The sequence below is a fragment of the Centroberyx affinis genome, unplaced genomic scaffold (assembly GCF_046629955.1).
Source record: "Centroberyx affinis isolate AG114_WGS23_722 - 3 ecotype Tasmania unplaced genomic scaffold, CSIRO-AGI_Caff_v1 ptg004441l_1, whole genome shotgun sequence".
NCBI lineage: Eukaryota > Metazoa > Chordata > Actinopteri > Beryciformes > Berycidae > Centroberyx > Centroberyx affinis.
The window spans coordinates 137,980-210,068 of record NW_027282112.1 but is presented as its reverse complement, the minus strand read 5'-3'; the positions used below and the strand labels follow the sequence as shown (position 1 = coordinate 210,068).

General features: G+C 41.7%; 2 protein-coding genes across 3 annotated transcripts in view; both read left to right on the top strand.

The window, feature by feature from the left end:
* Window positions 1-14,100: 14,100 nt before the first annotated feature.
* Window positions 14,101-44,674, top strand: LOC139665087 (protein kinase C alpha type-like). Its single transcript, XM_071544053.1, has 4 exons — window positions 14,101-14,180; window positions 17,837-17,944; window positions 28,082-28,222; window positions 39,767-44,674. Exons 1-4 carry the CDS (start codon window positions 14,166-14,168, stop codon window positions 39,929-39,931), a joined length of 429 nt encoding a protein of 142 aa, XP_071400154.1. The 5' UTR covers window positions 14,101-14,165; the 3' UTR covers window positions 39,932-44,674.
* An 18,547-nt stretch (window positions 44,675-63,221) lies between these two features.
* LOC139665090 (voltage-dependent calcium channel gamma-5 subunit) overlaps window positions 63,222-72,089 on the top strand; it is a 10,860-nt gene continuing 1,992 nt past the window's right edge. Inside the window, exons 1-4 of one of the 2 annotated variants that reach the window (XM_071544055.1) lie at window positions 63,222-63,417; window positions 65,106-65,147; window positions 67,615-67,701; window positions 71,670-71,810. In XM_071544055.1, the coding sequence (XP_071400156.1) occupies window positions 63,222-63,417; window positions 65,106-65,147; window positions 67,615-67,701; window positions 71,670-71,810 (466 nt within the window). The remainder of the gene's footprint in view (window positions 63,418-65,105; window positions 65,148-67,614; window positions 67,702-71,669; window positions 71,811-72,089) is intronic. The other variant, XM_071544056.1, reaches the window with a different exon arrangement.

The window sequence follows — 72,089 nt, the reverse complement described above, 5'->3', positions numbered from 1 at the left end:
AGAAAGTTGTTTGGAGCTTTGCAGCAGCATGAATAACATTGTTGGAGAAACTGTTTTTTTCAGGTGGATTTCCCCTTTAAGCTCTGTAGGATCCTCATGTAAACCCCAAGGCTGCTCATTAACATCGTCGGCGTACGAACCCATCCACGGCGCACAATGCTGAGAAACGCTTTCAACAACAGACCACGATCGCATGGCCCGGTGCACACTTGTGTCTGCTCCACAGCACACACACTCCTCAAAGGGGGATCCGGTTGCGACGGGGATGCAAATATTCACGCAGCACCCTCTGATAGTTTCGGTCGTAAGGGCGGCGTTGTGTGCCGTAACGTTCAGACTTAGTTTTTTATCCGCTCCCATATGGAGGACGAGGGTTATAGGAGCGGAGGTCGCTTATGTGTGTGTGTGTGTGTGTGTGGTGAGGAGAGGGTAGCCTTGAATAGCTAGCAGTCTGATCCAGAACTGTCATGTAGCATTAGGCCTAATGGGAAAGAGATGTTCGCAGCAGCACACATGCACACATGCACACGCACACACGCACACGCCAAAACACACACACACACACACACATAGATTCTTCAAGCCACAAGCACATGTAGACACACACACACAGACGGACGCATATCACACATATTCAAATAGAGATTATAGACTTCATTCAAATTAAGATAAATTGCTCACTCTTAGAGTATAAAGATCAATGAAGACAAAGAACATGTCTCTTTGTTCCACTCTCTCACACACACACACACACACACACAAACTCACGTATGTGCTGCAGTGAATCAGCAGCGCTCAACTGGCCACAGGCCTTTCATACAATAATAAAAAAAAAAAGCAGGATGAGAGCAAGGAACGGCAGGCACAGGTCACGCTTGTCTATCTCTATCACTCTCAACCTGAGAACAGGAGCGAGCGCGTTATCTATGTTATCAGCCGCATGGGAAACGCAGCACACACACACACACACACACACACACTGTACATGCCGGCTGTGAGTGCGGCGGGATGAAGGTCACCGTGCCTGAAACTGTAACTGTCCGCTGGTGTTGTCGCAGACAGGCGGTGGGTGGCAAGGACAGGCGAGTCACAGCAGCGTCACATGAGCACGGCGCTCTGCAGGATGGCCTGAAACTGATCTGAAGCGTCGCTTTTCCGCCGCACTCTAATTGCCCTCTCTCGCCCCGTTCGCTCTCTCTCTCTCTCTCTCTCTCTCTCTGCCTCACTCTCTCGCTGGCTCTCGTTAGTCTTTCTCGCTTTCTTTCTTTCTTTCATAAGTAAGTGTGTATGGCCAAGGCAAAAACAACAAGCACAAACACAATTATAAAGAGATGATATAGATACATATAGATAGATAGCAACTGTGACAATGTGACAAAAACAAAAATAAATGGTTTCATACTAATCATTTTCATACTAAATCAACAGGCTGTGTGACACCTTTTCTCCTAGAATGTTTTGTCATTTTTCATTCGGGGAAAGAATGAACAAGCTCTCTCTCTCTCTCTCTCTCTCTCTCTCCATCTCTCTCTATCTCTTTCTGTTCTCTATTTCAAATTCAAATATTTATTATTTATTGGCCAGGACAAGAGAATTGGTCCCCCTCTCTCTGACTCTGACCACACTCTTCCCCTCTCTCTCTCTCTCTCTCTCTCTCTCCCTCTCGTCTTCTGCCTCTTTCTATCTCTCTTTTCCCTCTGTTTTCATTCCCGTGACACGAGCCGACGCGGGGCTGCACATCTCCGCGCTACATTGACCTGATGTGTCTGCATGCTCAAATTCCTTATTGCACCCGGTCAGTTTTGCGAGCGACACTGTGAGGTCAATCCTCCGTGACGCGGCAAACCAAATACGCCACGTTAGGTCCTCCGAGGACATGCCACTGCCACTGGCCCGGTTCACCCTGTCATGGTAAAACAGTTTTTTTTTAGCAAATCAGTCTATTATTAAGTGATGTTGAAAACTGCTGCTTTAGCAAGTATTTTCTGTTCTGACGTGTTTCTGCCTCAGTTTCTACTTGTATTTCCACTTCATTTATTTGGAAAAGAGGAGAGAGAGAGACAGAGCGAGCATGTGTATTTGTTTTCCCGCTAAGTGAGGATTGTTCAGCTGTCAGCTCACAATAAGCGCAAGGATTCATTTCCCCTCGTTCACGCTGAAGTATCATCCTGACCTGACAAATCTGTTTGGAGACAGCGGCGATGCGAGTCCCTCTGCCGCCGCGAGGTCAGCCCGGAGGTCGGCGCGATCCCCGCGGCGAACCGGCTTTTAACAGGCTCGCCCGGGGGGGGGGGGGGGGTTCGCCCAGAGGTGCCCCCTCGCCGCGGAAGCTCTGACCCACAAGCTAATTAAAAAGAACAAGGCGAGATAAGGGAAAGAGGGCTTTTCCTTCCTCCGTCCTCCCGCCTCCCGCCTCCCGCCTCCCGCCTCCCGCCTCCTGCCTGCCGCCTCCTCTGCAGAGAGCCTAACGCTGGCCCAGGATTAAAGCTTTAAAGCACGTTTCACCTTCTCGAGGCTCGCTTTCACCCAGAGGAATAGAGATATGTGAAGTGTAGAACACAGTTTCTCATGTATACCTTGCTCATTGTTTCACTCTCGGTCGTGGCCTCATTCTCAGTCTATCTGTTTGATGTTGGTATGATCCCTAGGAGATTAGATGCATTCATTGAAGGAGCAAGACATTACCTGCATGTTGAGCAGTTGGCTTGGTTTACATGTCTTTTTAAAGGCCTGGTGTAGCAATGTTGAAACACTGTTTATTGTGATTTATTTCCACTTTATTTCCACTCTGAAATTCATTTATTTGAGCCTACAGTACGACACAAGGTTTCTCAGTATCTATGTGTTTTGTTTCTGCTCTGATATTCATCATAAATGTTCAACATTAGCGGAAACACATCGTAATGACACACATTGGAATGAATGAATCTAAGTTTATTCTCAATCTGAAATGATCACAATATGGATTGCAGCTGAATTATGATCCTGTACTAGTCATTTCCATGTCCCTTTTCACATAAGACATGCTGGACACTACAGGACTTAAAAAATCCCTGTATGAGGACCGTTAACAATCTCCTTATTTACACTCTCTCTTTAAGGATTTCAGGAGCTTTAGCTGTAGCTTTCTGATGAGAAAACAACTCAGTTAAATTGAAATGGGCCATTTTACCTTCAGCTCAGAAGGGTATTCATGAAAAACACAGATGACATTGGGCTGTGTACTTAATAGCTGAAAGAAAAATTACTCATCAGCCTTGCCTCCAAATGACTTTTTTTGTCTGAGCCTTGCAGCTGATATACTATTGTGTAAAAATCACATTACCATTAAATGAACTGAGTTTTTTTTTTTATATTGCCACTATGCACATGCCACTTTATTCCATCTCTTCAACTGTCAGAAGAGTAAGAGATAAAGTTGGTTTTGTGAGATAGGGGTTCTCTGCCCAGGCCCAGACTACTGAAATAATCTGTATGAGAAACAACATTCTTAGTGATATTCTTCATGCTAACCTGACCATAACCAACTCAAATGAAACAAACGAAATGAAACAAATAACTGGACACATCTGTTTATTTGAATGAGTAGGTGGAGTATAAATACATAATGGAGCAAGAAATAGCAAGTTGTAATTCAACGCAAATTACACAAAAACTGTTAAAGAGTAACTAAAACCCAAACCCAAATCTGTGGTGAAGCCTGACATCTACTGTAGTAGTAGGGTACCAAACTGGCCATCTGCTATTGGCTGATCTTTGGTGCCAGGTGATGTCACCACATGTTGTACTCTATAGAAGATGACATCACCTGGCGCCAAAAAGACCAGCTAATAGCACATTGCCAGGCTTCACCACAGATTTGGGTTTGGGGTTTAGTTACTTTTTAAATGATCTTTGTCTTTGCTGTAGTTCTGCTCAAATCTCTCAAGTTAAGTTAGAGAATTGATTTGGGAATATCACTGGGCATACTGTACAGCAGAATCCCGTTGAAGGTGCAGAGGTTGCGATCGCTGTCTGCCCAGACCCAGGACTTGGCTTCCAGGCGGACATCGACCCGGTCTCCCTTCTCAAGAAGCAGCACCACCCCGTTCGACCCGTTATCCGTGATGTCAGCGGCGGTTTTGTGTTCAGCGGAGCCTACCACCACCTCTCCATTCTTGTACAGCAGTAAAAAGCCGGGGTTCTCTCCGTTGGCGTGAGAGTAGAAGGTGAAGTGGTAAACTCCTCTGACCGGGGCTGTGAAGACTCCTGAGGAGGAGGAAGAGGAGGATAATGAGATTTCATTCAGAGGAAGTGGAGTTCTAATCTCATTGGTGGACTTAAATGATGCAGCGAGGGTTTTTCGGGCGTTCGTCATTGAATTTTTCAAGAGGCATCAAAGATTGGCTTTATGAGCGAGACATCACAGCGCTGTTGCATTCACATTTAATAAAACCACATGCCAGTCCCGCTCAGGAGGCAAAGCACTCTGGCAATGACAAACCAAGAACGACAACTCCAAAACCACAACACAGTATGAACAGAACGATCGTGCAAAGGGGACGGAACATGACATTCTTGCTGTGAGAAGAGTTAACCTCTGAAGAAATGGATCTTTAATGTAAATGAATTCAGCCATTACATCAAATAAGGGGAAGCAGTACATTACCTAATTTGGGATCATAGCCGTCCCCGATGTTGGTTATGACCTTCTTGTAGATGAGAGTCGTCTCGGTGTTGAACGGCCCGATGTGCACTTGGTTCTCTTCCAGCGCGGCCGAGAAGGCCACTTTATCTGTCAAAGACGCAACCATGATGAGGAAGATTGAAAGTGTAGTTAAAAGCTGCACTAGTATAAGATTTTTATGTAAAAATACAGCCGTCCCATCAGCCTAAATCACAAACTGGGCCTGCAACAGAGAAGAGCGTCCCATCTCGCCTAATTGAGATGCTGTAGATTCACTCTATTTGCCCAGATGAAATTCTGGTGTCGCTTATGGACACTGGCGGGAAATTATCTCTGTGCATAGAGTGACGGAGTATAAAACTGTCTCCTAAACAGCAGTTTACTGACATCACGTTTCATGATTTCTGGGTATTGAAGTCCTCAAAATTCCAATAGCTACTAACATAGCATAGCCATTTGGTGGACGTTGATCCAAAGCATCTTAGAATTCTTCAGTGCCTGAAGTTTTTAGTATGGGTTGTCCCAACGAAAATCAAACCATTTGATCGGAGCAGTGTCATCTCTATCCACTGGGCCACACAGGACACATTATTTATTTCAGTCATGTTTTGAGACAGCATTATATACTGTAAATGAGACTTTTGCTGATCTGGTCCTGCAGTTCTACTGGGTTCACAGAATACGTACGATCTTGGCTTGTATTTTAAGCCAAACTTAATCCTCCCTCTTTTGCTGTATTTACCTTGAGTCATTGCTGTCTTCACCTCTTCCACCTCTGAAACTGCTTGATCAACCTTATTCTTCAGCTCCTCCTGTACATCTTTATTTAATTCCAGTTTGGCTTCCAACTCTGCGATGAAAATACATCAAAGTTATTCTTTATAACTAAATAATCAGTCTCGTACCTTTAAATTTATGGATACACATAGGGAACATAAATATGGGATTAGATGAGATATACTGTACAAACTGTAAATCCTTAACAGACAGCTCGGTGATTTATCAGATCAATCCAATACAATGGTCAAAGGGATTTACATGTACAGTAATATTTCCCTTGCCTTGATCAGCGGTTTTAAGTGCCTCCATCTCAGTCTCTGTTTTTTCCAGCCTTGTGTTCATCTCTCTGTCCAGTTTCTCAGTGGCATTCAGTCTGACCTCCAACTCTGGGGGATTAGTAGAGGAGAATGAGATAAGATATACATTGTAGATTCATAATAACCTCCTTATTCATATTATAATCACAGCAATAGGCAACAAAATGAAAATTCAAACAAAGGATGGTACCCACTGAGCAATTTTACAAGGATTAGACGTTTAAAACACGTCTAAATGGCCATAGCCGTCTAGGCTAAATTAAGTTTAAATGGGGTTGAAAGTAAAAGTTTATTAGATGTCTATACATAGACAAAATTATCCTAGGCTATAAGAGAGCTACGCATAGACGCAACGTTGAAATTACTTCTTGTGCTCAGATAATTATCTTGTAGGCTAGTCTACAGGACTTCTCTTGTGCATATTTTTGGTATTTACAGATGTTTATTCATTGTAATAATGTATTTACTGCTTGGTCTAAAATAGGTCTATACATAGCTGTAATGATCCTGGGCTATATGAGAGCTAAAGCATAGATGCGACATTGAAATCACGTCTTTTGCCCAGTGGGTATATATGCTATTCTGTTCTTTTCTTTTGACCTTGATCTACTGTCTTCAGTGCCTCCACATCAGTCTCAGTGACTCCAAGGCGCGTGTTCATTTTCTTCACCAGGCTTTCACTGGCTTCTAATCTGGACTTCAGCTCTAGTGGATTAGATGAGACGAAGGACAAACTGCATGAATTTATCCATCAGAATTCACATCAAAGCTAAATGACGATGACGAGATGAGTTTGGACAAAACATACTGTTTTGATCCCCAAATTACCCTCATTCATAAGTGAATGACATTTTGACATCAGTCCAGAACTAAGCTTTACCTTGATCAGCTGTCTTGAGCGCTTTCACCTCTGTTTCTGCGCCTTCAAGCCCGATGTTCAGCTCTTTATTCAGGCTCTCACTGGCTTCCAGTCTGGCCTCCAACTCTATTGGAATAGATTACAAAGCCAACCAGTCAAGTAAATCTAAACGTTGTTGATGATGATTGATGATTGTTAGGATAGATTTATTGATTCCCAGTGGCCTTTATTTTATTGGGCTGCATTTATCCCCCATATCCTACATATTCACCCATAATTCAGTTGTAAGCCAGCAAAACACTGATTTGTGTAATGTGCAGCATTAATGCTGTTCTCTTTATATTCTATTTACCTTGATCTACTGTGTTGAGTGTCTTCACTTGTCTCTGTGTGTCTTCAACTCTGATCTTCAGCTCCTTAGTCAGACTCTCACTGGCTTCCAGTCTGGATTCAAACACTTGGAAGAGATTAGGAAAATAAGAACTACATGAATTCAGATGATTCCAGTTCATCAAGTCTGAATAATGGGAATGGGATGAGATGACATAAGGTGAAGGCTTTATTGATCTCTAATACAGGGTTCCCACTGGTCATGGAATTTCTGGAATATCCTGGAATTTTCTGAGGTGTATTCCAGACAGGGAAAGTCAGGGAACTTGATAAATTCTCTTGGGAAGTCAGGGAATATCAGGGAATTTTACACCGGGTTACAACTTGTTTCACACATGCATTGCATTAGATGGTTTCATGCAATGCATTAGATGGTTTTCAGCCCAACCTGAGCAGAAACCAGACTCTTGGAAAACAGCATTAACAAACCAGGAAGGAATAAAATATGTAGGTCTGAAAGCACTCTGACTAAGTCATGGAAAAGTCATCAGAGCCACAATGGGGAACCCTGCAAATAGTCTTCGTATGAATTCCTTATACAAACACCCCATATAGGGCAACAAAATAAGAATGTGCACAGTGCATTGAGTCTCATCTGTTTACCTTGATCAGCAGTCTTCAGTGCCTCCACCTCTGTCTCTGTGTTTCTAAGCCTGGCGTTCAGCTCCTCCTCCAGACTCTCACTGGCCTCCAGTCTGGCCTCCAGCTCTGACAGTTTGAATTAGGAGAGCAAATACATCCTGAATCCAGCCACTCATAACATGATCACACCGATACAATCATCTGTGACTTGCGTTCACGTACCTTTACTTAACATGTGTAATTGTTCCACCTGGTTTCTTTGCGTCTCTGCCTGGATCTCGCTGGCGTTCAGTCGGGTCTCCAGTTCTGGTCATGACATGGAGGGGGAAAAAAAGCATGAACTATTCAACCAGCCAATCAATACCATCACAACACTGCCTTCGGCGAATAATAGTTCTGGACGTTTCATTTAAAACATATCACAGATAATGTTGTACATAATGATACGGGATGAATGTAATTCATTTACCTTGATCAACAGTCTGGAGTGCTTTCACTTGAGTGTCTGCGTCTCCGAGCTTATTCCCCAGCTCCGCCAGTCTGCCGTTCAGCTCTGTTAGTTGAAATTAGGCAGATAAATACTGCATGAATTTAGCCATTCAGTCAAATCTAAATCGTGAGATGAGATGAGCTGAGCTGAGATGAGAGGAAAATCTACTTTACTGCTCATTAATAATGGAATGGTTTGTGTAGATATTACCTTTGCTCTCCTTCTGTAGTTGCTCCACTCGTCTGCTTTGGCCCTCCAAATCACTGGCGTTCAGTCTGGCTTCCAGTTCTGGTCATTTAGATGAGGGGAAGATGATGAGCAAGAAAAAGTAAACAATTTTGTATGAGGGATAAGGCATATACAACAATGAAAACTTTTATACATTTTTTTAATTTTATTTATTAGTAGCATACAGTTTGAATAGAAATGTTTTAACCAGGACCTGGCCTTGGTTTGATGTTGTAGATTCCGGTACGGTACCTGTGTATTGCTGCACAACCTGCTGCACCAGCTTCCTCTGCTCCTCCTCCTGCATCTCACTGACTCTCAGTCTGGCCTCATGGTCTTCATTTTACATGGTGGGAACATCAAATAATGGAACATCAAACAATCTTTCATCACCAGTTTCAGATTCAAACTTCTCTAAAACAACAAATCTTTTTAGAAATTTCTGAAAAACTATTTTGTTGTTATTTCCATGCAAGAAAAGTTGAATTTATATTGATCTATAGTATTCAAGTGATTACTGTATTACGTTGATTGGCAGTCTTCATCATCTTCGTTCTGTGTTAATGTACCTGTATAGCCTTTCTTCAGCGCGTCCACCTGTTTCCATAGCTCCTCCATCAGGCTGTCAGTGGTCATCAATACAGTTTTTTGATCTATATCATTCACAAAGGACGTAATACAGCATGAGACAATGGAAAAGTAATACAATATTATATATTCTAGGAGCAAGAAAGCTATACTTGGCAGTGCCTTGCCCTGAATTTATTATTGGCACATCCAGACCTGGTTGGAGCTTGAAAGAACTGCAAGTAAGAAAGCAAGGGGCAAGAAAAGGACAATGACTTAGATGTGCACTCTAGATTACTCAGGTCAGATGAGTACATGACACAGGGCACATAGCACAGAATAACATTACATTCAGATGAAACTTGTCATTCAGACCCTTTGGAAACAGGTTCTGCAATCCAAGAAGCCTCATGTCTTTTTAACCATCGGCCATGATTACCCCCTCTGCATGGAAGATCGACCTTTTCAATGCCACAGCAGAGAAGAGAAGAGCAGAGATGATACGTCAAGAAAGAGCCGTCAACGGGAAAGTATGAGTGAACATACGAAGGAACGACCGTCACTACCCTGTGGCCGTACATTTTAATGATGCCAAACATGACGTATCACCTCTTCCCTTCTCTTCTGTGGCATTGAAAAGGTCGATCTTCCACACGACGGATGATGGTTAAAAAAGACATGAGACCTCTAGGATTTACCCTGCTGCAGACCCTGTTTCCAAGGGCTCTGAATGACAAGCGCCATCTGAATGTAACGTTATGAGATATTCTGTGCTATGATTTGAATGTAGGCCTGTGTCATGTATTCATTTGACCTTATTATTCTAGAGTGCATGTCCTTTTCTTGCCCCCTCCTCTCTGATTGGCTCCATGTGGATCCACCCAACCTAGACAGGATAGTCTCTCCCATTTCTTTAAAGATGACCCGGGGAATGTCTTTGTTATCATCTCATCACTTATGCCAATATTACATACCAGCATGTACTGTCGTTCCCATAGAGTTTATGATAACAGTACAAATGACACAAATAATGCAATATGACTTTCAATTGTACAATGGGAAGCAATGCGGTATACAGTGATTAGTACGTAACATCTAAGATTCCATCATCTCTCACTTATATGATACACCCAGTGGGTGGTAGTGGGTAGTGTTCAAAGTAAACAAGGGGGATGACGGGCAAATAAACAGCTGTTATGCCCTAAAGTCTAAGGTAAACGAGGAGGATTAGTGGGAAGGAGGAGGAGGATGCTGCACCTTCGTCCACCCTCCCATCATCTTCTGTACGTACCTCTTGCTTTCTGAAGTTCCACCAGTTGCTCTTTGGTGCGTCTCAGCTCGTTCCTCTGTTCAACCAAAGCAGCGGCCATCTCTCTGAGCAGAGCGTAGGTGTCTGCCTCACCGGACTCATCCTCAGTATAGGTGATAGTGGTATACCACTGTCCCAGGACGTTGGCCTCGGACAGCCAGCAGCTGAGCAGGACTAGCAGGACAACCCTCATCTCTGTCTCTGGGTCTGTAGAGCCGTGACCACGTCTGGGAATCTGCCAGGGGGGTGTTTTAAAGACTGTGTGTCCGTGTGAAAGGTTATGTAAGGGTTGCATGTTGTTTACATGTAGCTGACCATCTGAAGTTCCCAGTTTTCCAGTGAGGGAGTGTGTCCACTAGGTTCAAGGGTAGGGGGATCGTGATAAGATGCCCCAAAAGGAAGAGCTACAGCCACAGTCAAGATTGCTGTAATGATCATTTTAAAAGCCCATGCAAAGGTGCGTGGATGCGTTATATGCATATCAAAAGCATCTACAAAGTATGATAATTCGACTACAATCCAATTTTGAAATATTGTGAGCTCAGAATTCTAAGGTTGTATCTGGGTGAAGTGCAGTGCTGAGATATTGAGCATCAATGATTTGACGTACCATCTGGCTGTGCTTTTTGTTCATTTTAAATATTTAACCCCAAAAGGTTCTTCTTAAAAAAATAACACCACCCAAGCATAAAGTAAACATTCAAAGATTGTGGATATGGGAATAACTTTAATTTAAAATGGTAAGCTCAAATATCAAGTATCATATCTAACGCATTGCTAATTAGTTAGCATTGGTGAGCTATTGCATTGAAAAAGGTACATTTCTCATGCCGTTTCAAGTTTCAGCTCAGCTCATATGACTATCTATGTGACCAACCCCCAATTCATTCATTGAACCATTCAGATTTGAACAACTCCCATACTCATAGTGTAATTAGTATTCAGAGTATTAAGACTCTTTAATTGCCTTGAGATAACTAACATCTTTTCTACTGCTACTGCTGCTAAAAGTGAACTGAAACCTGAGCCTCTTTGTTGTTAAGAGTTCAGTACTCAATAAAATTATGTTAATTTAACATAACTTTAGACATAGTTACATTTACATTATAGAGATAGTACCATAGTAGACATAGTTACAGTACTATAGCAACTGCCAAGCTTTGTGCTGGAAGTAACACTATGACAAAAGCAGATGATCTTCATTTAAATTTCATTTTGCTATTCATTACTTCATTACCTAATTTAAACCTAATTTTAAATCAAGAAAAGTGAATCATTTGCTGTGTGAGCTGGGACTTGAATCCATTTGTATTTAGATGTGACTTATGAAAATACTGTAAACAGTATATTTGACAAAGGAAAATATGCTATATCGATAAGAACTGATGAATGGAAACAGTCTATGACATGATGTGATATAACTGCGGTGTTTTCACATATTTAGTGACATTCAAAGAATCATTTGTGTACGTACATGTAAGCATGTGTGCATATGCTTGCTTTTGTGCATGTGTGTAAACACGTGGACATACTGCATGTCCAGCTGACTCCCATCAACCCTCAGGACAACGTCGTGACAGTGTAATGCAGAGCTGGAGGTGTGTTTATCTGTGTGTGTGTGTGTGTGTGTGTGTGTGTGTGGGTGTGTGTGTGTGTGGTATAAAGCCTCCCATGGCTCCAATGGACAAGGCGGAGGTCAGGCGTTAAGCAGCAAAGGTTACAGAGTGTTGTAGGACAGAGCTGCTCTCACACACCTCAAGTTTGTGTGTGAGCATGTGTGTATGCATGCATGTACGTGTGTGTGTGTGTACGTGTGTGTGTGTGTGTGTGTATGGTACAGAGCTGGAGGAGTGTCCCCGGGCTCCCATGGATGCAGCGGAGGTCAGGTGTTACTCAGCAAAGTCACACATTTAAAGCTGTGTGTGTGTGTGTGTGTGTGTGTGTGTGTCTGTACATGTATATGAGTGTCTTTCTATTTGTCTCTGTTCATGTTCATGTATCACTGTGTATGGATACTGCGTGAGTGTGCATCTGTTCCCATTGTGTTTTTCGGCGTGTTATGTGTGCCTTACATGTGTGTATGTGAGCATGAATTGCACATGGGAGCGTCCATTGCATGAGTGCCTGTATAAGGCAGAACAGACTCTAGAGAATTGTTGGGCAGTGTAAATGTGTGTGTTTTTAGAGTAGTGTGAACCCTGGGGAACGGGGTCAGAGAAGAAGAAGAGGCGCTAACCTTGATCCCTCTGCTGAATCTCTTCTTCTCTGTCTCCATTTCATTGCATTGGGATGTTCTAGATGCACCTTCTATAACATTTTTCTACGTATTGTCACATGTTTGTATCTCGATATATTGAATTTCGATATATCGTCCCATCCCTATCCGTAAGAACACACACACATACACACACACACTCCTCCCACTGTAGCTTAAAGCAGCAGGGCTGACCTCTGTGCCCCACTTAGCACCGTGACATAATTCCTTATCTTTTATTGATAACTCTCCTCTGGCAACCCCTGACTTTCCCGCCCCTCCTGTGATGAGTGTTTGACTAACTCATACCAGCTTACCGCATTAGTAGATCGATAATCGCGCTGCAAAAACAAAAAAAAGGCCTGACCACGGTTTTTGACCCAGCTTACTCAGAAAATGAAACTTAAATGAAACCACCCCAGGCGTGAAGCAGGAGATGATTGGAAATTTCATAGCATCGCTAACCAGCTCAGGCAAGAGGTGCTGTTGTCAATCCTCAGAAACTCACGATTACAGAAGCCCCTAGAGAGAAAGGTGTTATCAGAACGTCAAGCTGGCCCTTCCTAATGTGAGAATTTTTAACTTTTTTAGCTTGTAATTTTTTTTTTGCTCCTGTCTTAAACTTGGTTAAGGTGTTTAGCAACTTTACTTTGTGCGCAAAAGCATTTTAAATGCAGGCCCGTCGCTCCAACTGTTTTTACTGGTCTTATGTCTTGTAAAACGATCTGCGGTGACCCTGTTCTGCCTTCTTATCTACCCTTCCACCCCCCAAAGCAAGCTTCTTACCTTCAATTTCACTGAACCACGACAAAGTTATTATTGCAGTTGGTCTGTGTAGATGGCTCATCAAGCCGTTCGGCCACTGAGTGTGTGAATATTCTTACACCGTCTTTTAATCCAGGGCAACATACTGTATGTATGGCCCAAGTCACATGGCCATTGGATGTATTTGCTCCACTCAAAACTAGGTTAATACAATATTGGTAGCCTTTAAGGAAATGTAGGGAAGGAGACTGTGAAGATGGTGAAGTTTAGGGATATGAAAATGGTAGAACAGAAATATTTCTAAGACTACATCGTCTTCTCATGGGTTTTTTTCAGAAGAACAGCTGATCACATATTACAGTCTTTGTTCTCTGTCTTCTGCCTTTGGGGGAGACCTGTTCATGTTCACAAATGAACTCACTAGGAATAACGTGGGAATTTTGTCTCATGCTGGACTTAAACAAGACGCAGCTACATCGCACAAAAGTAGCGTGTACATTATGAATGTGCAGTACACATTATATATTCAGAATGGTCCCGGGGATCTGGATGTATTTCTAATGTTGGATCTCATTAAAAGAGCGGTAGTGTATACAGGATAAGTGGCTAAACGTGCCGTGCATGAATAATGCACTGAAATATTTATAGAATGCGCGATTAATTGCATATTTAACCTACAGGCCTATGCAGTCACGTGTGTTGCTGTGATCTAGTTCAGTCGGAGGGTAAATGTTAGTGTTTTTCTGAGTGGGTTTACCATGTGGATGTGCTATATGATCATGCCTGATACCAGATCATTTATTACATTCCCAGCCTATGATGCCCTATTCTCAGTTACAGACGTTTAGTTATTCTTATTTAGTCTCACCTGTTCCTCTCCCTCCCTCCACAGATCATTGCATATCAGCCGTATGGGCGCTCTGTAGACTGGTGGGCCTATGGAGTGCTGCTCTACGAAATGCTGGCAGGACAGGTGAGTGGCGTACACACACACACACACACACACACATGGAGACACACACAATGACACTTGCTTACATCATTTTCGGTTACAAATTAGGTCGAGATTGCCCCAGAGACTCTCACAATAAAGTTCCCCTCCCGCTCAGGCTCTGCTGAGACCTAAATGTACTCAGGTGGTGCTCCCAAAGGACCTTCCCACCATCACTTCCATAAACACACAAACACACACACACACATCCATACCATCTGCCCTCCTCTCATAGGGCATATCCTAATTGGTCCTGCCTCTTTTATGCAGTCAGCTCGGTGTTTACTTCTGACCGTGGGTCGGGGCCAGATGTGTGTGTGTGTGTGTGTGTGGGAGGAGGTTAGTTGAATTTGATGTCAAGGTGACTGCCAGGGACGACTCTAAAAAACAAGCAACAGGACCTCTTTTCACCCGCTGTTTCTGTTTTGTTTGAACCTACTGTATTTCAAATTGGATCCCAGTGGGAACATTTTCAGAGAACTTGAAAAATTGGCTGCACAGTCTGAAGAGTAGCAGCTAATTGACACGTCATGTCAAGTGGTATAAGTAGTATTTTGTGACATGCAGTTCTGTGGATATGGCTGCACGCGCCATTTCCAATGCAACTTTAATCATTCACTCATGCCATTACTATAAGCGACAGGTCTGGGTGAACAAAAATGTGATTTCAGAATAGGCCGGGCTTGCACTGTGTTTACATAAACTATCCATAATGTGCTTATGAGCAGTGCAACAAGGTGGAGAGGGTAAAAAGTAAGTAAGGGGAAAGCGCTCACAAATGTAAATGTGTGTGTGGATGCACACTGATGCTATGTTATTAAACCCAGTCTTTATGATCAGATCTCAAAAACTGCGTTGAAATGACAGGTAAAGATATTGCTATACACACACACTGCAAACAAATGTCCATCTTAACAAGTCAGTTAAATCAAGTGAAAAAATATCAGCCAATGGGTTGAGATAATTCCACTTGTTTCCAATCGTTTTGAAATGAATTACAATATGTTGAAGCAGATCTATCCATCCAATATCAAGATAATGTCACTTTACTCAAGAAAATGTTGATTTGCCTCAGAAAGTTACAAAAATATATTTTTTTTCAGTGGTTTAATACAAATAAGATTCTATGACTCAATACTAAATGACTTGCAAACAAAAACATGAAGCTGGATATTTTTTTTTAGCCTGTTCCCAAATTGACTGACAGAGCTTATGTCAGCTGTTAAACATAGATGAAAATGAACAAAACAAACTTTTTACCTATTCAGATGCTCTCTGTCTCTCTCTCTCTCCCTCTCTCTATCGTGTGAAATCAGGTAAAGGGGGCATGACGTAGACAGGCTATCTCTAGCCGAAGGGGCCGGTGGAGTGGAAATGAAGAATAATTCATTTTATGGACTGTCAAAACAGCCACATTATGGTTACTGATGATAACCACAGTGAGGGGAAAAAAAGCTGGGTCATCCACTCCATTTGCCCCGCAAGGTCTTCCTCTGAAACTTGTTTGCACAAATTCTCCGCCGTTTCTCGTTCTTTGTCTTCCTCGCTATTGTTCTCTCTCCTTCTTCTTGCTCTTTTGTTCCCTGTTTCTAACCAAGTGCCTCTTTCTACCTCTTCTTCTTCTGCTGTTTTGCCTGTTTTTTCTCTCTTTCGTCAGTTGATAAAGGAATACACTGTGTTTTTAGGGGATTGGTTAACTTATACGTTAAATAACGAGAACACAGACATAAAATCACCTGTGTACCACTGGTAGATCATTCCATGCTAACACTTTAGCATGCACTATGTTGAGTGATAGTAGGCGACGAGCATTTTCCAGAGTAAGAAGGCTGACCTTTTAGTAATAAAAAGTTTTATTTTATGGCCTGTAGATTTATACATTTTCATAATGAAAAATCATTAAAGCCCCTTTGTGTAGAATATTAACCTCAATATATCATTCTCAAATTAATTAATTATTACTTGATAGCATATTATAATGGCTGTAGAGAAATGAGACCATCGCAGAGGAAATTGGTTTAGTCTGTGTGTTTGGGTTAGACCCAGAGATTCAGATTCATATTTGGCTGAATCAAAACAGGAATAGGACTGCTTCACTCTACTTGTTTGCAGCTTCGAAATATTATATTATAGGTGAACAAATACATAACCAAGTCCAGATGCTGTCCAGTCCCACAGCACCTAGCTAGCTGTGCAGCATCAACTGTTGCTGTAGTTGAAGTTCCTACAGTCCAGGTATAATCAGCATAACAACTTATTGATCCACTGTACTGTACAGCTATGCTCCAGTAGGTTTGCTGTCTGTAAGTGTAATATTAGCCTGTTAGCCAAAATGTTGCGTTACCTGTCCAAACTCCATATCTATAGGGCACAGTTTCTTTGCTAGCTCAATGTAGTTGTAACTAAAATATTTTCTAGCAAAAATATCTTTAATTAGACACCGCAGTTCCAAACAGAAATTGTGATGCAAACCCTGGACGAGCAAGAATTATGAGGTGAGTGAGCGCGTTTTGTTAGCATTTGGCAAACTTAATAAATTCTAATCCTGATACACAAAAAACTGCTTTGCTAGCGTAGTCTAGTCAGTAGACTAAAATATTGGTTTAACTCAATATAGCTTTAACTCAATATAGCTAATGTAGCCAGATTTATTTTCGGAACTATTTCAGATTAGCATGTATTCATCCACAGCGGAGTGATTTTTAACTGTAGGCTACACAGTCTTCCATCGCCCACCACCTTCACTTCCTATGGAAACAAAACAGAGTATGAGAGTTTTGTATCATATTTTCTGTACATTTTATTAATCATTTAAAACTACTTACTATTTAGCTTTAAATGTGCTACAGTACAACTTCTCATTTTCTCACTTTTGAGATAATGCTAGTCACCTACTATCACTCAACATAGTGTATGCTAAAGTGTTAGCATGGAGCACCAGCATGAATGATCTACTGAGGACATATGGATGATTTTGGTGTCTATGTTCTCATCACTAAACAGCTAAGTTGACAAACAGGCCAATCTCCCAAAAACTAAAGGTATATATTTCTGAGGCCCTGAGCTGAGAACAGGCTTATAGACACAATACATCTCTCCAGTGACCGGATTCAGAGGAAAAATTATGAATGAAAGACTGCCTCAGTGCTTCCCTACTGTGTTCATTTTCATCATTTACATCAATGGTTCTTTCAGGATCAAAAGTTATGGGAACATTATAGCGGTGTCTAGACTGTCACCCACCAGAAACAGCCCTGTGACCATTTTTAGGTCCCGACCCTTAGGATAAGACACACTGATTTCTATTTCCTATTACATTTTTATTGAAGATTCTTCTGTTTTTTCATGTTGTCTCATTAATGAAAAAGAACCAAATGTAGAGGAGAACAATTTTCTGTCTGGAACTGATGAGAAAAAAATAAACTCATATCAACCCACATACCCCAAGAGGAATTAACCCTGAACATAGACATTCTATTTCCTACCATCACTTCTTCAATTTTCATTCATTTTATAGAATTCATATCACTTGCATCCCCTCGACATTTCCAATCACATAAACAATACGCTTGAATATTGCTGATGTCCCATTGAAACACTGATAATCTCCATCGTCTCTACTCTCCTTCCACCCTCAGCCTCCGTTTGATGGAGAGGACGAGGACGAGCTGTTCCAGTCCATCATGGAGCACAACGTGTCCTACCCCAAGTCCATGTCCAAAGAAGCGGTCTCCATCTGCAAAGGGGTGAGTTGGACTCTCTTGCCATCAATGGGAAAAAAGGCCCAATATTTAACCTTCCTTTCTGGGTGTATTCTCCATTTTCCACTCCACTATTGATTTCCCCCCACTTACTGTACTTACTATTATTATTTACCCTATTACAAGGAGGGGCTGTTTTCCCCCAGAAGCTTTTCTCACCAGGATGGAAAATCCTCCAAATCAGCATTTTCTCTCCACTGAAGCCAAGATAATTGAAATTCTTGTAAGCGGGCTGCAGACCCATCCTGCCTGTTCAACTTTAGGGGGAAAAAAAAAAACCCTGACAGGCAGCGTCACAAACCGGTGTAAGGCTTTTTTTAGTCTCCAGGACCTAGACGTAATATATGACAGTCTAGCTCCGTTTGCAGGAAGAATGAAGTGTAGGGTTTTATCAAAAAAAATACTGTCTGGGAACTCGTGGGTTCTCACAGGTTCCCGCTCCTTCTCTCCCCACTCACTTCCCGTCTCTTCACCCTCTGCATTATTAAAAGTTTGCGGGGAAAACTATTAGATCATCTAATATACTGCGAGGCGCTGTGGCTCCATGGACTTGAGGTTTAAAAGATTTATTCCAAAAATGCTGTGTATCCATTGTAGAAAAGAAATTGATCACTCAATATCTCTAAAATATACAGGTTTTAGGTTTTAAGTATGAATATTGTGCTAATTAAGGACTTAGGTTACCTAGCATCCTTTGTACCATAATTTGTTGGAGTTGGAGTCAATGTTTCCTATGATGGATATCTCACTTTAGAACATGATTCTTCTTATGCAGTGAAGCCAAGATCAGAAGTGCCCATTCATTTGTTCTTGTCTACAAGTTGGGGGGGGGGGGGGGGGGGGGGTGCTTTAGCTACCATGGGTATAAGCCTGGATCTCCAGAGGCACGGAGAACTGAACAGCACAGTGGGTCAGTGCAAGTCAAGCAGGCAAATACTGGGACACAGCAAGCGTTTCTCTCATTTTCTCTTGCCGAGCAGAATGTTTTGGAAGCAAATTAAATGGGAAGCGACAGAAGAAGAACATAAATAGAAGAGTACATGAAAGGGGGGGCAGCGATGCTTCTTGCTCCCTGGGCCAAGAAGAGCAAACGAGTTGTTAAATAATAAAATAATAACTTGGGCTTTTATATTTTTCAAGGACAGACATGTATCTAATGGCCTGCTTAACAGAAACAGACTCTTATGAATACATGTGCAAAGTAAACATAGAATTGAAAAAAAAAGAGTACAATTCAATGGCAGAACATCTCTCTTTAAGGTTACTTTATTTGCCAATTTAAAGCCAATTTAGTTCTGGTCCTTAGTTCTGATTGGCTGAGTTGTGCTGGAAGCTGCATTGGAAGCCTCTGACTCTATAACAGTTAATTTAAATACTATTGCTCTAACTGAAAATCACCACTCATACTGGTACTTACTGTATGTGCAACAACCACCTTATTTAACTACTGCTCAAGAACTATAATGTCAGAAGTATAACATTAAATTAGTATTATTTAATTACCACTGAATAAAATAAAAGCTCTTTTGAACATCACCATTCTCTTCTTATCGCAATGTGTTACTGCCATTTTATTAGCAATAAGCCACTCCACACTTCCTCACTGCTCTAAAATCAGTTCTCAGTATTGAACTCTATCAACAAAGACACATCCCTGTCAATAATGAATTAACAAGAACATGATTTCTTCCCCAGCTCACTGCTCCATCGAGCAGAGCTGCAACAAGGTCGTAATCACACACACACACACACACACACACACACACACACACACACACACACACTCTTTAACCCCTGCTTGTATGACCTTCACGGACACCTTGTACATATTCCTGCCAATTAGTAGCAAGACATATTGATACATCAATACATGCTCATCCTCAGAGGAGCTGATGTACAGTAGATATGGATGGGCTTTGGCAGCTATCGATAGAGATGGTGTTGAAAAACATGAGGTATAAACAGTATGGCCTCCAAGGTTACTTTGTTTTACATCCAAGGACTGTGTGGTTGATAAAAGATGAGGAAGGACTGCAGATGTACAGTATGTGCTTGAAGTAGCTGGCAGCATGACATTTTGCCATTTTGATATGGATCAGAAATATTGAACAATGCATTTGAAAGTTTAATTTCAAAATCACATATATTCAACTTTGATCTATCCCCGGACAGATCACTCAGAAGCTTAGGTTACTCAAGTTTTACTTCAGTGTAATTTGATTTATTTAATCATTACCTTATGTTTTCGCCGCATTCTGTCTGCCTGTCTCTTAGCAGGATATCTCAAAAATGTATGAATAGATTTGCATGAAACTTTGTGGAGATTGGTCATAGCACAAGGAAGAGGTGATTTTCTTTTCACACCGATTGGCTAAAGGGGGGCATGGCAGTGGGCGTGGCCTATCACTAAAAGGCATATTAAATTAGGCAGTGGGCGTGGCCTCTCACTAAAAAGCATATAACTTCCATAAAAAGAGGCAAACCTCCATTATTGGCTCAATCAAACAACATGGAGGCACTGGAGAGCTCATATCCAGTTTAGACATAACTGCCCTGCTATTTTTTTCCAAAACTTAAATGCTTAAAAGTTGCTCCAACATGTGGAACTGCCTGTATCTAACTGCTTTTTTTTTTACCAAGTTGCCATTGACTGGAAATAACACTGTTGGTAACTGCAGCACTGAAGTGTGTGTATTCCAGGTTTAACTACACTTGGAGCATCCACACATCCTCACAAGGATTACAGAAGTGTGTGTGTGTGTGTGTGTGTGTGTGTGTGTGTGTGTGTGTGTGTGCATACAAGAAATGTAACAGTGAGAGCGGCAGTTTTATTTCTGTCCAGAGGCAGTGCAGAGCCGATGAGCTGTGTGATAACGTGCTCCGTCTCCCTCTCCCTACCTCAACTCCCTGGGCCTCACACAGCATCACTCAGCTCTCTCTCTCTCTCTCTCTCTCTCTCTCTCTCTCTTCTTTGTTTTCCCCTTTGTCTCTCCCTCTTTCCCATTTCCATCCATTTCTCCTATCTCCTTTTTTTTTTCCTTCACCCCCACTTTCTCCACTCACTGTGTGTGTGTGTGTGTGTGTGCATGTGTGTGTATGTGTATGTGTGCATGTGTGTGTGTGTGTGTGTGTGTGTGTGTCCTGGCCTCGGTCCCAGACCCTATCTCAGCTCTTGTTTGCCGCTGCTGTAACCCTTCCTCTTAATGGATACATAGTGCCTGCCATATCAGCCTGACCCAGAAAGAGAGCGAGAGAGGAGGAGATGGGAGGGAAGGATGGAGGAAAGGATGGAGTCAGAGAAATAGAGGAAGAGTGGAAAGGAGAGAGAGTAGGATGGGAAGGGAGCAGGAGAGGCGACGCGGGCGCATTGGAGAGAGAACCGGATTTCGACGGATAGAGAAAGGAGAGAAAGGGATGGTAGAGGAGGTGGAGGAGGAAGAGTCGAGAGTGTCACTGGCAAGAAAAAAAAGGAGAGGAAAGGAAACGGATGCCCGCTGTGTAAAGTCGGTAATTGCAGCATCAAGTAGGGAAAGCCAAAGCTGAGCGAGAGCTTTTCATCACAACTTGATTTCATAGCTTTCTCCACCAAGAATACATATTATATAGTAATATTTCAGAACATGCCGCAGCAGGATGACTCATTACACAGTCTATAGTTATGAATTGGCTATTTCACATCAACACATGCAGTCTCTTTACTCAGCAAAGCCATCCTGCTGCCCATATATTTGCCCTTTATATAGGTGGCGGATGCAGACAAACAGTAGTCTAAGTAATGGGATCATTAGCTAAATTTAGAGAGGGAAGAGAAGAATGGGAGATGTGTGAAAATATGCAGCGAAGATGTGAAGATTCAAAGTTAAGCTTCAGTTTTAATAACAGTACAGCTTGTATTTGCTTCTGTGAATTAATACTGGATAAAGCACATCCATGATTTGCAGAAAATTTCAGAAAAACTGTGGAAAAAGCACCGAAGTTAAAAAACCTCACTGTCTCAATACATGCACTTTTGACTGTATATACTATATATGCTATAGAATCTCTTCCACTAAATCCTTATGGGATAGTGAGCAGTCCGATAGACAGAGAGACAGAGAGAGAGAGAGAGAGAGAGAGAGAGAGAGAGAGGGGGAGGAATGGCAGCCTGTTTATTCTTTATTTCAGTGGAGTTTGCCTTTGATCAGATGTTTTGCCTCAGAAGATGGGACCTATTCTCTCAGGCCCCGACAAATAAAATGGGCTTTGATGGTGTGTGTGTGTGTGTGTGTGTGTGTGTGTGTGCGTGCGCGCGCACGCGAGCCCCTCCCTCCCCCAATGTGCTGGATCAGACAATTGTACCTGGCCAGACTCCCCGTTGAGTTAGAGACCCCATCTGCTTTCTCTGTCACTCTTCACTCTTTCTCTCTCCCTCTCTCTTTCTCTCTCTCTCTCTCTCCCCCTCCCTCTCTCTCTCTCTCTCTCTCTCCTCTAACATTTGGACGTCCTCAACAGAAACAGCGGGGTGGTTCAGAAGTTATACATGCCGTTTGAACACAGGCAAACCAAACCTTTTTGCCGACAGTTCACGACACAGCGGGTCCACTGAGACTCCGACGCTAACAGATTTGTCGACAGAATGATTAAGCCTTGCCTGCAAAATGTCAACACCACAGATTTATTTATTTTTTTCCATGATGTGAATATCCAGCTCAGTAACGCAATGTAATCCACGAGTTCAAATTGCGAAAACTTGTAGACGGAGACAGACAAAAGAGAGCGGCAGACAAACAGGCAGGCTGGGTGTAAAAAGAGTTTGATTGACAGGCCAGCCAGCCAGTCAGTTTCAAGGACATTTCAAGGTGTCACTTTGAGGGTGACAGCCTTCTGTTTGCGGCGGGGTGCTTTCTCACCGTCGGAGACAGTCCTGCGAACAGACAGAAAGCTGCAAATGACTTTGCCTCCCTCCTCAGCAGCTGTCTCCAGCTGGATTCACGCTGCCGGCTCAGATGCAGCCCACGGCCCATATGTCGAGGGGCTTGGAACGGGAAAGCTGGCCTGCAGACCTACTGCACCGTCGCTACTGAGCTTTCACTTTGAGACCCCAGGCCAGCCGCGTTCTAGCCTGTAACCGCTAGGTGTCGTTTAAACGGCTGATCGGTGTAAAATAGTGTCGTTTTCTTGACGCTAGGGATTCGTGTGAGTGATTTGCATTATTCCCCCATCTTTCATTTTACACTTGTGTCTTGAAAATTCTTGAAACTGCATTGGAAACAAGAGGAATTAAGATTTTAACTGAATAGGAGACTAAATGACTAAATTTTTTCAGTCAAATTCTAAATTCTTTGAGCAGTCAGAAGGTGCATGAGTAATCTAACAGCCAGTTGTTTGAGATGCATGAGTTTTGTGCCACAATATACAGCTGTACAACATTTGAAAACCAATTGTGTAGAATGGGTGTTGCAGAAATAGCACTTGATGGATGGGGGACTGTTACAGTAGATACTCCTGTATTTGTCTAAGGAACCATAAGTAACTTGAACACTGGTCTTAGATCCATATTCTTATTCTTAATGGCTTTATGAATATGAGCTGTGAGCTTTTCATTAGTCTAGATCTAGAAAACCCCCATTTTTCTACTTTTTAGACCGCCATGACAACATAACATGTCCCACAGAGAATAGACAGCACAGCAGCCACCAGAGCCTCAGTGAATATTCATGATGCTGAAAATTACTTTTCAATTCTATCCATTCTAGTATACTTCAGTTCCACCTAATCTAATTCTCTACTTGCTCTTTCTTTCTGTAGGCCCTTTTTCCACCTTCTAATTCATTAAGTCACACAGCGGCCATATTTGATTTATAGTATACTCGGCTGGGAAACCCTTCCTGAAAAACAGTTACACATTGTTAACAAAGATACACCAACTAGGTTGCGTTCTTATTTTCAGCGTGAACAGTCTTCATCTTTAGTATTAGTAACATGCTAACATTATACCTCATATCTTTAGTGATGCTTCTTTGACAGTCAAAGTGTTTATGTTAGCTGTTTGCTAGCTAACACTAGCGTTAGGTGACTTTAGCTTAAGATTTAGATTAAAATTGTGACTGTTAAAGCTACTTTGTCGGCTACAACTTACACAGTTTGACTTAGTTGGTTTTAGACATAAATATAACATTAACCTGGAGTAGCTGATTGCTAACATTAGCTAAAATTATGGATCAACATCATGGATCCAGTTGCTGTAGCTTTTAATTTGGACTAATTTAGCCTCCAACTCTGCTCATTCCTTTTTTTAATTTTATTATATTTTTTTCCAAAAAGCGGTTGAGTTTGCCTGCGTTTCCATCTCCCCTGCTGTCTTCTGGATGGGGTTCCTCACCCTGATTATGATGTAAATCCAATACGGCTGCCTTGTGAATAAAGTGAATTCATCCCCTGCCATGATTTCCTGTTCTGTCTGGGAAGAACATCTGGTTTGATTCATCAGTGTAATATTCACTGTGTTACAGAGAGTTTATCAGCTGAATGATAAGTTACTTAACAACTGCCAGGGAGCATTGTGGAGTTAACTTGGCTGACACATAACTGATAGAGGATCAGAGCCAATGTGTGTCTATATGGCTCTGATCATGAGGAGCCATAACTGACTTTTTTCCTCTTCTTCAATAGCTGTGTTAGATCAGATGAGGGGTCATTAGGGTTGTTTCTGATGATTTCATTTCACAATAGTTTCCCGGCCACTGCTGTGTTGCTGCAGTTTACTGTATGTGTGTATATGTGTCTTTTTGTCAGGTTGTCCTACCAAGGTTTTTTTTTTCTCATTACTCCCAATGGTTTCTTCACACTGAGTCCATGATGAGATTTCTGCACCTTTAGACCAGCGAAGATTACCAAAGAACACACACACATACACACACATACACTTTTTGTGGGACAATATTCCTTGCCTCTGCTCATACATTTGTTTTCCCACTGAAAAGAGAATATTTGTTTTAGCAGATGTGCTGAGGTGACATATGAAAATAAATGAAAACTTAAAATATCCATCTGTCCTCTATCCAAATGCAGAACATACTTTCAAACTTTTTATCTAAGTTAATGTTTACAAGACAGCCACCTACCCACTACACTGTATAAACTCCCTCACCGCTCCATATGCATTTTAATAGCCCAACTCTGTCAGAAATCCCAGTCTGTGAAAAGCCAGGGGAGAGAAACCATTCTAGTGTGAATTAAATTAAGTCAGTATGAATCGAGCTCCATGTCTATGTATGTATGTATGTACAGTATATGTGTGTGTGTGCTTGTGTTCGTTCACACTTACGTATATATTTGTTGTATATATGCTGTTTGGACTTATATACGTACCAAATGTGTGTGTGTGTGTGTGTGTGTCACTGGGCTGAGGCTCTGGTAGATTAGCATATCACTGGTTACAGACTCTGCCCTCTATGTTAGTAGACTGTTTGAACACTGTGAAAGCGTGACTGTCAAACATGTCATGTACTATATGAGAAGTGGCAAGGTGACTGAGCTGCATGTGAAGGTGTGCATTACAGATTAGGGATTCAACTGGGAGGTGCATAAGGCGTGTGTGTGTGTGTGTGTGTGTGTGGGGGTGCATGTGCTCTCACCTTGGGCGTGCCACTTAGACAGCGTGTAATGCACATGATAGCCGAGCCAGGGAGACGGCCTATCTAAGCATTAAAACTAGCTCAGTCAAACGAAGCACCATTTCCATTTCAGATTCCAGCGCATGAATAAGTCATTTTTGTCCTTGGACTGTTAATACTCAAACGTACCAGGCTGTCGGTCTCCTAACGACTTCTTTCCCTGCCTTAGCAATTCAATCAGGGCAAATCACTGGGCTGCGATGGGAGAGGTCATGCAGAATAGTTATGTAAAGAGTACAACTGGTAGAAAACAGTACACCCACTCACAAAAACAAGCACTGGGCCAGCCGGTGATTATGTTCCATTACGAGTGGGCAACGCTCTGTCGACTGCAGGGGGAACGGTACGCAGGCCCTCCCCGGTCTCCTCCTCCAGGCCAGGAACATCACTTCTTGCCCGACTCATGTTCACAGAGTACAAGTTTATATCAGTTTATATCAAGATTATATAGACTGTCCGACTTTAAGCTGAATATACACATTTAAGTACTAAATACGCACTTAAGTTCGGTCTGAATGTGTGTATGACTGTTGTTGTCTTTTGTTTGTATTGTGAGCAGCAGCGCTTGCCCAAGACAAATTTTCCCTCAGCGACTAATAAAGTTTATAATATCGTATCGTATCTTATCTTATCGTTTTGCATCTTATCTTATTTTATCGTATTTTATCCTATCGTATCTTATCGTATCTTAACGTATCGTATCTTATCATATCTTATCTTATTGTATCTTATCGTACCTTATCGTATCGTATCTTATCGTATCGTATCTTATCGTACCTTATCATACCTTATCGTATCGTATCTTATTGTATCTTACCATACCTTATCGTATCGTATCTTATCATATCTTATCTTACCATACCTTATCGTATCGTATCTTATCGTACCTTATCGTACCTTATCGTATCTTATTGTATCTTACTGTACCTTATCGTATCGTATCTTATCGTACCTTATCGTACCTTATTGTATCGTATCTTATTGTATCTTACCGTACCTTATCGTATCGTATCTTATCGTACCTTATCGTACCTTATCGTATCTTATTGTATCTTACCGTACCTTATCGTATCGTATCTTATCGTACCTTATCGTACCTTATCGTATCGTATCGTATCTTATCGTACCTTATCGTATCGTATCTTATCGTACCTTATCTTATCGTATCGTATCTCAACGTATCGTATCATATCTCATTGTATCGTATCTTATTGTATCTTACTGTATCTTATTGTATCGTATCCTATCGTATCCTATCATATCCTATTGCATGTATCGTATTGTATCTATGGTATTGTATCGTATGTATCATATTGTATCGCATCATAATGTATACTTTCGCAAGAGAATATTTCTGCAGAATCCTTTTTTTCTTTACTCCTGACAGTAGGCTTGTAATTGGCGACAAGTTAACTTTTAGCAATACCAATGGATACTTACCTAATTTAACAATGACAGGTTTTGTCATTGTTTTTGTTGCCCGTAGATTCCTTTTGTCTTGTTTTGGTTTTCACCAAAGCGCAGAGCGTGTCCAGAGCGTTCTCTGCAGCTCTGCGATTGGAAGTGGCAGCAACACTCTAAAGGCAGAGCGGAGAGGAGGGGGAGAGAAAAAAACAATTATATCACTATTTTACAGACCCATCTGTTTGGCTGTCATTCAGCTGACCTAGAAACGAGGTGGAATCAGACAAAAAAAAACAAAAAAACACAACATCAGTGAGAGAACATAGAGGTGGGGAAAAAGCAGAGTTTGAGAAAACAAAGTGAGAGTGTTCCTGCCTCGCTTACACTGACCACTCCTCTAAAAACAGTTCAATTCAAACATTGATGTAAAGAGTTTGTCAATGTTCTGCTATGGGTTCTGTCATGCAAAATCTGCCTTGGGTTCTCAGTGTAACTCATGTCCGTTAAGGTCATGATTCCACGTTGAAGAACAACACTAGCCGGATGTAGCCTTAAACAGCCTGTGATGAATACCAGTAAATACTTTGTAATGCACAGACCACCCCATGTATTTTCACATATAGTAACAATAGAGTGATTTCTTTGAAATCTCAGGAACTGTACTCCAGTGCTATCCCTAAGTGAACCATACCATGCTTGGGTTCATTCAAGTCCATTCTACAACCCACAATCCCTTTGAGATACATTGAAGAGACATGACCTCAGCTCTGTTAGTAAAAAGAACAGTGTTGAGAGGACAGCCTTGTTATGCATAACAAACTAAATATAAAGCCTGAGTAACATAAGACAAAATGGTGTGTCTATGTGTGTCTGTATATACCAGTGACGCCATTTAGACCTACCAGACGCCGGGTGTTTAGAACAGCAAATGGAAAAGGTTTCGTGAACTGGCTATAGGTTGAATCACTATTGTGTTAATGATAGAGAGAAGCAAAAACAGACATTTATTAATGGATTATTCTGTCTTATTCTCCGTGTCCATCTCGTCCTTTGCTGTGAGCAGCTGATGACCAAGCACCCGTCCAAGCGTCTGGGCTGCGGGCCGGAGGGCGAGAGGGACATCAGAGAGCACGCCTTCTTCAGACGCATCGACTGGGATCGCCTGGAGAACAGGGAGATACAGCCTCCCTTCAAGCCCAAAGTGGTGAGTCCTGTGCACAGGGCACACACACACACACACACACACACACACACATACATATGTATACATGCACAGAGGACATGCATGTAGACATTAAAGGTGCTATGTGTAGCATTTTTAAACATCAATATATCATTATCAAATTAATTGTTATACTTTGGTATAATTACTGTAAACAAAAACCTGGTGGCACACAATGTAAAATGCAGTGTAGAGGCTGTCAATCTTCTCTGCTCTGGTCTCATTTGTTTACAGTAATCATACTTATATCTCATAATTAATGTGGTAATGATTTATTGATGTTATAATGCCACACATAGCACCTTTAATGAACACCCATATGCACAGTCACTTGTCGGAACATAGTGATGCGCTCACATGCACACACACAAAACATGCAGAAATGCAGAAAAAACAAGACGGGTAAACAAATAAAACCTTTTGAATTGCATATATCTAAACAAACAGCAAGAACAGATGGGATCATCACTAAAAGGCAAAGAAGACATCGTTTTTTTTTTCCCCCGCCCCACAGTGACATGTAGGTGGATGCATCTCTTTTTACTCAGCTGAAGCAAGAGGTTTTATGCCGCTCTGCTGTATTCTCTCCTCCCTTGGGGATTATGTGTTCTTGTCTGCTTGTTTACCAGCTCCTACCTCGGCCTTTTCAGTCAGATGTGTCAGAACACACAAACAGATGGAAAGTAACTAGTTAACACGACTCCAGTTGCTGTATTCGGGTAGAGTAACGCAACTTTTCTGTTACAGTTTTTTCCTCTTCCAAACTAATGTAATTTGAAACTATTTAGCTGTGCTTTTACTTAATTAACTTTTAAGACATAAAAGTAGGAAGAACAATGAGATCTTGAATTCACAGTTTCTTTCTGATAATAGATATTCCAAAATACAACATTTGGTAGAAAACAGTGTTCAAATCAAATTTAAACAGGTGTTGGACAAAGTTATTCTTACATAATTTTGAGTTTGTCATTGCGGAAGTAAACTGTACATTAGTTAGACTTAAACATTCGTTTTTTGGAATGTTGGTGAAATGTATAAAATGAGATTTATATAAAAATCTTTCTTGACTTAGCCTATTGCTTTTATATGAGCTGAAAAGGAAACATCCCCAAATCTGAACCATTCAAATATTTGCAAGGACCACACACACACACACACACACACACACACACACACACGCACGCACACATTCCAGGGTTGGGGTCAATTTCCCCAAGGGGATCATTAAAGTTTGATCTAATCTAATTTAATGCACTTTCAATTCAGTCACTTCAGGAAGTCTTTGACTTTAATATTCTAAAACTGAAGATCATTTGCCATACAAAAAAAAAATGTTCTCATATACAAACTCTAAAGGAATTGTCACAAGAGACAGGTCTATGAATATTATGGATTATTATGGAAATTGGAGATTCAATTTACATTCTGAATTTATTGCAGTGAAAGTGAATTAACTCCAACTGCAAGGCATCCACGCTCTCTTTCTCTCTCTCTCTTTCTCTCTCTCTCTCTCTCGCTCGCTCGCTCGCTCACACACCCACACACACACACACTATCCCCATGCTGAAGCATTGTGTCACCGCAGACTAAAGCCCTCCTCTCTGTCAGACATGGGCTAAAGTATCCTTGAAAATGGGTTCTGAAAAATAGATTTGAAATACGTGAAGTGGTATTTCACTTTGGTACGTCATTGTCATTTCCCAGCACCCTCTCTTCGACATGACTTCACAAATAGTCATCTTCCAATGCTAGCCCCTCATGCAATGTGCAGTCGCCACCAGTTTTTTAGAGTGTACAGTGGAAAGTGACAGGAAAGATAGTGGGGAGATGACATGCAATAATGTTGAGTGTATTCCAGCCCATGATATTGCAGGTACTTGGCACGCTCCTTTTAAGCCCACTGAGCTATGGCAAACATGTCCCCAGGCTATTAATAATTGCAAACAGGCAAAATTACTTCTGAAAAAGAAAATGAAAAACACAGAAATTTTTTTTAGCTTGTTCTCCCACATTTTTTTTAGCTTGTTCTCCCCATTATAATTTGTAGGTCTACTTCTTTTAGTGTGTTTATTTATGTGATTCTGTGTGCTTTAAGGCTAAAGGATGCAAATAAAAGTGACCGACATTGCTAAGGGCCACCAGGACAGCCAATATTGGTGGCTAGCTGTTTGTCGACCCACACAGGGATATCTGTGACAAAAATGACAAATGAAATGATAGCTTTAAAATTACCCTTAAAAGGCATTTGTAAAATCACAATCATTTCTTGCATTTTTTGCTAAATAAAAAAAACAGAAGAAAGAAAAGTGCAAAACTGGGTCAGTTTCCCAGACATGGATTAAAGCTAATTGTCCATTACAAAGTTAAGTTCACAGGCCTTTCAGAGAAATGAATTGAATTTATTGGATCCGTAGGACACCATATAAAAGAGCATTATGTGATGAGAAATGTATTTTTGGGCAATGCTGTGAAACAGGATGAAACATCTGTTCATGTAGTTCATGTGCTTATAGCAACAAAGCTTAGACAGAACCACAGGCAATGTGACCCAACAGAACGACCCAAAAAGATTTCCTCTGTTTCCTTCACTGTCTTTGATTACATAAGAAGATCTTGTTACTAGAACATATTTGAATAGATATTTGACCCTGTATCGTACTTTGTTATCAGTTAAATATTACAATTTTATCAGTAAAACCGCTAGTTAATTTGGTTCTAGCTGAGGTTAGGCAAAGAAACGTGTGTGTAAGGAAAAGGTTAAGTTGAATCAAAAATATTGACTTGGTTAAAGGAACACTTGAGGGACCGTCCACACCTCTGACAAAAGGTTTGCTTACAAAGCTAAAGCTAATGCTAGCCCTAACTTTTACCATAATCTTAAAAGGAATACCTAGTTTTTGGGAGCCACTTAATTTAGGCTAACTGTTCAGTGATGAGAACATAGACACTCCCGTGCTCCATGCTATCACTTTAGCATACCACGGGCTATATCTCCCAAAAACTTGGTATTCCTTTTAAGATTAACATTAGCTTTGTTAGCAAAACTTTTGTCAGAGGTGTCATCAAATATTTGCTGAGATTTGTGGTTTGGCTTGATGTATGATTAGTGTGATTAGTTTGATTTAATATATGACAACACTATTTTGAATAATTGCAAACGAGAAACAGCTTAAGCCACACACATGCATCACACACACACACCAACACCACCCTAACTACCAGCACATCTGCAATACATGACGTAAATTAACGTCCTTAATCTAATAAATGCAACAGATTTACCGTACATGATTGCACCATATGTTCTTACATCTCATTAGATTTACATAATTGCAATAAATGAATCAGAAGAGTACATTCTGAACAAACAGGACACTTAGACATGTGAAGAAAACACTCGACTTGGGCTGGCTGACGTAATCTGACTAGAATCCCTTGTAACATTCAGCAGGCACTCCCATCCAGAGTGGCAGACAGTGCCAGGAAATGTACGTGAAGTTAGGATGCTACCAATAAGGTCCCAAATAAGAAATGAACTTTTAACCTTGTCAGCACTGATGTAATCCTGTACCCACTCTGCCAGACAGTGCTTACAGGAAAAGGGGAAAATCTGTATTTTAGTGTCTGGTCTAGCTATCAGGGATATCAGCGTTCAAAGTCAGGGATTTAAATCCTTTCATATTGATTTCTGCACAACCAGAATCAAGTTTTAACATCCAGTGATGTTAACATGTAGCCTACTAGGAATTTGATTTGATCTTAAACGAGTTTGGCCCATTATGTGACACAAGGATTGACAATTAATAATTAGCGATTAGCATTATCCTAAAAGTGAGAAAATGAGCAGCTCTAAGGCTGGATGGTTAGTTAAATGTAATGATGCATCTAAACCTGCCAGACTTGTTTAGGAGATATAAAATTTGACCAAAAAAAAGTACTTTCACTAGACAGACAGCTAGCTAGCTGCTAGCTAGCCAGACAGCTAAAGTTTGTGCGCTGTAGATTCGTAATGGACAAGACAAATGATGAAAAAGTTATGACTCTACAGGCCACAGGATTAAAAAAACAATATTAACTTTGGGTTACTAAAAAGTGTATCTTCATACTTTGAATAATGCTAATTGCCTATGATTAGGCTACTTAACATGCTATATGCTAAAGCGTTAGCATGCACACCGGACAGAACTGTCTACCAGAGACACAGAGATGATTTTGGTATAAAAACTATATAAAGTCAGTATAGTTCTTCAATGAGATGGTGCACTTAACATACAGTAAATACGACAGATTATGACGTGTACACACATCATATAGTCTTCACAGTAGTAATATTAGAATGAATTTACTCTGATGCATGACAAGTGGTTCGAGATTGGAATATAATACTGCCTCAACATGACCCCTTTTAGTCAAGTCAAAACACATCTGCAGGCATAGGCTATATATGGCATGTATTATATGGGCCATAAGTAATTTCAAAGACACCCTCAGTGCATAATTGATATAACTCTCATATATTATGAATGTATATCTCATATAGCTGTCTTTATGCTGCACAGCAAGGAGTGGTTTTGAAATCCCTTGTGTACACACGAGCATAATACTCTCTCTCTCTCTCTTTCTTTCTTTCTTTCTCTCTCCCTCTCACACTCTCTCTCTGATTCTCTCTCACACACATACATGCACACAGACAGTTTTCATTCACTATATTAAAAAGAAAAACATCAAGGAGGCAACAGAGATGAAGTAGGTCACTCAGTGTCTTGTGTGTGTATATATATATATATATGGGTGTGTGTGTATGTATGTATGTGTATATGCGTGCGCGCACCTTACATATTCAGTTTAAATATGTAGTTTTCTTCTGTTTCACCCCTCAAGGGCGCCCCTCCCTCTAATAAGGTGAATCCTGGCCTCTGTGTCCCCGTAGTCTCTTGCTGGATACATAAGCTGTGTGTGCCGGGAATGCTGTGTGCGCTTTGTGTGTGTGTGTGTGTGTGTGTGTGTGCGAAGGTGAAAGAAAGTGAGGGTTAAAGACTGACGAGAGTAGGGGAGGAAAGTCGTCACGTTGTCAGTTGCATGTCTGTGTGTGTGTGTGTGTGTGTGTGGGAGGGGGTCTTACATTTCAGAGGAGAGAAAGAGAGAGGGGGGGGGGGAGCTTCCGTGCATGTTCAGTGGTTCTGCTTGCATGCATGCAATCATGTGCATGTCCATGGCACAGTGCATGCATGCATGGGTTCTGGTTATGAATGCAGGTATGAGTGTGTGATGAGAGAGAGAGAGAGAGAGAGAGTGAGAGAGTTTCTGACCGCTCCCTCTAACCTCCATCACCCCATAGCCATCCGTCACGTCCATCCCACTGCCATGTAACACAGTCCTGTTTCCGAGTCCATTACCGCCCCAAATAGCTTGTCATTAAACCCGCTCCGCCCCCGCAACCTCACCGGGTCTAACCCCTGTCTCTCTAATCCCCTCCTCCTCCTCCTCCCCCCCCCCCCCCACCTCTCCTCCTCCGCTCAATCTCACTTCATCCGCCTGTGACGGCTGCGGAATTGCAATCAATACACCCGGCAGCACCCAGCTGAGAGAATCAAAACCATCTGTATCTATTGGAACACGGGGGGGGGGGGCTGGAAAAGGCTCGGAGGATGCAGCCTGAATCCTATGTGCTAGAACGAGTGCGAGGACAAGCCACCTACCGTACGGTGTAGGCAAACAACAGGTGGAAGCCCGGTAATTAAACGGTTAGTGTTAGTATGGTAATTTCAGGAAAACAGGGGTAATTTCATGCGAACGGAAAACACATTTGCCATCCACGCGTCGGACGCCCCCCGCCTCGCCCCGGTCCGCGGCCCGACCATCTGCGCGGCCGACGGGGGGAGGGGGGGGGGGGGAGAGAGCGACGAAGGGGAAAAAGTAGGTCAAATCGGAAAAGTTGCTGATTAATAGTGATGGGAGCGGTGAATGGAGGGAGGGGAGGAGGGCGAGAGGCGAGTGGGAGGACTTAGTCACCGCGCCGAAGTCTTGGGAACGCAGTCCGAGGCAGGGGGGCGCACACACCTTGGATACGCGCAACACACACACACACACACACACACACACACACACACATAACATTGCGGCGATATGGACAAGCTGTGAGTCATTGTAGCTGTAAAAGGATGAGAGGCGCAGACTCTTGCAGCTTGACTGAGCATCTCTGCCTTTCCTCTTTTCGTTTCAGTTTATTTTTTCTAATGTGAGGTCAAGGGAGGTTTGGTACATTTGAGTATTTGTCTTAAAGGCCCAGTCTGCTCTGTGGCACACACTGTTGAAACATAGTGTCCCCACTGCTGGCTTTGTTTACAAAGTGATTTATTATTATCTATTTAAAATTAGAGTAAAGCAGACCTGTAATTGAATTCATTTTAATTTCTTATTTTCATAAAATAAGGGATAGTAATTACCAAAAAATAGATGAATATAGCATACCATATAGATTTTCAGAGATGCCATTGTTATATATTGTACACATATAAATGTGGATTCAATGATTTTGACCCCCCCCCCCCCCCATTTCAACTAAAAATAACTTGGTCAGACAGGTCCGTGTTCATTTTTTTGTAATTTAATTTCTCTGTTCTGTTGAATGTATGTTATTAAGCTCAGATGAATGACTCTCTTCTCTTCACTTCATAACAAGTTAACAAAACAAGGCGGGATATTAGGGAGACGACAAGACAACAGCGGAAAGCTCCCCAGGCCGGCGGCTTGGATGGCAGAGAGAGAGAGAGAGATAAGAGAGAGAGAGAGAGAGGGAGAAAGTGGGAGAGAGAGAGAGAGAGTCTTGGCACAACTCTTAATGGAGGCAGGCACTCATTTATCATCCTAAGTAGCTGAGCGTTCTTTTAATATGCTTGAGTGCAGAGGCGTGTGCGTCCTTATGTGTGCAGAGAGAGAGAGAGAGAGAGAGAGAGAGATTGAAGACAAGAAAAAGTAGGTCAAATATCCATGTAGGACACTATGTCACCATGTATGGAAGGATGTATAAACAACATAACGCTTCAGTCTCATTCTGTAAGGTTCTGGCTGAATCACCCAATGTGAAATAACAGCACCAGCCATGTGCGTTTTTTTTTTTGTTTTGTTTTTTGCCAAAAGGACAAATCTGTCGTCTCATAATACAACGATCAATAGATGCGTCACTTTTTCAAAAGGCCATAGCGTGTTTAGAGTCATAATTTTTGCTTTTGTTCCTATTCAGCTAATCCTTTGAGCTCCAGTTGTCTTTTTAAGGAGTGAAATCCCGTTATGGGAGACCGACTCTTATGTAGTAGTAGTTTTCTAGTCAAGGTCCTCGCTTCTCAAAATCTTTCTGTACGTGTCTGAAGCGCTTGGAAAGAAACCTTATCTGTGCTCCGGTATCCATGGGTACCTCTTATTTCTAAGCAGGGCTTAGCAGCTGTTTCGGGGAGAGGGCTCCTGCTGTTGCTGCTGTCAGACTATTGGAACATTTAAAAAAAAAAAATCAACATTTATATAAATATTTTTTCACTTCGAGCACTCTGGCGCCCTGAGCTCTAAAAAAAATCACGTCAGAAACATACAGTCCCTACATGCTTTCTGTTCGGAAAAATAACAAAGAAAAACGACGTAGAAATGCAGCCGAATAAATGAAACGTTTTGTACAGACTCGCCGCTTGTCAGTTTGGCAGCTGAAACAAATCCCGCCGCCGCATATGCTTTGCGTACACGCTGGTTTCGGGTTATTGCTCGAGAGCAGAAGCCCGGTGTCAGAAGGAGTCAGTGTGTTCCGATCCGGAAAGGGACGTGTCGGGGATCAAGAGCGAGAAACGTCCGGCCGGGCTTGAGCGACGGACGGCCCGTGATGGATAGAAGAAGACAAGTCGACATGTTTCACAGAGAGAGAGAGAGAGAGAGAGAGGGAGGGAGGGAGATTGAGGGATGCTGGGTATTACCCATCAATCTCTGTTATCTGCTGTGTGTGTGAGAGAGACAGAGAGAGAGAGAGAGAGGGAGGGAGAAAGAGAGAGAGAGAGACACACACATTTACACACATACACACAGCCACATTTGCTCCCTATCTTGAAGTGTGTGTCCTGCCTTCCGTCCGCTCGCTGACAGGGTGGCAGTGGCTCGGAGCGAACGTCACCTGTCAGTGGCAAGAGTCAGAGGACAGTGGAGCCTCAGGTCCCACACACACACACACACACACACACACACACACACACACACACACAGTCAGAACGCGCACACGTACGCTTGCCCAGACACTGGTGTACAGATTCGGACACACACATACTGCCACACAAACACATACCGGTATATAGACACAGGCATTCACACACACACACACACACAAATACTGACACACACACACACACACACACACACACACACAGACGATGACGACTTGACTGTGAATGTAGGGCAGCAGCGGAGAAGGCCACAGTTAGTCACTGTGTCTAACGTTTCAAAGCCAAACCATCGCTAGTCCACAAACACTAACGAGCGAAAGAGCCTGGAAGAGAGAGAGAGAGAGAGAAAAACAAAGAAAAAAAAAACTGCAGACCAGGGGCTATCTCTCTCCCGCGAAACTTTCCCTCTTTTCACGCTTTCTCCCAAAACGAGTGCTCGTTGTGTTTTTTTTTTTTTTGCCGTGGATCAATGGAGGTTTTTCCGCACAGGCCTGTTTTTTGGTGGCAGAGCGGTGCGGATCTATAGCGAATTCCACTGGGGGGGAGGGGGGGACAGTTCCTGAACCCGATCCAAGTCCCTCATACCCGAAAATGAACCATGAGGCCAAAGTGTACTGTGAGCCGATGTTTATTTCTATGACAACAGTGTTGAAAGTTCTGCGGTTACCGTCTTAAGCGCAAATTACCGATTCAAGAACATTGATTTCAGTGGAAATGTCCTCTCTTTCTCTCCCAGCACTGTGTTAAGCCCCCGTGGCATTTTGGCTTCACAGAGCCGCTGATATTCCCAGCCTCCTGCACAACAGTGTCTCCCTAGGGAACATGAAGGCCAATTAAGTGATGAACTGTGTCTTCGTGTGTGTATGTGCGTGTGTGTGTGTGTGTGTGTGTTAGTGTTAGTGAATGCATGCGTCTGTGTAGGTGAGCCCAGTGTGTAGGTGGAATAGCTGATGAGGATAGAGAAGGATGATGAACGAAGCCCTCTCTCTCTCTCTCTCGCTCTCTCTCTCTCGCCTTTCTCTCGCTCTCTTTCACTCTTTCAAGTAAAGATAGAGAAGAATGGCTTAACAGCGTCTTGAAGTCGAAGTGAAGTGAACTTACGCTGCTCCGTTGTTGCTGTACTCCATCTTTAATAATGTGTATTGGACCATTTGATTAAAGTACAGTTGTGGCTATTTACAATGCTCATGGTACAGTGGCTTGGTTTGACAGCAGTATACAGAGTGATGCTGCAACATGCCTGCACACATCTCATGGAAATGTGACCATATACAGGTTTGCCCTGCATTTTAAATGGCCGTAACTGTACTAAGGAAAATAGTAAGTAACAAACATCTATTAATCTATAACATGTACGCCAAAGAAAGACATAACCCAACAAGATAGGCAAACTTCAAACAAAGAAGCAAGTCAAACAAAAGAGACAGACTTCAAAGTAAACATGTTCCACTTCCACCTTAAAGGTCTGGTGCAATGAGAATTGCATTTCTCAATTTCATGGTATAATTTAACAAAGGACCTGTTAATGTAAAGTTACCCAAATTATTAGAACTGTCAGCACTGTGGAAATTTGGAAACATTCTTTGAGAAACCCTCCATCTGGTTGTCAACAGACTCAAACAGTTTTAGAATTCCAATCTACTTCCTGGTGTAAATGATGTCACTTACACCCAGGTTTTAATGAATGCTGTGATTGGTCGACAGTCTGCAAAGTTAATCAGGTGTCCCATAGTCTGTCAGACAATAGTGGAAGGTTCGGCTCTCACTCAGTCCTACAAGCTTTGTACCATCTAACCATCAAAAACTCAAAAAAATGATGCTCATTGTGGTCAACAATCAACAACAACATCCTGACTGAGTTGAAATCACTGCACTTTCATTGCATCTTTAAGGACCTGATCTGAAGTCAAGGTCGTCTCTGATGGCCTTTTTAGTTTAGCTGGTCTAAGGCTGTGAAGTGGAATGTCATTCATCCAACACACCATGTCTAGATGACAAAGTGTTGCGGCCAGAAAGTGACGCAACTGATAGCACATCAGATATTGGCACAAACTAAATGTAGTAATACTTAACATAACAATACTTAACACACTTAATATAATACTAAATCAAGCCTGTATTAAGCACTACTAAATATCAACAGTGGCACTTTTTTATCTTGAAAGCCATTACATGCGCATACATCATGTAGGTGTCTTTCAAGAAGTCAGGGGCGATATCACTGAAGTGACAGTAATGAGATGTACACCCACATCCCCCAGCATGTATGTGACCTTCCTTTGTTGAGAACGTCTCTGAAGTGCTAATTCTGCGGCCACATGACACCATCCGTTTCCATGTCTTTGATATGATTTGATTATCCTCTCATCACGGAAACATGAAAACTGTTTTGATGTCTCCTGTTCCATATTGACGTTCGCCTCCCTCTTTAGAACATGCTAATTAACCCCTTTGTGATCTCGTCGCACATCGATGCTATTGCTAGTTTGCTATTTCAAGCTATCCTTTGTAACATAATTAGATTTGACGGGGGGGGGGGGGGGGGGGTCAAACGCTCAAATGCACAAAAGCATGTGCATAATACATCGTTGCCATGATAAAGGAGCAGGTTATTAGGTCAGAGCCAACACAGCAGAAGCCCTGACACTGTTTCCCCTCACTGAAGCAAACCCGGGCCTTGTTTATTCAAAACTGGATCGCTGTTCCACAGCTGCGCCAACGTTAACTCGGCATCCAGGAGACGCAATTGCATAATGATCCAGGTGAACGGGATGTAGAGCATGTAATCTGAGGTTATTGTTGCAATAAGGACATACAGTGATAGGAGAAGTAAAGCGGAGGATCAGGTGTAGAATGGGCCATGGGACAGGAGGAAGGGGCATGGACTCATAAATTATTCCAATTTGGCACAGTTACATTTCTGCTAGTAAATAGGGTGAAGCGGATGCACTCGCTAATGTTGCTTGTTGTTTTTGTCTGAGCGCATTATCTAATTGCCGAGCCCTGTGTTTGTGTGTTTTCTTTGTTTTTAAATGGGTGATGATGATGAGGTTGATGACTGATGATGTCTGATGATGCCTCCGATGGCGTGTGTCCTGTGCTTTGGGTCCATTAGTGGAAATCGTGACAAAAAACCCGATTCTGCCGAACGCACCGCCTCTTGCCTTTCGCAGAATCGATGTCCTTGTGCGTACTTTTTTGCGGCCGCTCCGACTTTTTTCCATGTCTGTTTTGTGGTCGCTCGCCTTTCTCCTCTCCTTCATCACGTCAAACGCCTCATGTCTAACGTCTCCCTTCCCGTCTCTTCTCTCTCTCTCTCTCCCAACAGTGCGGCAAAGGAGCAGAGAACTTCGACAAGTTCTTCACGCGCACCCAGCCGCAGCTCACGCCGCCGGACGAGCTGGTCATCGCCAACATCGACCAGGCGGACTTCGCCGGCTTCTCGTTCATCAACCCGCAGTTTGTCCACCCCGCGCTCAACAACGCCGTATGAGAAGGACAGGGGGAACCATCTCCCTGAGGAACCTCCCTGCTCACTGCCACCCACTAAAACCAACCTCCAAGCTAACATCTGACCACAACTTGATCAAGGCCCAAACTAATCCTTGATGTATTGATTTTAATAATAAGCAGAATTCTAGGACATGGATATTTGTTCTGTGTAATGACTTTGCCAGTATAAATAGATTAGCCAGCGTAAAATGTAAAGGCTGCCACAATTTCCTTGATTTTGACGATGAGGGTGCAGACAAGGATGTCCTTCGTTTCCGCTGCAATTTGTACTGGAAAGCCTATTACCATTATTACAGGCATTGAGATGGGAGAATGGGTGTCGGTCTTTATTAATCTATGCCAGTATATGATGTAATTAAGAGAATAATTAAGGAACTTTTAACTGAAATACCATTTAAGGGATGGATTAACTCAATTTGCAAAAACTGATGTCTCTCAGCAACTGTTCATTCTTTACAAATCTCAATGGATGCCCATTACAGCCTGCAGAACTGGTTCGGCGGCTCACACTATATTCTATATGGATCATTTTCACTATATAGATATTGTGTGATGACCTGAAAGCCGCTCATAGAAGGCAGTGTAGAAGCTAAAGCCAAATATGAAGGACAGGGGGTGCCAGCGTTGAAGCAGCACCTTGTGATTTAATGTTTGTATACTGTATCTTGTTTACAGTTTTCTTCCCCTTTCTGTTGTTTTCACGGTGATGGTGAGATTCTATTTTAGTACGACTCAGTTCTAGCCCGTCTCGCGTTCCGGTGTGTGTAGCAAATCGACTTACGAATTATAACTCAGTAATATACAGCCTGTAAAAACGCAAATATGCGAGACGCACATGCATGCACGTGTGTCGGGGGGGGAAACATATTGATCAAATCCAATTCGTCATAACTATTAGTTGAACTGTTATCACCCTGTTCATATTGTAGTTTGCCTGGTTTTTAAAACACAGCTACACACACACACTAGCACAAAACTGACACAGCCTTTTCCTAGCCCTTGCTTGAGCTGCAGGTCGTATTCTTCCCTCCTCATTCATTTTAAAACCACAAGGTTTTAGTAATCAGTTTAGAATGTGGGCAGCGGCAGACAACATGTCATATCTACCTTGAGAAATCACACCTAAAGAGTTTACAGTTTGTCATTTTCTAACACTATTCAGTGTTAACTGCTCTGTCTGTCTCATCTGCACGCCCACGACTAAAATGAAGCCTCCCTACAGCCATAAATGTCTTTACAGGAGCTGCTTTTAAATCCAGTTCCTTCAAAGGAAATCACCCAAACTTGCAAGGACGTTTCTTTTGTTGTTGTCATTTTTAAATTTGTAGACTATAAAATAAATTGATGTCAAGTCATTGTTTTCTGTATTAACCATGCAATGTTATATTGCATATCATGCCCTCATATATAAAGTAGATGCAACCCGTTTGTCTGGTTTCTTGGATACAGAAGAAAACGGAACATCTCCATTGACCGTGCTTTGTTGCCCTGGCAACAAGCTTGTCCTGTATCCAGGATCCAAGACGATCATATTAGTCAGAATCCTTTTTTGCGTGTCCTTTTTTTTTCTTTTCTGTAATATCTCTTAAATAGATTCGTTTTTATTCTCCTCCGCTCTTGTGATTTCATACATATTTTTCCATTAGATCAGATTCATAATATTTTAATGTATCACATACCAGTGTGTAACTCCTTTGTAAATATTCATGAGTTATTTAAAAAAAAAAAAAAAAAAGTATAGCAACTTACAGTTTTTATACCAACACCTGAATGTGCTTTTATTACATTAGATAAGTTCAACGTATATTTCTATGTAAAAAAAGAAACAAAAAACAAAATTACCCAATACAGATCGACTTTGTAACAACTGGGTGTCTTTCACAGAGTCCAGATTTAGCAAGTTGTGACGGATATCTGTGCGACTCGTTTTGGCAGATTTATCAAAGCAATTTTTTTCAGTTATCTCTACTCATATCCAATGTTTTTTGAATGCAAATAGTGTGTTGACTGGATGCGTGCCTGGCTGTCGACCGTCCCTCCTGTATCTGCATGCTGTTGGTAGGGATCATCCATGCACGTCAACTAAATGCTGCATGCTACTAAGCATGAAACCCCAAGGAGTTCCAACCTTAAACATAGATCTAGATGAGTCGCCAAAATTCAACCTGGGCCCTTACACATCAAGGACCTTAAGAGTGCTGATCTGAGACCAGCTAGGCTCTTTAAGATGCTGTGTGTAGGATTTTGTCATTACTGGATCACAGTCAAATAAGGTTTTGATGACACAGTCTAGCAAAAGTGAGAATTCAAAATCTCTAAGTGAGCTATAGAACATACTGTAGAACCCATAGTCATTATTATCTATAATAATTAGATTAGATGACATATTTACTGACAATCCCACACAGATTACTTCTAAAGTGAAATGTTTTTCTTATCCTGTGACCTGGCCAGTGGTTTCTAGATCAGTCCTCTTACCTGTAGAAGCTCAATACATGTGGTTCCCTTTCCTCTTCCCTATTACAGGGCGATGTGGAACACTGAATCCAGATCTGTTGTGAGGTGCGACTCAGTAGCACTGCTCTTTCGCTAGACCAGTGGGACCACTCGCTCTCTAGTGTCTCATTAATGGGGTTTATGTTATGATGTGTAATGTTGTGTTGTCAATTTGTAACCGTTTTGGTTCTTTTCTCTTTTTTTTTGTCATGTGTTGTCGTTGTCGTCGATTTTATTTCTCTAGCTTCTGCTCAAGTAATTCAGGAATGTTCAAAAGAAATATCAACGTAGAAAACTCATATCTGACTGATATATATAGTTAACTATTGAAACCTTTGTAATATTTTCTCCCTGGTTTTTCTAAGGGTTGTGTTCTCTCCCTGTGTCTCCTGTTGTGTAACCTTTTCGCCTGTGCCAAACCAGAAAACGCCAGAACCCGACGATAGCAGCATTGCACTAGCTGTAGTCGTCCTGACGACTCTCTCTCTATAGGCTGACACCTGCCTAAAGCCACACCTGCTGTACACACTCTGTCCGCCGAGCAACATACTGCATGTAGCCATGAGTGCACCGATGCACGTCTGTACAATGTATAATGCCAGTCAGTTAGGTGGTAGATTTTCCTTACTTCCTTCATCTCGCCCCGGGCAAAACTGCATCTGAAAAGGATCTCAACTTGTGGAGCATTTGATTTAGCGTCTACAGCCTCTGATGTGGATTGTAAAAAAGTGAGAGAGAATTCTCCTAATATGTACTCAAACAGAATGTACTGAACAACAGCTTTGCCCTCATCTGAGCCTGTCCTAACCTGCACCTCTCTATGTGTCCATCCCATCTCATTGATAGCATCCGTAATGGCAGTAAACGAAAAGCTGTTCTCCTGTCTCCCCCTTCCTAGAGACTAAATTCTTCATCCTCTTCCTCGTCCATCTGTCCATTCGCTCAGTCGTAGACAATTGGCCATACCATGAAATATCGTAGAGCGTTAGCTACAGCACAGTCCAATGGGACATTAGCACTTTCTAGCCCAGTAAAGTTGATTCATCTCTTCCTCCATCTTTGTGTTTCACAATTGACACACCTAAAAATTCATACATTGGGGCCACTGTCTTATACAATCAGAAAACTGTACGACTTGCCTCGCCCTTCTGCGTGAACATGCTTGCTTTACCTTTTACCTCCCTGTGCCTATTCAAGACTGAACGATTTAGCGAGTTGGCGAGTCAACAAGTGAGTTTCTATCAAGAATATCCAAGGATGGGGTGATGGGTGGGGTTGAAGGAACAATGAACAGGTGATTGATGGGGATTGGCTGGAGGAATGAAGGGACGGTTGAGTGAAGAATGGTTTGATGGACAACCCCCTGTGCCTCGTCCCTCCCCTGTCTTTTACGGTACGCCCCCCTCTGTCTCGCTCCTGCGCTACCTACTCCTCCTTCCTCAGTGCCTGGGCAATCAATCCGTCATCTATCTCAACAAAGCCCTCCTATTACCTTTACAATCCCATCCGTTCATGAAAAGCAGCTATTTGGCCGACAGCTCCTCCTCCTCTCTCCAAATTCCATCTAATGTACCATGGGTAAGGAATTAGCCAAATGCATTTTTTTTTTGTTTTACTTTGTTTACACCCTATTCTACATCTTATCATTTTAAATTGAATCGGTCTGAATGGCTAGACGATAAACGGATGCGAAGATACCATCTTTAAATGTCAGGTTTCGAGAGAGGGGAGCGTTCTGATTTGTTTTCTTTTCACTTGGCATTTCTTACAGTCGTTCCTTTTTAGGTCCCACGTGCTTTTAGATGCATCCTGTTTGACTTCTCCGTGCTTAGTCGATGCTCTCCGCTCGGTTCTGTGTCCTGTTTGCTGTTGAAAAGAGAGAACCTGGAGTGAATCGCCATCTCTTTGGCCGTACAGAGCACAGGATCAATGATGCGCGGGAATGCCTTATCTCTTGACCCACACCGTAACATGGTCTCTCACTCTCCCGTCTTTGTTCATTTACAAACCAAGCGCTTCTTCTGTCCTTGTACATAAATGATTTAGATATCTACATAGACTGTAAAAGAAAGAATATATTGTATTTTGCAAATGGTGTATGTTTTCCTCCCTCCCTCCCCCTTTGTCAGCCTGAAACCCTTAAAACGAGTCTGAGCTACTTACCCTGTAATCGATCGTGTCATTTGTACCTAATGTATGATAATGCAAATAAAAAAAGGAAAATGATGTCCATACTGAAGCAAGTGCTGTTTTTTTTCTCTTTGAAATAGTCACTTGAACTTTATTATAACCCTTATATTGTGACGTATTTGCACAAATATGCATCCTGTCATTGAAGCTGGATGTCAGATCGCTGCAGGATCTTCTAGGTCAGATCCAGCTGTGACGCTCGGTATATGGGCTTCACCGCAAATGGGACAGGTGCATGTTTGGTTTATTTTGAGAGATGCATCACTGGCAACACCTGAAGTTGCACTGACATGTCCTTGTCAGGTTTCCTCACTCAAAAAGTTGGCAAAGGGAGTTGACTTGGTTGATGCGCAATTCAAATAACACACACTATTGGAGGCAAAGATTCAAGATAGACACGGTTTATACCCGCGATCTGCTTAATTGGCCCAGCTGAAAGAAAACTCAATTGAAAAATCTATATTTAGCAAATGATAACTCCCTTTTAGCATTTGCAGTTCCTCTACCTTGAGTGCCAGGTAAGTGCGGCTTTCACTTTCCACCTCAGTTCATTCCATTGCACCAGGGCAGATCAATCTATGACAAGAAAGTTTCTCCTTTTCTTATCTTGTAGCATCTCTTCTTCGTGAGGTAGTACACAGCAGAGGGTGAAAGGTAAGATAGGTGAGAGAAGCGGTCATGAGACAGAACTGAAGCCATGAAATCGCGAGCGCATGGTTCAGCTCTTTTGCCCGCCAAGACACCAGACATCGCAATTACAGAAAAAAAAAAGTATGTTATTGAAGCAGCTAGAAAATCATCCAAAGGCAAGTGTTGAACAGACTGGTTACGGAATGGTTACATTTGTACCAGATTAGATGTTAGGAATTGAGGTGCAGACGTAAGAATTCTGTGTGAAAGTAAGTAATAAAAAACTGCAACACGCCCAGGTTTAGGCCTCAAGCTGATCATACATGAAGACGAAGGGCGTACACATACTGTAAACACAACAACTGCACATAAAGTTTTCATGACACCGGTGCTGGTGTACATACAAAAAAAAGCATGAAACCAGGTGCTGAATTTTTCATTACACCGCAACGTAACATCTCTGCATCTGGCTCGAGCCCCTATGATTGTTTCAGGGTCAGAGTTCAAGCTGTACCTCGAGCCTAGCCAAACCCCTTCCCACCCACACACACACACACACACACACACACACCTGGCTGCCCGCCTGTCAAACTGCTGTTCTCTCACGTGGAATCCTACGTTTCCGCCGTAAGCAACCGGGCCTGACAAACAAAGAACACGTACTGTTGTCAGGAAGAGCTATAATAAGCATGGTAAACACAGGAAGAGGGAGGGAGCGATGGGTTTAGATATGGCATGTGTGTTATTCTGTTTTTTGGGTGCTCCCAAGTTTTCATATTGCATCTATTGGGTCGTCATTCCTTATCAATCCATACATTCTGCGTTTTCAGCACGTGTACAGATGTGTTTTTTTACCCGCACTTGTCTATCTAGCAATTTGTCCTTTTTTTAGCGTGCATCAGTTATGTATGTGTGTGTGTACAGTGTGCATGTGTGTGTGCATGCATACGTCAAGGTGTTTGTGTGTGGGTGGACGGGTGTGTGTGTGTGTTCCAGGCTTCTTCATTAGTTGGATGACTGAGCTGAGTCTAGATGGTGGAAGAGGGGCGTTGGTGATGGAAGACCACGGTGTAGCAGTCGGAGCTGTCAGGAGGCATCAGGATCGACTTGGACTGAGGAGCAGCTCAGCCTGGTTGACTAAGGCCTGACTGACACTACAGGATCTCTAGTAGGTTTCACCTCAATTATGCTGTGAGCACACCTGGGGCTTCTCTTCACAGCACTGTCTCCACGAGGGAAAGGACACACTGTTAAAGGAGTCCATTAGAGGACGACACCGACTTTTTGGGGAGATTGACCCATTGATCAGCTTACCCAATATGCTGTGTGACAAGAGGCTTGGTGCCGAAATCATCTGTGTGTCTCTGGTAGAAAGTTCTGTCCAGTGCACATGCTTGCACAACACTTTAGCATACAGTATGTTAAGTAATCGTAGGTGACTAGCATTATCTTAGAGTTCACGTGAGTTAATTTTAAAAACATTTGTCTAAACCTGCCAGGCTTATTTAGGCGATTGGTAAAATGAACATAAAATTCACCAATAAATGCATTCGTTGGAACTACTTTCAATGGCAGATCTCTCTTCCTGCAAGACTTTGAGCGTAACTTTACACAGGAAGTTAGCAAAGTTAAATTATGTATTGATAAAACACCTTTTTTATGGAAGGACTGTCAAAAATGAGGGGCATTGACAATGGGAGATCTTAAAGATTTCCATCTTTCAAGATTAAAGATACTTAACTGCTTTTATTTTACACGTCATGGCTATATAGATTGGGGCTCAACGGTGATGCATAATGCTGGAAGTGTCAAGGCTCTGAGGGGAAACTTATTTCAGAGTTTCTGACAAAAGTTCTTGAACAAATTCATGAATTTACAGGTACTAATTTAGATTTTTGCTCGAGACTATATATATAAGGACACCCACTAATACTTTCTCAATGTAGCACCTCATATCTGATCTGAATAATGAGGGGGTGGAAATCTCAAGAGGGGCCCTCATTCCATGACTGGTTTATGGAATTGGGTACATAAAATGGAGCAAATACCTGATGTACTATATATTGCCAATGTAATTAAAATTAGGACTAAGCACAACATACATTTTTAATTTTTGTCATTCTATTGACAAAAACCCAATAAAATACAAATCATTAAAAAACAGAATAAGCCTATGTCCACATAAAGTTGAACCTGCAGGTATACAGATTTTTGAGGTAGCGATAAATTGCGACACTGAATGAAAAAGAGAAGAAAGGGAGTAAATCTAGTGAATTTATAGTCCCCACTGTTCATAGTGAGGCCTTCACTCACTCACACAAATGACCAAATACACACACACTGTCCAAGTAGCTTGTTCTCCATTGATGGAATTCCTACCCAGCAACCTTGACCTCCTCCCTTTTTGGACTCTCATTCATCTTATTAGTCACTGGACTCCACGACTCAATAGATAGCCTTCGTCTATCTCGCTGATGTCCTCTCAAATGAGGACCCATAATTACTGTAGCTCCTTTTGGGCAGGCAGCCAATGCCCTGAATGGTGACTTGTTGGCATAGAAAGAGGTTTGGAAGGTTTCTGATGACTCTCTTACAACACGTTGGGGCTCGAGGCTTTTTTGTAAAGCCTTCAAAATCCTTGCTTTACTTGTGAAAAACAAGCCTCTCATTAAACATTATCCAGTGATTACACTTTATTGCATTTAGTTAATCGTATAAAAATTGCCTTTTGCCTCTCTCCTGTGCTGTAGCCAGATATTTTTTACTGCGACCCTTTGTACGTTTCTTCACTTGTTTTCCAGATGACAGATGAGAGGAAGCCCTGCAATATGTTGACTGAAGACCCAGCTGGTGTGTGAGCTTTTGTTTAACACCTATATGTTTCAGTTCACTGGTCTGTCTCGCTCTCTCTCTCTCTCTCACACACACACACACACACACACTCACAGCCATACATACACAGCTTCATCACAGTAACTTGGCATCTGCAAGGCTTTCAGGGGAAACTGTTATGAAACTGCTGCAGCTTAGGCAAACACAGCCATGTTGTTTTGTTATGGGAGGCTATTATTGGCCTTAAGTAAAACAGAGGGAATATTGTTACAGTTTGATACACATTAGCGTCTTGGTGCATAATGATTCACCCGAGGCCTCTTACATGATTTATGTTTGCATTATGTCAAAAGATAAAAGAAAAAAATGATCTCACCATGTTTTTATGAGCCAGGACGAGACTAAATCCCTCATTTCCCTGCTAGAATAAGTTCAGGAATTTAAATATAAATCTAGAAATTAAGTCAAAATTCTTTTAGACAGAGCAGATCCATAAAAATGGTTTCGGTCCTGTCATTCGGTCCTCCCAGTCCATCAGACAGTACAGCACCTACACATTATTTGCTTCAGCCTCCAAAGTCTGAACTGTGCAGAGAAGATACTGACATCAAACTAGGAGGCAACCACTGTTCTGTGTCTAATCCATTAAAACGCATGCCTGTTATTCTCAGGGGAAGACTAGGGGTTCTAAAACTTCAGCATCTGAGGGAGGACGCCTTTGAAAAAATTGCACTGGATATGTATTTTTATTTTTATTTTTTTCCCTCAGCTGTCTCTCACTTCGCCTTGTTCTGGCCAGCAGGTGGTCAGGTTGTCCACAATGCCTGCGGGTTGCCATGTTTGTGGTTAGTAGCTGTTGTCCAAAGCAGAGGAGGGAATAGTGGAAGGTGGAAGACATAGGTTTACCTGAACAGCTTCTACAGTATATGATGATGAAATGTGTGAGACATAGGAGAAGTAGCGACAGAAGATGGGAGGGAAAGGACCTGCCTGACTTGCAGTGGGGTCACCGATAGGTTACGTGGAAGTTCATGAACGCCTCTTAATGGACCCGTGCCTCTAATCAGAGTCGGAAACAGAATGTGCTAGTTAGTCATACGCACTGCTGTGATTCGCCAGATGCTCCCAAATGATTGAATGAATGACCATATGCTCGGAGATGCTTAGCGCTAAATTTAGTCTGACAGCAATTCAGATTCTGTGTAAAGTTGTTCCCTCTTAAGCACGTGGCCCAATACCATCACAAGCCTCTCACATTCATATTTCACCAGCTCCGAATAGTATTCAAGAATTAAGCTCGGTTTATTGAATAGGAGGCTCAAATCCCTCATTTGGACAGTCGATCTAATCTGCAATTAGGCTGTTACCAGTCTCTGTCAAAATCACTCTTTAGGGATTATAGGCTACAGCAGGCCTTACAATTCACTGTCACAACATACAAAATACAAACCAAACCATTGTTGATTTGACGACAAACAGGAAGGATGTGACAGGAAAGAGAGGAAAAGCAGACACCACACTGTTTACGCTCATGTTTATTGCCTCTTCCTACTGAAGCTGTCAGAACTTCCCCTGTATTTTGTTGTTGTTGTTTTTTGAGAAACAGATGCTTGACCTGTAAGATCCACCTTTCTTAAACCGCTAAAATGCTAGCTGACTCACCAAAGCTAACAAAAGATGGGTGCATAGGCCTATTGTGATGTAAGCATATATTTTCCCAGGCTGTTTTGGAAAGTTTTGTGTATTTGTAGTACAAAACGGTGCAGACCAACTCTTTGGCATTTTAAAAAATGGCTACACAAAAGAGACAGGCTACAATGTGTTACTGTGTGCTAATGTTAGCTTGTTAGCTACTGTTTTGACTTTTTGGTGACACTATGCAACGTAACTCCTAGCTTGTTAGCATTTTGTGACCCTGAAGTCACTTTTTTTTTGATTGTGCAGTTGTCTGACAACAGAAGCACGATATGTCAACGACAAGACTTGTTTCATGTTATATGTTTAATTGAAATTCAAAATAAGTGATAAGTCTTAAATAAATCTAATACTGCATTCACCTGAATTTTCCAGTACTTTAGTGGCACTATAGGAAAATTCAGCTCAACACATTCAGATGGTGTAGGCCTATGACTTTGCTCACAACTCCCAAATGTAGCCAATGCACCCTGTTGTTTTGGCCACAATGTTGTCATTTTGATAGCGTGCACGCCAACGCCTGTTTCCGCGCAAAGCATGATGTGATGTAGACGTGCCTCCGTACAGGATTGGCTGAACAAAGAAGAACCAGACCCACTGGCAGAGGTTTTTTTCTTGATTGGGGGGGGGGGGGGGTGTTAAGTGTGCTGATCAGGAGCAACCAAACTCTGCAGAAAACTTCATCCATGTCGTTTTGACGGTGTCCTGGACTTCCAAGTCATCGCTTTAAACCAAGTCATTCCGACGGTTATTCCCACATCACGTGAACGCAGCATCTTTCCCCTCTCGGCTGCCCACCTGGAGGTGCGAGGGGAGAGGTGAGGTGCGGAGTTGTGTGCCACGTGCCACGCGCCACGCGCTCCGCACTGGCTTGGGTAGTGGTGGAGCGCGCGCTACGCAGCCGTCGTCCGCCACACAAGCTTTTCCGCGCGCCAAACCGGAGACAACACGGACCGACGGAACAGAACAGAGGAGAACAACAACAACAACAACAACAACAAGAGGAGAAAGAAGGAATAGAGAAAGGAGAAGAAGGGCGCTTTACTCAACGAGACTTCTCCGTGAAGGTAAGAATACGTTTATTGTATTATCTTTTGTGTGTGTTTTGTAAAGCTAAATCTCAATTGTCGACATTTTTTAACTGCGCTCCATACAAATGACTGAGAAATGCGTTGTTGATAGTTTCGTTGATGCCACTTAATGCCTTTTTAGGTGTTCGTATTTCTAAAAATGTTTTGCTAACGGTTAAGACAGAACTTGTATGAATACATGTTGCCAAATAGACTTATGTCGTTTTAACGGCGTACCACCACAGCCATTATTGCAAGTGCAAACCCACCTAAACTCAGGATACCCACCTTTTTAATTAGGGGAATAGAGTTAACCCACATTTTTTAAGATGACATAAAATTTTATGACATAAATACACATTATACATTCTAGTTAGTATTATCAAACTGACGGCGAGTTATAGCCTATTTACGCCTACGCCACTGATTAGGCACGCAAAAGCCAAACTTATTTATATGATCAGTGGCCACAAACCGTCTCCGGCTGTATTTTGTAGGAAGAAAAAGAGGTTTCGCACTTTTACTCGGTTTAATGGCGAAGGATAATGGGCATGAGAAAACATGAACTGGGCTCGGTACAAATGATTTGTCATGCACAGTGGTGCAATTGTAGACAAAAAGGTCGGCAAACGATGACCTCCAGTCGGTGATCATTATAAGGCAAACAACACCAATATCAACAAAATACATCTTTAAGAGAAACAATTTCTGTTTTGTTTTTTCTTTAGAAGACACTGCCGTCACATAACTTACATCAGTTTGGCACTACTTACTATGTGTAACTATGCATTCATATGGTTTGTGCCAGGCTAAAAAAGTGTGTAAACTGGAATACGCAAATAAAAATATGGGTTTACCCGCCTCTATATCCCTGCTTATTCAACTGGCACAATTGACTAACAGATTTAGTATTGACTGTTCAACACGGGGACGTTGCTCTCTGGTTCAGCACCATGGACAGCGATTTGAGCTGCAGCCAAAGACTAAACGGCAGGCATAACAAGCAGTTGGCCCTAGTACACTATGGTGGAGGTAGCCAACACATGGACTGCGGGTAAATGGCATAGCTAGTTCTAGTAAAGGATATTACATTACTTATCCTTTAGTCAGATTATGCTGACTTCAATTAAGATGAAATCTTTCTATTGACGTATCTGAAAGCTAAAGGCAAACCAGCATCAATTCTTGACAGATGTAGTGGAGGGGAAATCCTAACCCTAAACTTACCTTTTAATTTACAACATGGAGTTTACCCACCTTTTTAGGATTGCATATATCTTTATTACCTAAATCCCTTGTATAATTAATAGTAAGTAATATCAAATTGCTGTAAGATATAAGAGAATATGGTCTTTTAAGGGAAAAAGCAGCTAAAGTTGTTCTGTAAATGTTGATTTATTTTATATTGGTGGCTGTTTATCTTGTAATGATGATCACTGACTTTTTATCCTTTTTATTTACTACTACTACATCACTGATTACTTAAAGTTACTTGAAAATAAACTGATCTTCAGATGTGATTTCTCCCCATTGCTGTCATTTTAGATGAATCTCAAGAGTTTGTTCAAACTGCTGCAATAGGCAGCCTGCAGTCCTACTTGGCTGACAGCCATGGCTCAGTGTGCCAGCCAGACACAGTGTTAATAGCACAGATTTAGACAGTGCTAGTGAAGGCTGCAAAGGAGTTGTTTTTCTATCAGTGCACTGCATTCGTCATCTACAGTTGCAGGAGAGAAATAGTCTGTGGCTACAGTCCGGTACAGGCTACATTCTGGCTTCTCACACCCTCTCCAGATGGGAAACTACTTGTTGCAATGAGGTGGAGACGTATATCATCATAACACCATGTCCATGATAACTGGCCACTTGATAAAGTGTATAATAATGTAGTGGTTTCATACTGTGAATCAACCGTAAGAAGACATTTCACTTGTATCAGGATTGGAGTCCATTCACTTTCAGTTCAATCAATTCAAAAGCCACATTTGGCCACTTACTTTCAATATAGAGAATTCATTTCTCTTTGATGTAAAAGTCTGTTGTTCAAGAGAATTTTCAGGTCCTCAATTTTCAATAAGGTTCACTTCCCGAACTGATTAAATTGAAAATCAATTGACCTAAACCCTGCTGTTATTGGCTTTGATTCACCCGATGCCAGCAGCAGAATGTTTCAGGCATTGCATTCGGCCCTTTGTGTGGCATCTAAAACATATTTTCAAAAGCTAAATTACTGAGTTGGACCACAGTCTTTATTTAACCCTTTATATTCAATGAATCTTTGTAGTTTTCATCTCTGCTATTGGAGTCGTCTTGGACGTTTATGGGCCAATTTATGGGCCAAGCTTAATTGGCCAATTTTCAAGGTTCAGGGATGAAGAAACGGTGTTATGTTAGGCTTCACATCCCCATCCCTGTATCCCATCATTAAAGTCATGTGGTCTTTCTCAATTTCTCTTCCACCCTTATCTCACCCGTATCTTGTTAACTCAGTAGCACACTGTTCACAGTCTATTGCTTTATCGCTTCTGTCAACAAGAAAATACATCTGTAGCAGATCTGTTTTTAAATAAAGATAGAGAGGACATTAGCAATCCTAGAGATAGGCTTAGCAAAATGAATAGAGGTATTGTTTTTATTTTCCTCCTTTTCTTATCCTTGAATTCATGGCTTCATTAGCTATACTCTCAGCTGTAATGCAAACATAACCTGTGTGAAGTCATAAAATTTGGGTGCATTCATCCCTGAACACACCACACTTACTGTAGGTGGTAACGCTTCACAATAGTACAAAGTTGTTAAGTATCCTCAACTCAACTGCTGGGTCTGGCCCAGGCCCTGTTAATAATTCACTGTTACACCGACAGAGAATATGCAATCCTAGTGGCATCAAGCTACTCTCTTGGCTGCATCTCATTTGTTTCAGGGATCACTCACCCTTGAAAAAACACCCTGATGAGAATATCCTTAGAAAGTAAACACAGTGCTCTCTAGTGATCACAGGATAGAGAGGCGCTGGGTTTGCAAAAACCTTGTAGTATGACAATGATACACTTTTTTTTTTTACTTCTACACAGTACTGCGGCTGTACCCAGACACTAGTAGTCCTCCTCCCAACATCTATCCTGTCTTTAGTGCTTCAGGATTTTCAAAACAATTCCTCTCGGAGGTGGAGAAACAGTGTGGCAGTAGAATAACATGCATGTAAAAAATTGTAACACATAAAATGGATCTATCTCTCAGCCATTTATTGTAACTGTGACTGTGAATTGCATTTGGAGGTGTATATCTTAAATGAAAGCTTGCCTATATTCTAGTGCTTAACTGCTTTGCATGATTTGTGTGTGTGTGTGTGTGTGTGTGTGTGTAATATGTATAATATTCTTAAAGGCCTATAATCTACAATGCTGTATTCGTGCCTGCATCTCATTCTCCTCTATCCCCTGTACCATATCCCTGCTCTAGCATATAAAATGCACCAGCAAACAGGAAGCCTTGTTTTGGGACTAGCTCATCAGTCCATTCATGCCTGACTAATTCGGAGCCCTCTCCGTATAGTGTTGCCTGGCGACACGGCCAAGTCAAGCACTTATAAAAGAGACTTGTTCTCACAACAAACACAGGAAATGGATGTTAGTGCTATTGCTGTGGGTCACTGACTGTTTTCTGCGTAAGCCCAGAGTCAGTGGAGTTTTGACCCTTTTAGGGATCACTACTGTGCCATTCACTTAGATTCTGTTAGATTAAATTGACTTGTCTGCTGTTTTTATGGCACATATATCTCCAAATGGAATAATGCAAGTCAGGAAAATTGCTCCTGAACTTCACAAAGCTTTGGTAGAACAAACAGGTCTTTGAGGAGCTTTTTGGCAGTTAAGATACAGTATGTCATTTCACAGTTCAATTTTTCAGTGTTTCACAGTTCAACTTTGTCTTTGATTTTCTTTTAATTTTCATCCAAACTTATGTTCTGTTTAAAATTGATTTCCTTTCTATCTCTTACACATCTGTTCCTATGCATTTATCAAATTAAATCATTAGTGATATTGTATCATTTTGGCACGCTTTTGCTGATATTCAGAATTTCACTCCCCCTGCAGATGGATGGATGCATGTAAAGATCTGGCCTTTTCTACCCTACATCTTGTTACCAGATCTTAAGATATTAATGCAGCGAAGCAGCTGACTGACAAGCTATCCATCCACATTCTGGTCATGATACTGTATGAAGAATACACAGTGGAAGACAGCTCCAAGCCAAAAACCATTTGCTAAAAGACATCAGGGAATTGCCTTTGGAACAGCATGAAAGGCTTGGGCTACAGCCAGAGCTGCCCGATCCAATTAGGATGATCTGACATTACAGAACAGAGATGTATTTTGGTGCAGGCTGCTGTGGAGGCTTTAGCGGGAGGGAGAAAAGTGCCGCCTAGGTCAGTTGGTTCAACTGCAAATATGTGGAAACATTAAGATTTGTGTGAAGGTATGTTTAGGGGCACACTTGTACTTCTGTAAACTGCAATACTACTTAACTTTCTCAGGTTTGGGAAATGTGATCATTGTTATCCTTAGTAATTGTATGATATGTAGGGTATACATATCAAGGAAAAGCACATCAATGATACTTTTATAAACATCATTGTTCTTAAAAATATTTTTTAAATTGCCACTTTCGACGTTGCCCTTCAGTGTTGCTTTGGAAGCATCAGGGATGAAATAACTCAGCCTTCTGTCATTTATTTTGCTAGCGTTTCTTTTTATACTGGAGGACATTTAGGGTAGTCAAAATACTGCAAAACATTGCATCCTTAGTAATACTGCTATGACCAGTGACACACTCCTAATGCTCATGTAAGCATTTAGAGAGGTGGAGAGAGCGCCTGTAGACTCAGAACAGTTTGTAGGTCAAGGAAATGGACTTTGACGTATTTGTTTCATGTGTGAGTGTGATGTGCTGTATGGGTGTGGGTGTATATGTATGTTTGTGTGACGGCGTGTGTATGTGTGCAAAAGAATGTGTGTGTGTGTGTGTGTGTGTGTGTATGGCACGTGTATGTGTGTGTGCACATACGTATATGCATGTGTAGTGCTCATGTGTTTGCCCTCTAGAGCTTCTGCTGAAAGTATACAACAGCGGGTCTCAGCAGGGTGATGATAGGGGCTGCTAGCTTCATCCAGCTGTGTCCAAGGCTTGACGACATACCGCCTCTCTCCTGCATTGGGCCGCTATTGTCCCCGGGCTCCTCCGGCCCTAGCAACCAACGGCCCGACAGCCACTAACTCCCAGACTGCCTGTTGCCTGTCCGCATCAGAGGTGACAGAGGGACAGCGCTCGGCAACCCTCAGCAACCATGGAAACTGGGTCAATAAGCATGCCAAAAGGGATCCGTGCTGTGCCGCTGACGAACCCTCATCAGAGAAGGAACAAACACACATTCAAATTAGGTGTCAGTTGTTTTGCTGTTACGCTCCTTGTGCTTTGGTCACTGAAATGGGCCGTATCCAACTCATTCAGCTCAACTGCAGCTGCTAACAGAGCTGCACCTGGGAAGACAATATCCAGGATGGAGGATATCCATAACGGAGAGTAGGCCTATTTGCCTGGTTTAATACACATACAATATTTGGTTATCAAGCAACATGGTAACTTTGTAGCCAAGAATAATTGAGTTAACCTGCGGTCACACAATAAATCAGCTGTTTTATTGTGTGAAACTAATTGATTCCAATAATTATATAACGTTTATGTTAGAAAGTAACCATTGGTAGAGTTCAGTCAACATCTCAGTATCAGTAAACCAAAATGAAAAGCATATGTTTCTATTTCCCTCTTGAAACTCAACCACTGTCTTTATTTGCATATTAATTTATGGATTGAAGACATTTTGAAATTTATGGTGTGAGCTTTTGACAAAAGCACTGACAGTATGTGATACTAAACATGAGTTGTGCCTGTATTTTGAGGCAGTTTACATTTGTTAATGTTGTAAACAGAGTGAAACAGCTATGAATCATTAGTTATGATGGATTAAGAAAGTTCTAAAAACCTATTGTTCAACAAACTAGTACAAGGTGCCTTGTTCAGCAACTCGTTGTGTTCGCTGACCATTATATATTGTCATATTAAGTTTAATGTGACATTTCTAAGCAGCTAATCGCTTGCCCTACGTTCTACTGACCAGTCAATAATTTGGTGTGTCCAGGAAATCTTTGTCTCACCAAAGTGTGCCATAACATAAACTGGATGCCACTGTGTCACATGCTCTTCTTTCCCTTGCCATGCCATTGAATTTCCAACAGTCCTCTGAAAAGCTGTAGTTTTGGTGGCGGGCGGGTTAAAGGGGGTTAGGTGCGTGTTAATCGAGTAGACTGAAGAGGAATGGCCTACTTTTCATGATGACGTGCCCTTTACTCCAGCAGTGGAGTGCATCTGCCTCATTTGGTGCCAGCATAGTATCTGGACCCCTAGTGGCTCTGATCAGCATTGCACTGCCAACTGACAATGTAAACATTATTTGTCAGCTTTGTTAGGTTACATACTGTAGTTTTGAAAATAATCCTCTTCTGAGCATGTTGGGTCTCCATATGAATTTAGCTGTTATCTTGAATATAGTATACTTATGATTTCATTTCTAAATTGCTGACCAATTGTTCAATGCACAAGAGACATTAATTTTAGGGTGATAAACTATTAAATAGGGCCGTTTGTGGCATATTCATTCACAGACAACTGTGCTGAAGCTGTAGTGGATTCCAGTCACAGGTCCAAATAGATTTCTAAAGGAAATGTTGGTGTTTATGCAGGAGGGAGTCTGAGCTGTTTTGAGCATCCCTTTGCAGGCAGAGAGGCACTGCAAGGCTTTTTGTTGGTCCCGGCGTGCTTTGAACACCTAATGAGAAACATTGGTCAATAGATATAAAACCCCAGGATTTTTTGTTACACTCAGATCAATCTCCATTTATAATCCTTTGGAGACCAGAACAATGTGTGGAAAGAATTAGTATTCATGAAGAATTGAATGTGGTGTCTATTTTGTGTGTGTGTGTGTGTGTGTGTGTGTGTGTGTGTGTGTGTGTGTGTGTGTGTGTGTGTGTGTGTGTGTGTGTGTCTCATTCTGAAGTGTCTGCACACACATGCCTGTCTTGTGGCTGGTGTCTTGGAGTCTGATGACTATTTTTTATCCCACTTTTTTTTAACAGTCATTTCATTTTCTGCTCCCTGCCTCCTCCCTGTTGTATCACCACAAACTGAAGTCTCCAACACATAATTGTAGCTGTTTTTCTGCACTGCACTTCCCAGAGATCACCTGTCAATCAAACAGTGTGTCCAGTACTGTGACGCCTTTTTCCTCGGGACTGCCCAGTTCTTCTTCTATTTATTCCAAACAAACTGGAAATGTAGAACGCATCGCTTCCTCTGTGCCAGAGGATTTTTCTACCAGACACCAAGTGTTTAGAACAGACAATGGAAAAGCTTTCATGAATTAGCTATAGGTTGAATCACTACTGATGTCTCTATCCTGTATAGGAGAAGTCATGAGCTGCATTTGCTACACTGAAATAAAATCGTAATGAAACATTGAAGCTGTAATGTTGTGAGCATTCAAAGTGTTGAAAGAGTCAAAGTTGGGAAATTAATATTGACACTCTCTGGATATCGCACAGACAGACTGCTCCTCGCCTCGGGGACCGACAGATAGCTACTGTAGCAACTAAATGGTCTTCCCAAACGGTTTGTCAGGGAGACCGCGATAATGCAGCCTGGCAGATTGGGAAATGAGACTCTTGTCAAGAAGAGGATTAATCTTTTAGTATCTGCTTTTTAAAATTTTTGTTCTTCCTTTCATGTTGAGGTCGAGGAACTGTTTGCTTTAACAATGAGAGTTTCACATCAGATTAGAGAGACTTTGGAGTTGATGCATTAATAAAGACAGGGCGAGCTTGTGTTCATATAGTTGAATGAAGTGACTTTTTTAGTTTCGCTTCGAAAAACAGCACTTTAAAGTTAGGCAAGATTTTTATTTTACCCATGTACTGCCAAAATCAAAACCTAATGTGAAATCCAAACTGTCTCCTAAACAGCAGTGAGCAGCGCTGCGTCCAGAAAGCTGGACTCACCAACATTAGATCTCCTCCTCTCTCATCTCTTTGGTTTCCTTTGGTATAAAGTATCACAGACCGGCCGGGTCTGTAAAGATGAATGCATTATATGCAGTTTACTGATGACACCTTACAGGATTTCTTGGTATTGAAATTTGAAGTCTTGAATTTTTCACTGCCATTTAAGGCCGTCAACATGTGATGTTGCCTAGCTTTAAGATTGAGTGTTGCCCAAAGCAAAATTCGCAGCACAGCATAAACACATGCACGCACACATGCACACACACACACACACACACACACACACACACTCACAAAAAAACTAAACACATGCCCTAACATGCACCACATATTGATCCATTTCTTCACCTTTGTTCCTCCTATCATCCTAGCATCTACCCAAGCATAACACTATTCTATATATTGATTTCATGTGTTTGAAGATGCAGTTTGTAAGTTGTTAGGAAAACATTGCCTTCGGTTATTTGTTTGGGTATGTTATTGAGATTTTCTTATGAGATTAAACAAGCTTTAAGCTGCATTGTTTAAGACATATTGTATATGTTTATATGTATATTGTATATGTACTGTATATAAAGTATGTTGCACAGAAATCTAAAATCTAAGCTAATAATATTTTAAAACAGCAAAATTTAAAAGAGCTGTAGCAGTGTGAAAGCAGGCTTTTCGCAGAGGAGCTTCATTTGTTGATGCCACTCAATAAATGATAACCTTTTCACCATATTTTAATGCTTGCAGTCTGACACCGCAATTAATGCTTTAATGTGATTCTTCTATTTCTGTGAAATGAACAGCTGAAGATGAGACATGGAGGCAGATAATTAGACTGACAGATGGACAGTGAGTCTGTGGCAGTGCTTTGCATGGTGGTTGGACAGGACATAAGTTTCTCTGTATTTCTATCGTTCTTGGGAAAAATCCAAGTACACAACATTCTCGCTCCACCAATTTTTATCATGAGCCTGCTTAGATTTTTGAAAATGAATCCTCGTCCGGCATCAGTGGAACAGAGGTGGATGTGCGTTTCACTTCTATTTATCCAGTGTGTATCTGTCTTGGCCCCTTCTTCCTCCAACCAGCCAAATATGTGTCAAATCTCCCTGGCAACCACTCCCTCCATCTGAGATTGACTGTTTCACACTGCATTTTCACAGTGTCGTTGTTTCAAATCTGAACAGTGCCACTACATTACTGTATGGCAGAGAAAAGGTCTCTTTACTACACATATTTATGTGGTCCTTAATAAGTGTATGTTATAGCAAAACATGTCTAGTACAAATTAATGAAACCGCATAAAGAATACATATGTTTATAATAAAATGATAATTGTTTTTGGAGCTTGTTAAATACAACCACACACTGTATGTTTGTAATGCGAGAAGTGAATTCAGATTCAGAATTCAGAATGTGACGTCAATACTGACGATGATTGGTCTGGCTATTTTAGGCATCTCTGCCATGATTACAATTGCTTCTTTCTACTTTCCTTCTTCTATACTAGGCGCTCAGCAGGTACAACCGGCCCAAATTGTTTTCTGTTTCAGTAATGTCACCCTATGTGTGGCAGCGCTATTTCACACGTTTAGGGGCAATCAGCACACTGGTGCACCCACGTCACACTTAAAAACACTCGCTTGGTCGAGCGTAGTAGCACAAAAAAGGTCTACTGCGCTGCCAGCAAGCATCTCATCTGCAAGTCATTGCTTAACGCCGAAAGACTGAAAATAGGCCACAGGCACGGGCATTTCAAATGAATGGCTACTGATTGCACCGCGGCCAGGAATACCTGAGGTTTAACGATTTGAGCACATTTGCTCCTTCCTCATTAACGCCGGCCCTTTGTGCTGCCGTGAACTCTGATTGATTGCTTATGCATGTCTTCCAATTGCTTCTAATCACCATCTCTGTTTCTTGCATAACATGTCGACCCGCGGTTCATGACCCCAGGCCAGGTTCACTCTCCACGGACTGGAAAAACATTGATTTAATGCTACAAATCGTCCAGATTGGATTTTACTTTCTCAGTTTTAAATGTAGAAAATTCATCCAGGTAACATATGTTAAAAAGTCTGTAACTCAGTCTGTAACTCAAGTCATAATTCATTCATTGGCTGAAATAAGGTTATTATCAAACTAACATACCTTGGAAATCTCATAAAATATAGGAGGCCTCATCTTTGTCACATACTGTACATATGCCATGCTCTAGCTCTATTCTTTACAGGTCCAATCATGCCACTACACCAAAGTTGATCCACGGAGCGAAAAAAAAGAGGAAAAAACGCCACAGATCTTATGGAGAGTTTAAAATCCTGTCACATATTCACTCCATCTTCCCAATCTCCCACTAGGCGCTCAGCGTGGCAGCACACTGAGAACTCATTATGTAAAATCAATTCCTTTCAACGCGTATCCCATGCCAAGCTCCCCAGCTATCCAGCTTCCGGCAAGTGTGGGCATCAGCTACCGTACGAACAGAGCCATGTTTTTGTCTGACGAGCGCATGCATTGATGTGCTGTCACATCCACCATCTGCACTGCTGCTTCTGCTTTGCTACACATAGCTGGGCTGAATCGGATTTATCGGATATTACAAGTTACGGATGATTAGAGGAGAAAAAGTAGTAAATAACTTGTTTTTTTTTTTTACAGCTTTCCTCTTTGGAGCACTATTAGTGGCGTGAGTTATACTGCTGTTTTTTGGCCGGAGGCAATGTGAGGGCAGTCAAACGAAAAACTTTTTTATAAAAAGTGCCCCACTAAGCATTTGGCCCTGTGCAACGTGGTTATTTACATTCTAATGAGAGATTTGGAGGCTCAGGAAATCTGCCTTTTTTTCCTAGATTTCTTTCCCAGCTAAGAGGAAGAAGATCTATAAGACTAGTTCTCCTGGTAAGAGCATTTTTAGAACCTTCAGAGTGAAGTAAGGCATTTTACATAGGGGGGTGATACATTTGAATTCAAAGTATGATAAAAAAAAATGCATCACTTTTACCATTATGCTCTCTGCCAGTAAATGTCATATCTTAGGAAATCCTGACTTTCCTTGTTTACCCTCTTGTTTATCATTCATGTGCTCTCAACTCGTAATTGCGATATTTCTGACAGCACCTGAAGGCAGCATAATAGCTATGATGCCAGCTATGTGGCAACATTATACTGCGTTGATGTTAGCAGAACTGACGCACGTTGCACTGTCAGTTCTAGTACGACCAAATAAATTCATCAGTTTGTGGCATTTGGTCACATCTGCCCCAAGGGACTGTTTCCACTCAGTTTTTCAGCCTCACCTTTGCATTTTTGGTCTACTTGCTTTTCCATGTTCATTTGTTAGGTAGAGTCAGTCGCAAGTTATGCACAACACAGACTGTCAGCTCAGCGTATGAGCGGTAGAATGTGCCAAAAACGTTGGCAGGGGAGAAAGATGGACTGCTGAGATTTGATGAACTTAGTCCTCTGCAGTTGTCAACTTTTCTTTTTCCTTGTACTAATGCCTGAAAATAGAAATAATTTGAATTTCAAATAATTCTTCTCATGTATGGAACAGTCCTGTATTCGGTCTAAAATCGTATTTTTTCTTTAAAGGTGAGATAATTCCACGCATTTGTACTTGTTTCAGGAATTTCCGAGAAACGTTAATATCTTGAAGGCAAAAGAAATCACTCCACTATTATCAAGAAAATGAATATGTTGAAAAACCTCAAAATAAGTCACTCCACTAGTATCAAGAAATTCTTGAGACTGAGACTGAGAGAGAGTTGATTTGCCTTGATAACAAGTGAACATATCTCACCTCAAGACTCAATTCTAGAGTAAATGGTTTGTTAAGATGGACACTTTTGGCAGTGCGGGCCTTTTAAGTGTAATCAAAGATAGAAAGAGAATCGCTATTTACACTCCACTAACATTTCCCCCATTCTCTTCCTCTCCCTCTTCCTTTTGCTCTTCCTTTAGGGGACAGCATGTACGAGTCTCAGGGGGGCGTTCAAACACAAATTCCAGCTACTTTATTGAACACAGCGATGAAGTCCTCTTATCCTCTAATAACGTTTCCCCCATTCGTTTCCTCCGCTCTTCCTTTAGGGACTGTTTGAGCTTGTCTCATGAGGGGTTTTCAAAAAGACTAATTCCCCTTTACTTTGATGAACACAGCGGTGAAGTTCTCTCTTTTTCTCTCCCTCCCCCCCTCCCAGCTCCTCTTTCTGCCGGCGGCGCCCCCCCTGCTGTTGAGGCTGTGGTATGAGCCTATGTGGCAGGAAGGCGCTGACGTTGCTGAGCAGCGTGTTCGCCGTGTGCGGCCTGGGCCTGCTGGGGATCGCCGTCAGCACCGACTACTGGCTTTACCTGGAGGAGGGCGTCATCCTGCCCCTCAACCAGAGCACCGAGATCCGCATGTCCCTCCACTCGGGCCTCTGGAGGGTCTGCTTCCTGGCTGGTGAGTTGGAGGCTGGGTCCGCTGCGTGGGGTTGCATTTAAGTGGAATGAAGACGTACGAAGTCTAGGAAAAACTTAAAAACTTTGCTCAGCAGGAAATCCCTCTGAAGCATCATGTAGTTGATGTGAAGCAAAACATACATACAAAGTTAAATAACTCCTTTTATTCCTCGCTGCTCAAGGTGAGGTGACCCAATAGTAGAGCCAAATGTATCAAATGTACATCATGAATTTGATCCTGTTGTGTTTTGCTCAAAGATGTAGCTTTATGACCAATTGGGTGGTCAGTAATTTGTGGCAAATGGTGTCCAGTCTGCTCATCAGGTGTAGTGATACAGCTAAACAATATCATCTAACAACTATCGACTAACACTTAAGAATGTTTTGTAATATTTCTGTTTAATTATTCATATAGTCAGCTCCCAAATCAGACTGACCTCCCTTTAGTTCCAAACAGAGAGATTACCATGGAGGGGTAAAATGCAAAATTGTGGTCCAGCTTCACTAAGATCGCGTTGCGAGGGCAATCTGCACCTTGTTTTGCACCTCAGCTGCTTGAACTAAGAGGACAGAGCACAGAGTTTTCATTTTATTCATGAATAAATGTATGCAAATCAAGTTGTGGCACAAACAAGCCCTTGAAAAGAGCACTGAGCGAGCACGTAGCCCCCTACATCGCCGATTGCAAGCGCAAATTTCGTGGTTCAGCTTTAAGACTAATCCACCAAGCTAGCACCGTTGTGTCCTAAAGCCCCTTTATAATTGGAGCGTTGCCTGATTTGATGTGAGATTGTAGGATGGAAAACCCTCTGTCTTGCTGCCTGACTTTCTGGAGAAGATGTCTGTGTCTTACAGTAATGATAGCAGCCATTCTGAATGGCCAAACTGCGCAAAGTCTTTACACAACCTTTCAAAGGATCTTATATGCGATAATGAAATTTACATTAAATCTACACATTTTTTGAGCAGTGCTATTAATTACTCTTTCTACTCATTGCACACTGTTAGTGAATAGCATGGCATTCTGATTTGGTCATTTGGTGATACAGTGCGCGCTCTTGCCTATATCTCTATTTTCACTATACTGTACTGTACTGTACTGCATATGCTCAGTCACCTGTTTCTTTCCTCTTTCTTTCCTCTTTTTTAACTAATGGGCTGTCTGTTGCAAGCATGGAAGATTAGTCTTTGCTCAATGTTTGAACACTGTTGGCACAGGAGCATGAATGTTTTTACTTACTCTTTCCGTGTGTGCTCTGATATAACCGGTACCTCTCCTTTTGTGTGATCTCCAAACTATGTTTTTTCTCTAGGCTGCGCCCTTGAAATAGTTTTCAGCAGTCCAGTCGATATATGGCTTTGCAACAGTTCTTTCCTCATGACTTCCCCAGTGCCTGACTCGTATTCTGTAGCAGCAGAAGGCGTAGATGCAGAAGAACCTCAGCTTTACGACCGCATTTCCTTTTTCCCCTTCTCTTTGACCTGCATCTTCTTTCCACCATTGCATTTAACAAAATAAGTGACGTACAAATCATTATAAAAGCCTTTTTTTCCCCACTGTGCATGCTCAGCCACCTTTGAGCCTATCAAAAGGATGTTCGTCTCCCAACTCCAGCATATCACACAGTCATGGTTGGCGGTCTTGAATGGACTGGAAGCACTAACCATAAGATTTTATTCTTTTCTTAGAGACACAACCTTCTGGACAAGTGTTGTCCCGGGGCAAACCAGGTATCCACTTTTGCTCTTATCCTCTTCTTCCTCCTCCTTCTTCTGGAAATGGCAATATTGAACTTAACTGCAATTGTTTGCTTTACTTGAATTGTCATTGAATTGTTCCACTTACCTATGTGCCTGAACTGACCACCTCTGTCCTGTTCCGGGATTAACCATTCAGTCGGTGAATATGTAGGCAATCCAGCTGGGATTAGGTAACACATGCTTTCCTGCCACTCAGCAGGACACTGCAATAACAGGACTAATGGTCCAGTGTGTGTTTTAGGGGCAATCGAGTGGCCTTATTGCTCACTTAACTGTTCTGGCTCACAGTGTTTGACCCAGAAACAATCACAGTACACTGTTACGCCATCGAAAGTGAATGAGGTTGTGTTTTTGGCTGACATTGATGCTGGTTTCAGTTCATTGGGTGTTTGGCTGCTATTGGTTCCAGCCTGAGGTCATGTACAGTGTTTAGAGCTCAGCCTGTGTGCATGTATAGGGCATGTGCATGTGTCTCTTCTCACATAGCCAGTGCTTACAGTCTGCTTTATAAACTATGTTCAGTATACAGCACTAGACTGTTTCTATATATAGTAGGCTGCAAGACCTATAGCAGGACTATTTGCAAGAATAGAGTGTCATCAAGTGTTATCTGTGCATTGAGTAAAATGGTTGACTGAAATCAGCTGTCTTTTATTAGTTTTCAAAGAAGCAGGAGGTGCCATTCTTAGAAATGAGGGTTCATTTTGTATCATTTTGCAATATTTATGAGCATAATCTCCCATTCAAACAATTACACTGCAACTCTGTCTTTGCTCCAGCAATAGTTGCAAGACACCATCATTAAAATCCCATTTGCAGTAATCTCCACACGACTCTTCATTATTGATATTTTTTCATCTAGTCTGACATAAATGCCTTTCATTACAAGCCTGGAATAGGAGTTTTACTGCAGTTTTCCAAAACATAATTGAAAAGAAAAGGGGCCATTAGTTTTATGATCACAAATCTGCTACGTGAAAGCATAGTCAACATTTTCAATTATGATTATTATTTCCTTCTGTTGCAATTACTTTTCAAATGGACTGAACTCCACAATGATTTCTCTTGGACAAGCCATTCAATAGACGTAAAAGATAAAAAACACACACACTAGCTGTACAGTCACAATTATGCAAGAAAACATGAAAAGAGCATAATGAATACCTAACGATATTCTTTCTTTTTTAAATGATTCCCTCTTTCTATGCCAGCCATTGAAGTGAGCACTTCTTTGAACTGTATTCTGGATGCTCTCCCCTCAATAAGGCATTTGATAGAGGTTAATGGGGTCAAGCTGGTTCTCGCACTGTGCTAAGTCGTCCTCTATGGAAGCTAGTAGAGTGGACTGTTAATAGGATTCAGGGAAGCCCTTCACACAGTGATCTGACGGCTTAATAACGCAGCGGAGGGGATCCCGGGGAACCGCAGAGACCTAACCTTACATTAATTAAATAATGGCTGACTGACAGCGAGGATGCACTCCATTCAGCAGGGTTAATTAATGCTGAGGCTCTGCCAAAAGCAAAAAGAGACACAAAGAGAGAGAGGTGAAGCGGGGGAGAGAGAAGTGACAGCCTTGACAGCTCTAATGCTTTCTCGTCTCCCTTCATCCCCTCTGCTACATCTCTCTCACACACTCCCCCGATGCTTCTCGCCTTCACATTTCATCTTTACTTTTTTAGCCTTCATTCAGTCAGTCACGTCTTGATTTAAATGCTTGCTCAAGAGCGCCTGTGTTGGAAAGTTTATATACAGTATAATACAAGCATGAGAACTTTGTATTGTATTACCGCTGGGTAAATGAGTCATCTGAACACACGCACACAATATGAATGCAGATCACATATTCCCAACCGCATATTATCACCTAATCCAACACCTCTGGGTGTGTGGGGTTAATTAAGTGATGAGAAATACATCAGTTGCGAGTGTGTGTGTGTGTGTGTGTGTGTGTGAGTATGTGTTATGGTGTGCAGGTGCTAGACTTTGTATGTGTCAAAGTGATAAAGGGCAAGGTGCTAAAATCTATTGCTGGGGTGTTCCTCCGAAAGATACTGACAGCAGATGTCGTTTCACTTTCACTTGCAATTTGTTGCGAGGTTGATTTTGGCTTCCAACATCTTCACAGTTATAATAAGTCGAAATTGCAAATCGTTCCACAACCATTGCTGAAAATTGACTCATACCAGCATATTATGCAAAACAGGTGCAACAGTCATCGCTTTTTTGCCATGCTAGGTAACACCACAAATAAGCCACAGAGACTTCCACTTATTCCACTTCCATACATCCCTCTGCATTTGACTTTACCTTGTAGAATGTAGCAAGGGGCCAGTAAACCGTCTCACCACTTCTGCAGAATGCTGAACCGTGTCCCAACTCCAAATGTCTGTGAAATGTAATTGACTGTAAAAAAAATTTCTCTCCTTTGTTGCAGGGGACGAGAAAGGCCGGTGTTTCACCATAGAGTATGTGATGCCCACTAACGTCCAGATGACCTCTGAGTCCACCGTTAGTGTCCTGAGTAAGTGGATGTTTACACTCTACCATTGTATAAGGGATGCTTCCATTCACATAAACCCATGTGAGGTTGTGAGCAGTTATTTACCAATATGTGCAGTCAGTATTCATAATGATGTCACTCATTTGCTTCCATTTCCAAAAAGCAGTATACATGCATATCTTGCATCATATCTTGATTAAAAAAAAAAATTAAGATTGTTTGCAATTATTTTTCATCAAGATGATTAGTGGTTCCTGTTGATGTGAAAAACCATAGTGAAATATCACTGTAGAATAGCAGCACCAAACATATTATCATCTTACTCAAGGTTGTGGAGAAGGGAAAAGAGTATTTGGAGTAGTATGTATTTAGTATGTAATATAGTGTATCTTCGGTTTAGATCACTATAGGTCAGAAAACATAAGCCAATGACAGATATTCTTTTCAAATGTTTTATATAGATCATCTTAATTGTAAGCTTTGGGTTGCTAAACAGCACCAAAAGCATGCAAGTACACAGTGCAAATACAAGAGACAAAAGAAAAAAAAATCTCAAAACCTATTCCTATCTGAAATTTGCCGTAAAAGAGGCAAAACGTTTGCCTCTCTGCATGTGAACAGACTGTAAATAGATGACGATGTGGATAAATATATTTCTAAGTTGATGGTGCGTCCTGAAATATTCTATGTGTCTTTATGACAAGACTGACTGTATATAAGACCTTAAGTTGACTGATATGAGCTGACTGAAGCAACAAATCAAAGGGCATAACATCCCCTTTAGGTCAGTTCTTTTAATGTCAAGTACAGTAAATGTCTCCATGCCTGTCTTTGTATTAGTCAGAGGAGCACAATAAACAATAGCATACTGGATTATAATGGCATGGATGATTGACAGGAGCCACCCATGCATGCACTGAAAAGTAATACGCTCTTCTCAATGTAAGAATAGTTAAAAAAAAATACTGACATCCGCATGACCTTGCAGTGTTTACAAAATCAGAAAACCTCTGGTGCCAAATTCACAAAGCCCTCCAAGGCTAAGGAGTTGTGAATTGAGAATAAATTCTATGAACTAATGGGAATTTCACTCCAAAAGTCAAAGGTTCATGTAACAATTATTCTAAAAATCCTTTTGGCAGTTGTGCTGAAAATCTCTGCACTTTTTCATCTAAAAGAGGTAGGCGTGAGGCTGAGAGAATGGATATGTCACGATAAATAGCCTCCAGTGTTTTTGTGTGCTGCACACCATATTGCAAATCAGACAATTCCTTGTTCAGTAATATTTAGTTCAGGATGTTTTCCGTGAACTGAAGCTGAATCTTGACTGGAGAATGTTCATATGCACGCAAATTCCTTTTGGCAATTGTAACTTAAAGATGGAAGATGTACAGTATCCACAGCATCTTTCTTTGCACCAGTCACACTCACAGTTTGACAGACACTGAAGCTGTCAACAAACAAACAAGGCCCCTGGAGCGCTCCTTGGAAAACCCTGAGTGGCTCCACTATAGAATATTTGATTACACAGATGCATATACTGTACTGTCATCACCCCCCCCCCCCCCCCCTAGAAGTGTGTTTGTGCTATTCCTGTCCCAGTCCCCACGGCCAGGCTTGGTCCACTCCAGATAAGAGCTGGGTGTGTATGAAAAATGCAAGGGTGCCATTTTCATTTGGGAGAGACCCCTGCAGGGTGACACGCATGGATAGACATAGTACTGGTAGTGTGCAGACAGGCAGTAGGGACCAGGAAGAGCGATGCTGTCAGAGTAAAGACAGCCACTTCAGATCTCATATCCCTCATATCTGAAAGGAAAACCCCACCCTAAAACACTTCAGTGCTGTTAAAAAAAAAAAAAAAACAGCTACTGGAGATGCACCTTGCATTTCCAGATCCATTTTGTTGTTTGGTGGTGTATTTTTCATATTCCTGTGTATAACTGGCCAAGCATAGGCAACATGACGTCACATTGAGATATTTCTAGTTCAGCTACAATGGAAGAACAAGAGCTTCTTTCTAGACTCACGATTTTGCACCGAGAAATGCATCGTAGAAGAGGCAGAGATAGCAGTTTCTCCACTTACAGCAGCTTCATTGACCATTGTCGAAAGGCATTCTGGGAAATGTAGGAAATCACTAACTGAAACAGAAATAGATGAGGCAGGCTGAGGGAAAGTGGGTACACCAAAAAAGTAAATTACAACACTTCATCACAAAATAACTCCTGTAATGCACTGAATGCTGCATATTGATGATATATGAGGTAAGAGCATCTAAGGGTGAAAGTAATGCATTTGGAGCGAAAAGAGAGATAGAAAGAGAAACAGATAAAGAAACAAAGAGGGAGCGGGAGGAGAGTGGATGTGCAGGAAAAAGGTGACAAAGAAATCAGAAGAGACACGAAGGCAGAAAGAAGTGACAGAGAGAAAGCAGAATGTGAAAGAAGCACAGTGACAGAGGTTTGCGTGTGAGAAAGAAACAAGTAAAGAAGACTCCCTTAGGCCTGAAGTGAGGAAGATATAGGCAGTTAAGATTTATGAAGACGGCGATAATAAGAGCCATGGGGCCTCTCTTTCCGAAAACCTGTGATGCAAGGGAAAATTCAAGAAGAAGATAACGATGCTGGGAAGTGTCAGGCTCTGTTACCCAATGGCTGTGACACAAACAGTTGTGCTTCAAGACACACAGGAGAATTGGAGTTAACCTATGCATTTGCTGTACCTCGGAATTCCAGATGGAAAGATGTTTGATGTAGAAATAGTAACATGCGCAACACGGTGCCTGCACATGATCTCCAGTTGCCCCAGGTCACAAGACAGTGATGCGTTGATGTACGACGATGGATTTCTGCTTCTGTGTCATTAGAATGAACACTTTGAAGTGGCATGTTGTGTAACAGCTTATTTCTGCCACTGCTGTGCCTGTCATTTGATCTTCTGTCACCGCCGTTGCTTCAGACCTGGCAACACCTCTGAGGACAAGGGAGCATCGAGCTTGCCCGAATTTGCCCACGTTCCGGGCTCAACATGAAACCGAAATGAGAATCACTTACTTGCTTTGTTTTTCATTTTGCCAAGAGTTAAAGGAATAGTTCACCCAAAAATGAAAATTTTGTCATTATCTACTCACCCTCATGTCAACTGGAACACTGGAGTGAATGGAGACCGTTTGTGTAGAGTTCCAAAAAGGGCAAAAAATTACCATAAAATTGCTTTTGGACCCACGGTGCAATCGTTTCATGGTCATTTTTTTTTTGCCTTTCTTGGAACTCTAAAGAAATGGTCTCCATTCACGGCAGTTGTTTTGGATAAGGCTGCAAGGAGCAGCGACAACTAGCTCACTTTGTGTTATATTGACATACAAACTTCACCAGTGTTACAACTGACATGAGGGTGACTAGAGAATGACAATTTTAATTTTTTACAAGTCTTGGATATCTACAGTAGATTGAAATAGGCAAGTTTACCACACAATCCTAACTTTACCCAACTAATTGAATAACCTGTTCCATTAAGGTTATGGCCTTTGACATCTGGTCCACTCGGTTGGAAGGGTAACATTTTGCGTAATGGAGCACACTTGTTGGAGATACCATTGTTTCACAGTGGGGAGGTCCAGCTCAATCTTCCTAAATAAGGATGCCTGTGGAGGCAGTGGAGTAAGACCAGCCTCAGCAGGCAGCTCATGCTGCTGAGGGACTGAGGGAAAAACAAAACAGCCTTGAAAAGTTTGTTGTGAAAGTTAAAAAAGAAAAAAATAAATAAATACAGAAATACAAGTCAGTGAATTCAGACAAACTCATATCTATCATCAAAGTCAATGGAAAGCTAGGTTACTCATTCAGGCCCTCAAATAGAGCACAAAATGACAAGAAATTATATTAGAAATTATATTATATTTTAGAACAAATGTTTCACTCTTCTTCTTCTTCTCCTTACTCTTCTACTCTTCCACTATCCCAATCTTTGTCCTCCACTCCGTCCAGAGATGATCCGCTCTGCCACGCCCTTCCCTCTGGTCAGCCTCTTCTTCATGTTCATCGGTTTCGTCCTCAGTAACATCGGCCACATCCGACCCCACCGCACCATCCTGGCCTTTGTATCTGGAATCTTCTTCATCCTGTCAGGTACCTGCTTTGGCTTCAACTCACACTTCTCAAGATCAATACATTCTTAATTACTTACATGAATGAATACATGCAAGGGGGAAAGGGTAAGCAGGTATACCTTTCCCCAAACATTAAACATAAAGATCTACATTTAAGAATGTATGTGAAAATATCTGGAATAATGAATGAAAACATGAAATTGTATTATAGTACTGTGTGAATCATCAATGTGGCACAAATTTAACATTGCGGTGAAGCAAATTGATGTTGTTTTTCACATAAAATCTATAATTACCA

Bases quoted from the DNA above. Each gene is read 5' to 3' on its own strand.
- LOC139665087 (XM_071544053.1), top strand. The intron at 17,945-28,081 runs GTGAGTTGGACT...TGCTGTGAGCAG, and splicing joins CGGTCTCCATCTGCAAAGGG to CTGATGACCAAGCACCCGTC. The intron at 28,223-39,766 runs GTGAGTCCTGTG...CTCTCCCAACAG, and splicing joins CTCCCTTCAAGCCCAAAGTG to TGCGGCAAAGGAGCAGAGAA.